We start from the raw sequence: 69,382 nt of genomic DNA, 5'->3' as shown, positions 1-69,382 counted from the left end.
GAGAAAATAAAAGTGAAGTTACTTTAATTTGTATCTGTAACCAAAGAGAAAAGTGAAGTTACTTTGTATCTATAACCAAAGAGAAAAGGGCTTTTCTATAGCTAGGGTCTTATCTCTCTTTCTCATACCCAATTCACTAAGCACAGACTCGCTGGTAAATTTTCTAAACATCACCTTTTTATTAACTTCAAGCTCTCTTTCTTGTTTGCAAACTAGGTTTGTTGTGTATATGAATTCTTAGGTATTCAGCATTGTCATGACTTTTTTTTTTGTAATCTTTGGAGATATAGTTTTGTTTTTCATTGGATCATGATCCCTCTCCTGTTGTAAATAAAAAAAATCATAATGCCATATGTATAATTCAGATATATTTTGATATGACAAAATCAATGTTTAACACAAAATCATTTATTTTCTCATTTTCGAGAATTATACATTTGTTTTTTCCTGATTATAATTTTTTTTTTCTTTTTAATAAAATTTTCACATAACAAAAGAATGTTTAACACAAATTCAAAGTAACACAAGACGAGAGGATTCTAATCCGTCGTAATTTTTGTTAGATACATGATTTTCGGTTTATGAATTGCTTGACAAACAAACATGTCACCTTCGCCCCATGGGTGACTTTTAGGGTTTACTCTACAAGTTGTCTAACACATAAGTTTGAAGCTAAGCTTTCCCCTACATTACCATCCTTTTCAAAACACCATTTTAATGTTGAGTAGGGTTTGAATTTCTATTCTACCTAATGAATACAAGACATAGAAGAATGAGTGTCAAACATACATTGAATTGTAATTTGATAATAATATTTAAAATCATATTAAATATGAGTAACAACATAAAATATACTTGGTGATGCCACACCAAATGAAAAAAAAATAGCTGCTTGATTTTTTATCAACAAAACAAATTAGTGCTTAATTGAAACATGGGTTTTTGAATTTGCTCACTTTCCCTCTTTCTAGAGAGACTTTGAATGTGAAAATTAAACTTAGTTTGTTTATTCACTAATCACATTGTTTGTCCACATCATAAAGGATTTAGAGATTGAGGATGAAGTGTCTTTTATAGAAACTAAACATCTAATTAAGTATAATTTGATGCTTATTAATCCAACTACCATATATACTAACATCAAAATCTTCTTTAGTTTTGTGTCTGCTATGATTTGTTAGTACTGGTTATGAATATGCTTTTCCTTATTCACTCATAACATACCACATTTGTGTTTTTGAAGGAGTAATGAGTAATCATAATGCTACAACAAATGATCGGTCAAGGACTCACTGGACTCCATTAATGGAACGATATTTTGTTGATCTTATGTTAGAGCAGACGCGGAGAGGAAATAGGTTTGGTCATACTTTTAAAAAGGAAGCTTGGATAGAGATGCAGAAGATGTTCAATACAAGATTTGCATCTGAATGTGACAAAGATGCTATGAAACTTTACTATGCAAACTTATGGAATAGATTCAATAATGTCAAGAATATTCTTTGTCATAAGGATTTTACTTGGGATGGTTCAACTGAAATGGTTGTTGCAAATGATCAAGTTTGGGATGCTTATATCCAGGTACATTGCTTGCTTGCATTAATGCAATACAATATTATTTGTGTCATGTTTATTTTTGCACCAAACTTATATAACATCATTTTTTATTAACAAAAAGAAATGAGGGTCTCACAGAAACATTTTTTGTAAAATAATATGCATTTATACCATCAAAATTAAGTGTATTTCATAACTTTAAATAACATGGAATGCAGGCTTATCCCAATGCACAAAGGTACAGAATAAAACCAGTGCTGAATTATGTAGATTTGTGTGAGATATTTGACAACACAAATGCTGATGGAAGATATAGTATATCAAGCCACGATGTTAGCATTGGTGTTGGAACGCAAGAACTAAATTTGGGTCAGTCTTACTTTCATTACATGCTTAATTATATATATACACTATGATTGTGGGAGGCTTATGTATACATAAAATATTTCATCAGATGAAAATAAATTAGAATGTGATTATCTGGAACAAAATTTTTAATTGTAATTTCTGTTATGGCCATGTTACCACAAATGTGACTAGCAAAAAAATGTAACTATAGAAGAAGTGCAAAAAAGTGTAACTAATTAATTTAATTTACTTTATGACATGATTGATCCTAAATAGGATTTTAGGGATTTTAATTTTGAAAAACTATTTTCTACGGTAACAACACTGACCATTATTGAAATAACATTTTTTTAGGTCTAAGGTGAGAGTCTAGAGAATTACCACATTTTCTATGAGGCAACCATATGACTCTAAAGATAAAGGATTAATATATCATTCATCAAAAGAAAGCTTAACATCAACAACTCTAACATTATCATCCAAAACCAAGGCCATAATAATTTAATTAAAATCCATTATTCAAACACTCATGTACCTTTGATCAATATTTATTGAATAGTGGAAGACTATTATTATTATTGTTATGTATTTGCAGGTGATGGAGGTTCATCATCTCAAAGGATTGTTTGGAGTGCTGCCATGGACCAACTTTTCATAAAGCTTTTGCTTCAAAAGTTGAGGGACAACAATGGATCAATCAACAAAAATGCTTGGGCAGATATGTTTACTGTGTTTAAGGCTAATTTTGGCTTTCAACATGGTAGACATATTTTAAGATATAGATTAACGAAATATTGCAAATATTTCTCTGAAATGTCAAATATTCTAAACACAAAAGGCTTTTCATGGGATTCACAAACTCAAATTATTACAGCTGATCATCACATCTGGAAGGCTTATATCAAGGTATTAACTAAAAGTCATTTTTTGAAAAACAATTGTTTATATTTGCTTATCTTATTAGAATTTGAAGAAAATATTAATAGTTCAACTTTCAACTATACCCTTAGCATTGATAGTTAATTTTTTAAAAAGAGATCTAGTTAGTAGAATAATTTAATGATTAATGAAGAGATCTATGGAAAATAACAAACAAATTTATGTGTGTTAACTATATTTCCCTTCAAAATTTTCTCATGATCAATCTAGTGTCTTTCATACTTCTAGTCACCCTACTACTTCAACACACTAGAGGATTCTCAAGCCTAAACACACAAAGTCTCATACTAAACTTCTCAACTCAACACAAACACTTCACATTAGCCTTTACCACTAACTTGGAACCCGTGATGTATGGAGAGGGTATATAATATGAGTGTTGGAAATTTTCTATTGAAAAAGAATTGATGGCTTTAGAGAAAAATCAAACTTGGACACTTACCAAACTTCCCATAAATTAGAAGGCAATCGATAGTAAATGAGTTTTTAAGGTAAAATATAATGTTGATTGTATTATCAAAAGACATAAAGCAAAATTAGTAGCAAAAAGGCATACACAAACATTATCGATAATGTTAGTCCTGTTTTGAAAATGACCATTGTTAGGGTTATAATTGCCTTAGCATCCAACAATGTTGTGGATTAAAATTTCTTATAATTGTCATAGTTATAATTGCCTAAAATTTCTTTGTGAGGTTGGCATTTACACCAATTAGATGTAAACACAACCTTCTTACATGGTGAGTTACTCAAGGAAGTGTATATGAAGTCTTCCCCTAAATTGCATCTTTCTCATTTTTTCTTAGTATACAAATTACATAAGTCTCTTGTGACTTAAAACAAGTTAGTATGCAATGAAATATCAATCTGTCAATTGTTCTCCTACAATCATATTATATCTAACCACTACTTGTTCACTAAATCTAGTTCTACAACCATCAATATCATTCTATTTATATGGATGACTTAGTTCTCGGTGCCAATGATTTGAATGAGATTGCTCACATCAAAGAGTGGCTTGATAAAAGGTTCGATGTTAATCATCTAGGCACAATAATGTTATTCTTAGGTATGGAGGTTGATAGATCCAAGCAAGGGATAAATCTTTGTCAAGGATAATATACTCTTGACCTGCTTCAAGATTCAAGTTTATTTAGTGTCGAACCTTGTCCAACTCACATTGATAATAATGCTAAGTTACATAGAAAGTGTGACTCTCCTTATCTTGATCCTACTCTCTATATAGGACTACTTGGGATATTGATCGACCTCACACATACAAGGCCATACATTTCTTTTGTAATGAGTCGCTTAAGTTAATTTATATCCATACCTACTAGTGGTCACTATAATGCAATCATTAGGATCCTCAAATATCTCATTGGGAATCTTGTACATTCTTCCACAAGCCTAAAAGGTTTTAGTAGTTCTGATGGGGAATCTTGCCTTGATGCAAGAAGAATAATCATTGGTTTTTGTTTTTCCTTGGAGAATTTTTGATTCCATGAAAAGCAAGAGGAAAAGCATTGTTTCAATGTCCTCCGGAGAAGCTCAATACAGAACATTGGCATTAATAGGGTGTCGGATACAATGCCTCGCTTATCTCTTAAATGATCTTAATATCTCCAATCCTACTCTTATGATTCTATACTATGACAATCAATCTTCCCTCTATATTGTTGTCAACCCCAGTTTTTCATGAGAGGACAATATATATTGAGATGAATTGTCATTCCATTAGAGAGAAAGTTCAACAAGCCATTATTCATTTGTTACATATTTCAACTACCTCTCACCTTGTTGGCTTGCTCACCATTTCTCTTACTCATGGTCCTTTATCAATCATCTATTCCAAACTTGGATTGTATGATACACTCCAATGGGGATGTTAAACAATAATGTTGAAGCAAAAGCATAATTCACCTCTTAGCCTTGTAGAACATAAAAAACTAGCATATGGGAAGCAAGGAAGTCAGCAAGGAAGCTAGGAGAGTTTATAGCTTGTTTAATAAGTCAATTTGTGAATAGCTTGTACGGGAAACCATGTAGTAGTTAGAGTTACTTGGATTGTTTAGTTTGAATATTAGTTAGATAATGAAAGGAAAGTTGGTTATAGAACTTCCCTATATATGTAATAATCAACTTCTTTCAATACTCAATGAAGCATTTTCCACTTTTTAAAGAATTTCTTTTTAGTTTTCTCCTTACTCTCTTCATTCTTTGCTTTCATGAGTTTACCATGGCCATAGCTATGACCTTCATTGCTAACAAGAGAGACAAGGTCTGTATAGAGGAATATATATATATGTGTGTGTGTGTGTGTGTGAAGCTCCAACAATCTTGGAAGATCTCCAAGTTTCTAGGAAGCCTTTCCCACTACACTCATGAGTTCAACAATACCTCTTATTCCTTGGGGCTTCTTGGGAGACTTGGGTAAGGACACTCAAGAAGAAACAACAAAGGCACCCCTACCTCCGGCAACCACAATCAAGAAGTCTTTTGCACAAGCTTTAAGATCCTCTTGTGACATAGCTACCTCTCAACTACCTCAACCATGTATCAAAGGGGAGGCTATTGCAATAAAAATTCCTGAAGAAGACTACCAAGCAGGTTTGCTAAGATGCAAAAGCCATCTTCATGGGAGAATGATTTTGTCTAAGGGAGACACACCACTTAAGTTTGCGGAGCTAAAGAGCACACTAACATCTATGTGGAGTATGATTAGAAAATGGTCAATGATATCCCTTGGTAAAGGATTTTATGAGTTCTCTTTCTCTTCTCTGGAAGACATGAGAACTATCTGCTCGGTTGGCTCTTGGAACCTCAAGCCTGGAATCCTTAGGCTTTTCCTTTGGTCTCCAGATTTCAACCCAAACTTGCAGAAGCAATCACACACTCAGTGTTGGATCAAGATCTATAACCTTCCTCAGGAGTATTGGAGCCCTCGCATTATCTTCTCCATAGCAGGGGGCATAGGAACTCCAATATCCATGGATGAAGCCACTCATACCAGATCCTTTGGTCACTTTGCTAAAGTTATGGTGGAAATTAACCTCAAGGCGGAGCTCCCTGACCAGATCCTTGTAGAAAGAGAAGGTTTTGCTTTCTTTGTGTCCATTGAATATGAAAACCTTCCTGACTTCTGCCAAAGGTGTCATGTTATTGGCCATGTGGTGCATCAATGCAGGAAACAAATCAAGAAACCTGAGGCTGAAGTCACCATAAAATCTGTCCCAAAAAAACCAAAACAGACAGATAAACCTATAGAGTACAGGGAGATTAATGACTTGGTTATAAATCTGGACATTGATAAAGGAGATAAGCATAATGTGCAGAATATGGAAAGGCTAACTATCTCACAAGAGCCAATGGGGAACTTAGAAACTCACTTCGAGGAGGAACTATTGGCCACAAGAGTGGAGAATTCAATCCATGAGGAGAGGGATGGTGAATCTTCCAATGACAACATCATTGTGCAAGAAACAGCAAAAATGAACCAAGTTGCAGCCAATGACATTCGCATTGTTGGTAGATTATGGGCTGATGATGAAGCCACTGAATAAGTTAAGGAGGAATTCACCATAGTCCTTAGTAAATCTCAAAAGAGGAAGTTGAGAAAGAGGGAACAATCTGAAAAAGTGTATCATACCCGAAAGGGTGGCTATCTAACTAATCCTAAATGAAAATTATGTTCTGGAATTGCAGAGGGATGGGAAACTTGAAAACTAAGTTATCTCTCAAAAATCTGTGTATGTCTCATAATCCAGATTTACTTTTCTTAGTTGAACCCATGATTGCCCCATAGGTGATTAAAACCAGTTTCTGGTCTGCTCTTAATCTCAAGCTTTTTGTTGTGAATAATAGAGGAAATCACATCCCCTCTCTTTGGGGGCTTTGTAGCCCTGGTTTGGATCCTTCCATATTAACAATCTCAAATCAACACATTTCTATCTCTTTGTCTGTGGAGAATAAGAATCTTAATGTTTGTGTGGTTTATGCTCACATAAATCATGTTAATAGAAGATCTCTATGGCTGGATATTCAAGTTGATTTATTAGCTACTCAGGGGCCTTGGTGTTGCATTGGTGACTTTAATGCCACTTTGGGTGCTGATGAGTGCAGAAGTGCAACTCTTCCTTCTAGAGTTTCAAAAAATGAGTTTCTTTCCTTCATTAATAGTTCTTCTCTGCTTAATGTCTCAACTTTGGGAGCTCAGTTTACATGGACTAACAAAAGAAGAGGAAATGCCTTATTTGAAAATAAGCTTGATAGATCTCTTTGTAATGGGGATTGGATGAAGCTTTGGTCCCAAGTGTCTTGCGGCACTCTACCTAGGATAGCTTCTGATCATCATCCCTTGTTGTTCAGCTCTGCTTCTACAACCACTCCTAGAATTTGCTCATTTAAATTTCAAAAAATGTGGCTGCAAAACATAGACTGCAAAAGATCAATCAAAGAGTCTTGGCAAACTGAAGTCATAGGTTGTCCTATGTTCATTCTGAGCCAAAAGCTTAAAAGACTTAAGAAGGAGCTTAAGCATTGGAACTACAATGTTTTTGGTAATATTCATCAAATGGTGAAGATGGCTACAGCAAATTTGGACACAATTCAAAGTAGCATTAATGATTTGGGAGCTGATGAGGCTCTTCTAGACCAGGAAGCCCTTGCTCAAAATGAGCTTCTAAAAGCCCTTAATGTGGAAGAAGTTTATTGGAAAGATAAGGCTAGGAATACTGCATTTTCCACAAGATTACTTCAATTAGACAAAAAACAAAAAAACTCTTTATGTTAAGAGTTGGTGATACAATTCTAACAGAGCAACAGGACATAATTGAACATGTTCAGCAATTCTATACCAACATCTTTGACTCCCCTAACATCAACAAATGAGCTAATTCAAAAAGTCATCTCTGTGTTAGTTTTTTATGCTGATAACTCCTTCCTAACTAACATGCCTTCAAGTGAGGAGATTAAGCAAGCAGTCTTTGCTATGAGTAGTGATAGTTCCCCTGGTCCTGATGGATTTGGAGGTAGTTTTTACCAACAATGTTGGGATATAGTGCATCTTGATGTGTGCAACTCAGTCAAGCAGTTCTTCTCCCAAGGTTGGTTGTTTTAAAAAATAAATGCTAATTATGTGGTTTTGATTCCAAAAACAAAAGGAGTTGATAAAATTGAAGACTTTAGACCAATTGCTATGGCCAACTTTCAATTCAAGATAATAACCAAGGTCTTAGCTGACAGGTTAGCTAGCATTGCCCCAAAAATCATCTCAACACAACAAATAGGTTTCATCCATGACAGGAAAATCCAAGACTGTATTTGCCTTGCTTCAGAGGCAATTAATCTTCTTAACTACAAGACTTTTGGGGGTAACATTGCTATTAAGCTTGATATTAAGAAAGCTTTTGATACTCTAGACTGGAAATTTCTGATTGACACTCTTATAGCCTTTGGCTTTAACAACCAATTTTGCAATTGGATCAAAGTCATTCTCCATTTTGCTAGGCTTTCCATCAATGTCAATGGTTCCAATGTTGGATTTTTTAAGTGCAGTAGAGGGGTTAGGCAGGGTGACTATACCTACTATACTGGCTAATTTATGTCCTGAGATCACTTATCAAATTGCTCGAGTTAACAAAGCAGGCTCCGTGGATAGATTGATGTGGAAACATGCTGACAATGGATCTCTAACTCTAAAGGAGGCTCATAAAGCTCTGGCTAATCATCCTGTCCATATGCATTGGTGCAACCTAATTTGGTCCAGTGTAATCTCACCTTCAAAATCTTTCATTACTTGGAGGCTAATGCACCAAAAGATGCCAACTGATGACAATCTGATGAAAAGAGGTTTTGCCATGGCCTTTATTTTCAACTTGTGCTATGATAGTTGGGAGGATGTTAATCACCTCTTCCTAACCTGCCCTCTTGCAACTACTCTCTGTCATTATATCAGTAGCATGTTCCTCATTAACATCAACTTTTCCTCAATTCTTAATCTGCTTCTGAGCTGTTCTGGCAATACAAACTCTCGGGTAAAGGAGGCTATGATTGCCTGTGTAATTCATACTCTCAGCACAATCTGGTTTTGCAGAAACCAGGCTAGATTTGAGGATGTCAAAATTCCTATATCTTCGGCAATAGCAAGGATTGTTAGGGACATATCACTGACTAGAAACTCTTCTACTGTCTATGCTACTCCTACCTTAAATGATCTCATCATTCTTCAGAGATTCTCAATTAATATACATCCCAACAAGGCTCCTAGGATCACCGAAGTCAACTGGTACCCACCACCTCTTAGCTGGATTAAAGTCAACACAGATGGGGCTGCTCATGGTTCTCCTGGTCACTCGGGTGGTGGAAGGATTTTCAGGGATCATAATGGCGTGTTTTTGGCTGGTTTTGCAAGTTACTTGGGCATCCAAAATGCCCTTTTATGCTGAATTACACTCAACAATCCAGGCAATAAACTTAGCCTTCAAGAAAGGGTAGCTTAAGCTTTGGCTAGAATGTGACTTCATGTTGCTTCTTGACATTTTTAGTGGCAAATCAAAGCCTCCTTGGAAGTTGATAACTGAATGGTACAATTGCAATCATATACTCTAATCAATGGACTTCAAAATCATGCATATTTATCGTGAGGGAAATTCTTGTGCCGATAAGTTGGCTTCTTTTGGTTTAGATTCAAAAAGGGACACGATATGGAATTCAATTCCTAACTTCATTCTTTATGATTGTAATAGGAATCGGTTGGGAATGTCCAATTACAGATTTAGAAATGTTTGACTTTGTTTTCCAGTTTGAGACTTTCTATAAATAAATCTAGGTGTCTTTGCACCTTTGCCAAAAAAAAATGTGTGTGTATGCCTATGTGGTCATATATATGTTCGTGTTTCTTGGGGTGTATTAACTTAAAAGTTTGTTGTAGGAACATGCATATGCACGAAAGTATTCAGTGAACACTTTTCCAAACTATGATGATTTGGAATTACTATTCAAAAGCATGTCTGATAATGAAGTGAGAAGATTGCGTCAAGAGAGAAACTTCAACAATAGACCAACAGATATAGAGAATGGTAAGTAATATCTGGCCACTTCTAGTTAATATACTAATGCCCTTTGTGATTTTTAGAAAAGTAACAACTTATCACTATATTTGTTTGTTTTTTTAGTGGAATCTTATCTTATTCAATTAACTTGACACCTAATTTATAAGTATAAAAATATATTTTCTATTCCTATTATACTTTCTTTAAAGGTTTACATTTTTAAATAATGGGACTAAATATTAAGCAAAGATGATAAATATTTGAAGTTTAAACTAGAAATAAACTTATAATATCTCTTGACTAAAAAATCTTAATCTATATCTCATGATATCAATAACAAATCATTTATAATATATCTTGATGTACCTTGACCAAAATCTTAGCTACCTTTTGTAAAAGGTGTATTAAAGGGAAATGTGTTATTCAACTATTCATTTGTTTCTAGCTTTTAGGACTGAAAATTAGGTTTATAATTTGGATTACATGTTACACTACTCATATTTGTCCTTAAGCTATTTAATTAATGGGAGAAGTTAGTATTTATCTCATCATTTGTTTCTATAACTTTGAAGGTGATGAAGATGGAAACGCTAACCCAAGTAATGCTAATGAAGGTAGAATACGTTGGACACTCCCAATGGATCATTACTTCATTGACCTGTTATTAGAGCAAATGAACTTAGGAAATAAAGTTGGTAATACATACACTCCCCAAGTTTGGAATGCAATTGTTAAATCTTTCAATGAGCAATTCAAAACTCATTATGGCAAACAAAATCTGAGGAACCACTTCAAACATTTGAAGAGACAGTATATTGTAGTGTCCAATCTTCTTCAGCTCAAAGAATTCACATGGGATGAGACCAAAGAAATGGTTGTTGGTGAGGATCATGTTTGGGATGCTTATATAAAGGTAACATGTTTTGAACACTCTAAAGTGTAACCCACACTTTAAAGAAGCAAAATCACTTATGAAATTGTTAAGTTGATTACTTGTGACTTGTCTATAGGAAAACCATGAAGCTCGATCAATTAGAACTAAAGGCTTGCATGGGTATTCCAAATTGTGTGCTATACTTGCTGAGGAAAGTTCTGAAACAAGACACTCCAGTTCATCACAAAACATAGATCACCTCAATGTTGAAACACAGATATTGTCAACAGGTATGTTTCTCACATTAATTAGTTTCTATAATATGACATGATAGATCTTGGACAAGCTAATAGATTGATTATATGATACTAATTTGTTGACTCCTAAGATTCATTATTGCTAGTTACATGCAATTGCTTCTAAGAAACATAACCAATAAAGGAGTAGATTCAATTAGGTAATAATGGGGCTAGTTTCTATAATCACCAACTTGATAGAAGTTAGAGGGTGATTTTATTACAATACAAGAACCAAATCATATTTATGACAATAATGTATTATTTTCTTCCCTCACCTCACTAATGCAGAAGGAATAGAAAAAGAAGTGGAGCAGCAAAATTATGGTTTCACGTTCTTTGATGAGCAAAACCATGATATTCAGGATATTTTTTCATACCTAGAACTAGAAATGGGTGAAGGTAAGTAACTTTTTTAGAGAAACCATATTGAAATATTAATATCTGTTTTCTCATTATTATAATGCTTATTTATGATGTTACTTCTTACTTGTACAGTGGAGTGGACAGAGGCAATGGAAGTCTATTTTATTGAGCTTATGGTTGAGCAAGTAAATATAAATAGTGGGAATATTAATAATAGTGGTTGTTCATTCAGTGAAGAAGCTTGGACTCACATGATTGAAGCATTTAGCACTAGAATGGGATACCAATATCATAAGCACTTTCTAGAAGAACAATTTATGTGCTTGATGTATAGACATCAAAACATGACCGATCTTCTCAATCATACTGGATTAGCATTTGATCAAACCCTTCAAATCACACTTGCTACAACTCAAGTTTGGGAAGCACAACTTCAGGTTTTTCTTCTACTACAAGTATTTTTTTTTATGTGAGGGATTCACTTATTTCATAATTAAGTTAAAGAAACTTACTTCATATCTTAATCATTCATTCTAAGAAAATTTAATGGTTCATATCGACTCACTAATTTTAATCATTAGATTTTCCTAGACAGAAAGGATAATATGTAAAGTAGGTTTTTTTAACTTACTCCTAGAGTAAGCGGATCCCCTTATTATTATGGATTTTCACCATATTATGGATTTGATAATGACCACAATGACATCGACTTTTTTCATAATTAATTATTCTCGACGTAGGAGTCGGTTAACCGAAAATTGGGGCGTGACTATAGGTAACTCCTTTGCAATACAATTTTTCTTGTTGTAACTCATTGCTTAATGATATTTGCAGAACAACCAAGAAGCACTCTCATCAAAACTCAAATCTTTGAGAGTTTTCCATGATTTATGCAAGATATTTGGAAACAAGTTAACAGAAGTAACAGCTAGTGACATAATGCAGCAGCTTCATATTATGGATGGTGCAAATAATATTAATACCATAAACATGAACATGAATGAAACATCCAGAAGTAGTGAAATATCACAGAATGATAAGAAAAGGGCAAATATGATGGCATCAAGTTCTGAAGCAGATTGGGTGAAAAAGAAAAAGAAGATGGAATCATTTGAAAGTGCAGTGAATGCACTTCTAGAATTGAAAGACATGGATGAGGATGTAGTAATGGAAGCTTGTGACCTATTGGAAGATGATAAAAAGGCAATGACATTCTTAGCATTAGATGTCTCTATGAGAAAGAAGTGGTTGCTCAAAAAGCTTCGTCCATAACAGTATCTGCATGCCTCACTATTACATATAAGTTTGACTTACAAAACTTCATTTATATATTGTTGTCTGTGTTTAATTATGACATGTATGTTTTAATTTGGAAGATTTTGAACTATATATTCATAACTTTTAGGTAAATTTTATAGTTACTTTTCTTCATGTGATGTTGGATGAGTTTGTCACTACAGAGTCTCATGGAGTTCCATTATTAATTGTCTAACATGGAAAGAACAGAGAGTCATAAGTGAGACACCATGTCATGAAACAAAACCTTAAGACATTAGTTTTATGATCTTCTCTACTAGTAAACTTTTTCATGTCTCCTCTTATATCTAACGTGAGACTTCACACTTAAATAAACACAACAATTTTTTCCTCGAGTGTGGATACCACATACTTACCACTCTGCTCCTCCTTAAGTCCATCATGTCTCAGCTGAACTATATATAGGCTATAATAACACTTGTTGGTAAATTTTATATGTATATTCACATAGTAGATAGCAGCCTAAACAAAAAATATTATAGTACTACCAAGATTGTTATTAAAGCATTAGCATCATATAAAAATATTCCTCATAAAATAATTTAATACCAAATTAATAGGAAAGAGAATTCACCTACTCCAAAAGTAAGTTTAAAAAATTTATTCTACATCTTAGTCATTAATCTATGAAAATCTAATGGTTAAATCTATTCACTAATTCAAACCATTGATTTTTTCTAGAATTAATGATTAAGATATGGAGTAATAATAAATTTAAAGTTTCTTTTTTTTTTTTAAAATTGCTTAGAAAATTCCTCTAAAGCTAATCGTAATCGTAGTCTTTTCTTTCCATGAGAACAATAGGTTGTTATGCTGAGGTTATTGAAAAGATAAAATAGAAGCAAAATATGTGTTTTTGAACAAAGGTTTAATCAATCATTATTGAAAGAAGAATTAAGCCAAAATTATGATACATTATAGTAAAATAAAACTTCTATGAAGAGAAGTAGATGAAAGACTTCCATAAGAATTCTCATAGAATCAGGAATAAACTTGAAGATATAAGGAAATTACCAAACTTTATTACCACCTTTTTACAAATATCCATTATTGGTAATAGTATCATTAAAAAAATGTTCTCATGTAGATCACACATGTCAAGCTCCACATATTCTTATACATTAAAAAATGGGTTCAATTCCTTTTTAATGATTCAAATGTTCAAAATATTATTAGTTTCACACTATATTAGACTTTGAGAATCGATCAATTAAAATGGGAACCCGACATTACTTTTTCATGATTCAGGAAGGAGATTATTATACTTGCGAAATATATATGGAAATATGGTTTTTGTGATTAATAAAGATTTTTGGTGTTGGATCCTACTTCTTTCTCATAAAAGAGTTTAATTAGTTAGTGGTGCATTATAAGTAATAGTAATAGATGTAAATAAAATATTATTTAATGAAATAAAGAGTAGACGAGCTGTTCTTGTATTAGACACTTTTATATTAAAATTAGAAATAGAAAGGTAAAACAACAAAACCCCAAAACATAACCATTGTAGATGAATCAAACAATTAGACGTTCGTTCAAAATTAGACTCGTTGTTTAGCTTAATAAATTTGGTTCATGTTTAATCATATATATATATATATAAATATAAGTAATTCAAGTGAGAACAATTCTCATATAAAAATTATGAAAACAATAATTGATGATCATATAAGATCCGCTAAAAAAATTATTTATGCTTATATTTTAATAATGAGAATTCAGATAAGATCGATGATATATTAATTGTTTATTTGACATATTAAAAATTGTTCTCACTTGAACCATTTTCTATACATATAGACAATCTTTAGTGATGAACTTTAATTGGTAGCTACATTCATTATTAATATTCACAAACTTTTTCTATATGTATATGTATAATCCACCAACATCTTGTAGGCCCTTTAAATTTACGATGATGAACGACATAAATTTGAGCTTATTAATGTACTTGAAAGTTCGTGTACTTTAGTTGAGCTAAAAAATAATTCGGCATTAAAATCGACTTGAAACTCGACTCGAATCAATCATTTACGAGTTGAGTTAAGTTGAGTCAAAGTTTACTCATTCCCACCCCTAATATTAAAACCCTAATTTCGAGTGATTTGAAATTATTTATCTTGACGCTTTAGATACACAAGAAGAATGGAATCCACAACTTTTACATTTAATGGGTTAAAAATTGAATAACTTTAAGGTCACTCTTCTTTTATTATAAAATAAAGAAGGAAAATATAGAACAAATTAGATACAATGAAAAATAAGGGGGTTTCAAATAGATATTTCTCTTACTTTCTTTCATATTATTTTAAAGTTGGATAAGTTAAAGAAACAAAGTTTTTTTTTTAAATATTAATTATTATTTTGATTATTTTATATTTCTTATAATATAGAGTGACATAATTATATAGAATATGAATTATAAATCTAAATATTATGTATTCTATTTTGAATAAAAATGATGAAATAATCTAACTAAATTATTTTTCATGAGTTTCTTGAATAAATCTGTTGATTTGGAATAAAGAAGGGGAATATGTCACAGGTAATAAATTGTCGTTTTACCTGTGTTATCCATATTTATTGGAGTGTAATAATTTATGTGTGAATTAAAAATATTCGATTGTACCTTTCAACATTTTTCTCTCCTCAAAATAAAAACTTAGGTAGGTTCTTTACAGAGATATATATATATATAAATAAAGAAAATAATCATTTAGCTTCTCTACTGGTAGTTTTAATTATAATCTTTACTTTATTCATGAGTCTATGTAAGATATGACTTATTTAATTTGAAACGATAAAATCAATTGCTTTTTTTATTCTAGATATTCCATAAGCACTTATTTTTTTCCATTTCCAATTTCTTGATCGATAGGATTCATCATCAATACAAATTAATATTTAAGTATAAACATTACCCGCATTTTGATTTAAAAAAAAAATGAAATGACTGATTTTTTGGGTTGGGTACTTGGGTTATTAGTGATTGTATATTTACACGGTGATTAGTTGGATCTAGCTTTGCCAATTAACGTATGTTTTTGTTGACTGGCTATTTCTTTGCATGGTAGTGCTTAGCCAAGAATTGATGGAGATATATGTTAAACTAAGTGTAAGTACTTAGGCAGAAAATATTTTCTCTTTCTCTTTTGTAACTGTCTTTCTAATATGGAAGTTGGATTCAGTCAATTTCTCATTTTCGGTTTAGAACGTTTGGAAGTTAGATATACCGAGTTTCTAATTATTGGTTAAGTATATGTATTTTATAACTCTCATTTGTTCTCTTGGTCAGATAATATGATGAGAATGAATTTTCCTTCAATATTGGTTTCTGCTCATTCTCTCTTATTCTCCTTCATCTTTTCTACCATTATTAAGAATATAGCTGAAGTTATATTAGATCATGTGTTGCAACCCTCCAACAAAATGACATAGTCGAAAAAAACATCAACATATTTTGAATGTTGTCGGGGCGTTATTTTTCCAGTCATGTTTGCCTTCCAAGTTATGGAACTTTGCCATTCAACATGTTGTCCATATTATCAATAGGCTGCCTACACCATTATTACATGACCATAGTCTGCCTACACCATTATTACATGACCATAGTCCATATCAGCAACTTTTCAATTCTATTCCAGTCCTTGAAAATCTCAAAGTTTTTGGTTGTTTGGGGTATGCTAGAGATGTTGAACCTCATAAAACTAAGTTCCATCCAAGAGCAAGAAAGTCAGTATTTCTTGGATACAAGGAGGGAACAAAGGGTTAAGTCCTTTATGATTTGCTTTCTAATGAAATTTTTATTTATAGGAATGTAGTATTTTATGAGAATGTCTTTCCTTTCCAGTCTTCTAATCCATCTTTAAGCCAACTCACACAAAAACCAGTGTTAATTACAGAGCCTTCCATTTCCATTTTTATTGAATTCCCTTTAGATATACCTTGTAACACTCAGTCAATTGAGTCCAATTTACCATCACTTGCTTCTTCACTTCCTCCTTCTACATCAACCAACATCTCTCCTTCTTTACCAACTAGACATTCCCAAAGGTTCTGAAAACCTCCTTCTCACCTTCAAGACTATCACTGCAATTTGGTTGCCTCTCATCCTAGTTCAACCACATCATCTTCAGGTATTTCTTACCCCATATCTTCTTTTCTAAGTTACTCAAATTGTTCTGCTGAGTATAAGAAATTTTGCTTAGCCATTATTGTTCAGCAAGAACCCACAAAGGCTTCTAAATTGAGTTGTTGGCAAGAAGCTATGAATTTAGAGTTAGCTGCTTTGTCTCAGAATCAGACTTGGAGTCTTGTTTCTCTTCCTCCTGATAAACTGCCCATTGGCTGCAAATGGGTATATAAGATAAAGTATCATGTTGATGGGAGTATAGAGAGGTACAAGGGAAGGCTCGTTGCTAAAGATTACACACAAATGGAGGGTGTAGACTATTTTGACACCTTCTCTCCAGTTTGAAGATTACAACAGTGAGAGTTGTTTTGGCCTTGGCTGCTAGCAAATCTTGGCATTTAGAGCAGTTAGACGTGAACAATGCCTTCCTTCATGGTGATTTATATGAAGATGTCTATATGTTTCCTCCTCCTAGTTTACCAGTTGACAATCCACATCAAATATGTAAACTTCACAAATCTCTCTATGACCTTAAACAAGCCAACAAAGAGTGGCATACCACATTATCTGTTGCCATGCTCTCCTTAGGCTATACACACTCAGTTGCTGATCAAGCTTTGTTTACCAAGTACACCACTCATTCCTTCACTGCCATTCTGGTTTATGTTGATGATATGGTTTTGGCAAGCAATGACGTGAAGGAAATTACTCATGTCAAACACTTTCTTCACAAGACTTCTCGAATTAAAGATTTGGGTTCTCTTAGATTCTTTCTAGGCTTGGAGATTGCTCGTTCTAAGAGTGGTATTCACTTGAATCATATGAAATATGCTCTTTCATTACTAGAGGAATTGTGATCCCTTGCTTCTAAGCCTACTAAGGTTCCTTTTGATACCTCAACAAAATCACAGCTTGCTCAAGTAATTCCCTTGACTGGTGGATCTAGTTATAGAAGGTTGGTTGGGAAGCTCCTTTATCTCACTATTTCCAGGTCGGATTTGGCTTATGCAGTCCAACAATTGAGTTTGTTTATGTCTAAGCCTATCGACACTCACCTTAAAGCAGCTCAGAAAGTGCTTCATTACATCGAGACCTCTTCTGCTCAGGGTCTGTTCTTTTCATCTACTGCAGAACCCAAACTCTATGGTTTTTTTTACTCAGATTGGGCTTGTTGCTTGGACACTCGCAAGTCAATCACTGGTTTTTGTGTGTTTCTTGGTACTTCATTAATTTCCTGAAAATCTAAGAAGCAAAACACTGTTAGCAGATCTTCTTCAGAAGCCGAATATCGAGCTCTTGCTAGCTTAGTATGTGAGTTCCAATGGTTGCAATACTTGTTCCTAGACCTCCATATTTCTATTCTTGCTCCTGCTTCTATTTACTGTGATAACCAATCTGCTATCTACTTGGCTCATAATCATGTTTTCCATGAAAGAACCAAGCATGTAGAGATTGATTGTCATGTAGTACGTGAGAAGATCCAACAAAAGCTTGTTCATCTTTTGTCAATATCCTCTTCTGATGAGCTTGCAGACATTTTTACAAAGCCCTTGGCTTCAAATGCTTTCCACCAGAATTTGGCCAAGTTGGGTGTGTGCTCTTTACACCATCCAACTTGAGGGGGTGTTAAACTAAGTGTATGTACTTAGGCAGTAGCTTACCATGGGTTGTATTGTAAATAATATTTTATCTTTCTCTTTTGTAACTACCTTTCCAATGTGGAAGTTGGATACAGTCAGTTTCTTATTTTTGGTTTAGAACGTGCGGAAGTTAGATATAGTAAATTTCTAATTGTTGGTTAAGTATATGTATTTTATAACTCACCTTTGTTCTCTTGGTAAGATAATATGATGAGAATGAATTTTTCTTCAATATTGGTTTCTGCTCATTCTCTCTTATTCTCCTTCATCTTTTCTACCATTATTAAGAATATAGCTGAAGTTATATTAGATATGTTCAAGTTAGAAATGATGTTAAGGACCATTACATATAATTAATATTATAAATATAAGAGAGTGATTCACTTACTTCAAAAGTAGCCATTAATTCTAGGAAAAACAAATGGTTTGAATTAGTAATTAGATCTAACCATTAAATTTATCTATAATTAATAACTAAGATGTGAAGTAAATTCTTTAAATTTACTATTTGAGTAAGTAGATCTGTCCATATAAAATAAAAAACGTAATTAAAAAATGAGAAATGTAGATATGAGGATTGGGCTTCTATTACCATAATGCCTAAGAGCATTCACAATGATAACAGAAAAAATTGTTTATAGCAAAATAAACACGTTCTTTGTCCAAGTTTACTATTGGAGAAGAGCGGTTCTTATTCTTATTTCATAACAGTAAGCTAAATGAACATTGTTCTCAAAGTTTTGTGAGTGAGCATAAAAAAATTGTTACAAGAGAGAAATATAAATGTAAGGTAGATTTGTGGAGTTCATTTAAGAACGAAAATAAAGTTATACTATTGGATATGATTTTGGCTTGAATTGGCTAAATTCTTGAAAAATATAAATAAATATAAAACAATTGGGTTGAGTTGAAAAAGGTGTTGCAAAACCCAAGCCAGACCAAAATGTAGACATGACAAATGAGACTAGGGGTGTTCAAATCCAAACCGGTCCAAAATAAAAACCGTAAACCGATCCAAAGTAGACCGAAACCGCAAAAACCGAATCTATTTGGATCGTATTGGATTTATTTTTTAAGGACCGATCGGTCCGGTCCAGTCTTCGGTTTCACGTCTAGGATCCAGACCGGACCGATATTGTTAAGTATCTCCTAATTTTTACAAAAGTATTCGAGATAGACAGTGGCACTGCAAAATCTCTAATTCCTCATTCCTAAATCTCTAGTTCCTCCATTGTGATGAGAAAAAAGTAAGATGTCAGTGGAAATAATTTTTCCTCATTCCTCGAGAATCACTAGATAGATGTTGAATGTTCATTGCAGAATCCTTAATTTTGTTGTTGCGTTGTTTTTTTTTATTGATTGAATCATGGAATTGTTAAAAATGATTGGATCATTAGACTATATTGATGTTTCTAATCTTACTACTAAAAGAATTAAATATTTCTTCATTATTCTGGTTGCTTCCTTGTTGGTGTTGTAGGCCGAAATAGAATAGATTTATATGTTAATTTCCAAAAAAAAAAAGACCGATCCAAACCGAAACGAAACCACATATAATATTTGGACCGGATTGGATCGGACATCTTAATATAAATGGACCAGATTGGACCGGACCGTATAGTAATTATGCGTTTGGATCGGATGATTTTTTGCTTAAAAACCGATCCAAATGGACCGCGAACACCCCTACATGAGACCCTAACATTGAGATAACCAAACGTCTTTTGTTGTTGCTCCTTCATCGTTTTCATGTCTGTGTCTGTTCTTCTATAACAAGAATGACAAGAAGCCGATTCAATAATTTCTGTTGTTCCAGGTTAGAAACTCTGATTTCAACTCATTAATACTTCTAAAACATAACAACAAATTTATTATTGCTCATATCTCATTTTTAATTTTTGAGGAATATATATATTCAAGACTCTCATCACTCATCATAAACCCAGTTGTTAAAGTTGGCAACATGATGAAGAATTGTAAGAAAGAACGAGTTGGTTGGTCAGAAGAGTTACACCGCAAGTTTGTTGTTGCTGTTAATGACTTAGGAGGAATTGACAGTATGTTTTGTTCTCCATTCTCTATTTACCTCAATGAATAACAATCAACCAGAGGTTCAATGTGTATCATGAAGAAATTAGGTGTAACATTGTGAAAACCAATATAACTGGGTTGCTCACCGAATTCCTAGTTCCTAAATCCTAACTTGAGTTACTGTCATGCACTTGTTAGCATATATATATATATGGAAGAGAGTGTATGATGGAAAATGTCATGAATGAATGTGTATGAAAATGTGTGAATGAATGTGTATGAATCTATTTATTGGGCCAGTGAGTGGGTTTTTCTTATTCTAATATATTTCATATCTTGATCTGGCTCCATCCACTTCATTAATATAACTTGTGAAACATGTATGAAACCTTCACTATCTGTTACTTGATTTTTCTGTTGTTGCTCCAAATTTTGCCCATGCCTATGTTCCATATAGCGTACTCGTTATGTTTCCAAACAAACGGTTTCTGCCTTTCTGGTACACCTTTTAGGACATTTTTCTGATCGCTCTTTAAGGGCTGTGTTCATTTTTTGCTCCCCTCCTTGTTGACTTAATTCTATAATAATGGGATGTACATATTTCTTGCTACAAAATATGATCACAATCAATTGTAGTTCTGTAAGTAACAATGTGCTTGGATTCTTTCTTCAGCCCCAAAATATTTCCTTCATAGAATTGTTTCATCTTAATTAAAAGTGAACTCATGATGACATGATAATTAAAAGAGTATGTGTATTTTATCTTTAAAATCTTGATGAGTTAAAAATACAATGATCAATATTAATTTTGACACATCCTTCTTCATACATTCTTTTAAAAGTCCTCCTAATCTATTAAATAAGAGCCTATCAAAAAAATCTGTCAAATAAGAAGTTAAATGCATTATTATATCATGAAATTATAAAAAAATCGTAATTTTATCCATTCAATAATGAGGTATAAAGATTTTAAGTTTTGGTGCGATTCTTGAAACGAGGTCGTTATTCAAAAAAAAAGTTATCATATACAATATAAAATAATTTTATCAAAATCACATGCTTAAATATTGAAGATTTCGACACCACGTGGAGAAAAAAGAAAGTATAAAAACGTTATTATTAATTAATGATTAGTGGTGGTGAGTAATATTAAAATACAAGATTCTCATAGTGGTAGAGTGATTAAATAATTTAAGGGATTTCTTTTTTGAAAAGGTGTTTATCAAATTCTAAAAAGAAACAGAAAATGAGAGTTACAAAGTGGTGCAACCTTTTATAAGTTATCACCTACTTAGTACCTATATACCTACATTTTTGTTCTCTTTCCAAACCACACACCCCTTTATTATTTCTTCTTATCTCTTAAATCTTAAATTTCCCAGTAAAACGTTGATATAATGGGAAAGACTTTACTTGATTTCGACCGAATACTAAGGATTTAATTCCTGGAAGATAATCAAATATTCCGAAATATATTATTTTTTTAATCTGTAAACTGAATCTGAAACTCTAAACAGCAAAAGAATGATACAAAATACAATAGTATAAGAGAGATTGAAGATATGATAACATGTTTTGTAGCATTATTCTCTTCAACAACCACTCCTCTATATATTTCTTCTCTTTTTCATTATTATCTATATCACTCAAACCCTTCTTCTTTTTATCATCATCCACAATGACTAATCTACCCTAATTTCCCTTCTAATAATTTAAATCAAATTTGATTTCTTCCTTTCAAATTTTCATTGTAAAGAGGGGAACAAGGGTTTGTCAATAAATTCATTCAAAGCTCTCACCTTTCCATCATAAACTCAAAATTCAGTGGTAATAATGAAAAGGGGTTCCCTTAATTCTTCTCAATTTCACACTTCTCTGCGTAATTCGAAGATCGCCCTAAAATACAATGCACTTTTGGAAGATTATCTAGACCTACAAAAGGTGGGTTTTTTTCTTCTCTTCTTGTTATCATTGTAGTTCTAGGATTTGATAATATGTCCATTGCTTTTATGTTTTCTATTGGTGCCTAAATTATGCTTTTGTATAGTGCATTCTGCTATCTCTTACCATTGGTTTTCACCATGGTGACAAAAAGAATAACTTGATTTTAAATTGTGGATGTGATTAGGTTGTAATTGTCACAATTCTAGATAATTGTAGAAAAAATATGACAATACAACCACAATTGTGATCGTAATGCGGTTGTGGTTATTCTGTAACTCGCAATTATCGGTCACTACAGCCACAATCGAGTATGTGGCGTGGTTGCGGAGACTGCAAAATCTGCAATATTGTAGTCATAGGCAGCAATACGAAACCTTGACAAGGAAACAGCTATTATATGAACAATTCGCGACGATGCATAGTATACAATTATACAAGCTAAATAAACACTCTAACATGTGAAAGAAGCAAAAAATGTTGTCAACCAAACTTTTTATGTTCCTTCTTATAGGATGCTGGCTTTTAATCTCATAGAATTGTAAAATCCCATGTCTACTCTGTTCGGTAACCTTCCACCGACATGCCGAACAGAGCAGACATCTTGTTTGATGAGTAACCTGGTTTGAAGATGCATTCACTGTACATCAGTAGTTGTATGTATCCCATATAGAAAACAGTGAGAAAAAAATTATGTTTGTATTTTTGGCTTATAAGACTTTTCATACATCTAAGTCATTGGATTGAAAATTCAAGATTATTGCTCTATCTATATAAGCAAGTTGTTGGGGTATCTGTTTTGAATTTGTGGTTGTTTTTTAGGGTGGTAGCTAAATGTTTGTGACAATACTACAGGAATATGTTTCAAAGAAAAAGAAAATCGAAGCAGAGAAGCAGAAGCGAGAGGTACTTCTTGATGAAGTCCGGTATGGAACATTTAGAGTACATCCATTGTTACAGTTTTCTTCTATTGATTAACCATTGAATATTTCTGTGACAGCTGAACAGTGCTTTCTGATTGCAGGTTTTTGAGGCAACGGCATTTATATTTAATGAAGTCACAATGTGCCAAGGTTGAACCAGAACTTGGTCCTCATCAAAATGCAGATACGAATCATTTGCCCGTTAGGAAGGAGAGGAATCACTTTGTAAAAAAGGTACTGATTTGTGCTTAAAACCCGAAGCTACTGTTTTCAGTAACCAAATTGAGGACTTTGAACTTGAACCAAGAATCATTACAATTATGTTTAGTTTTTTTAACGAAAGAAAATAAAAACTGAATTCAGTTTCTTTAATGCAGACTAATCTAGTGCATGAAAGCAATAGGAGTTTGAAGGAGCTTGTGTGGAAGAAACCAAGTATAGAGAAGAAGCCAATTAATTTCTCAATCAATGAGAAGAAAAGTGGAAAGAGGATAAAGGTAGCTTTGAAAGTTTGAATTCCTTATCTTGTGATACTATACATGAAAATCTTCCAAACTTGGACTAGCACAACCATATCCGAGTAAATTTCAAAGTTTTGGACATGATACATATATACTTCAGAATATATATGCTAGTTGTAGATGATTATTGTTGAGGCCTGAAATTTGTCCAGGACCTCTGAACTGAGTGATAAAATAGAATTCCTTTACACACTTGAAACATAGCTATCAGTTTTATATCATGAGATGACCCTTGTTTGATTATTTTGTTCATTAAATTTCTCAAAAAATACCATTCATTTGTGGATTTATGTAGAAAAGTGTTATAATTTATTGTTTTTACAAAGTTGTGGTTGCTTGATGAGGGGTGTGAGTAGGTAAATTGGAGGAAAGTTACAAACTCTCCAAATACAAGGAAAAATAATAACACTCTCCTTAAAATAGAATACAACTCTCTATCTTTCTAAGAAACTTTCAGAACAGAAACTTGGATGTGAATGAAAGTATATATTTCTCGGTACAATAATCAAGCTGCTTGTCTCCTAATCTTAAGATTATAGGTTCAAATTCTATAAATATTCTTTTTAACTTTAGGTGTAAACTTACATAGATCCATCATGATAGAGTCTTGTGCACTAAGGGGACCTTTTATATATGAACATATTCTCATTAACATTTTCAATATTCCTCAACTACATTGATTCAATTGTATTTTTACGGTAAAAAGGGCATTTCAATGTACAAAACTCCTACCTAGTGGATAATGACCTTGGTGATATTAGCACCCATTTTAACCATTGAACTAATAGCCCTTTTGCCATTTAAACTTTTTTGGGTGTTAACCGAGGCTATATTTTATGTCCTATGAGTAAAAAACTAATTCATTTAGGTGTAATTGAATATATTTTTAACAAGTATCGCTCTCAATGATCGAAGTTTGATCTTTAGCCTTGTATGATACCCTGAGACGGAACATTACATGGACTAACTAATTCTTTGTTGGTTCATTTAAAACGTTAACCATTAAAAAAACTATATTTAAGAAATATGATATAGGTCCTCTAAAGTGTGACTTGCATATGATGGAGATAATATATTTCAATATTTGTACCACAAACGTAATGCAACCATTGTAGTTTCAAAAATGAACCCGATACACCAAAGTCTAATAAATGTGAATAATTATTGAGTGTGGAATTTAATAAACATTATGAAAGCAGGCCTTGTTCCCCTTATGAGGAAAAGCCCAAAGCCAATCCAATAATATAAAGAATTTATTTTGGTTTCATTTCTCTTTCTTTCTTCTTTCATTGATTGTTGAGAGAGAGAGAGAGGGAGAATGGTGAAATTAGCAGCTACAACAACAAGTGAAAGTGAAGAAGCAGTGAAAGAAACATTATTGAATGTTGAGAAAGTTGAAAAAGAGTTACCTGAATTCCTTTCATCTCTCTCTGATTCTGAAATGTTATCACCTCTTCAACGTGCTCACTCTCTCTTCTCTCTCGCCAAAATCACCAATACCCTCTTCTCTCGTATTCTTCTCATTCTCTCTCTCTCTCTCTCTCTCTCTCTCTCCTTTTTCATTATCATTCTCTTCTAATCTTCTTTTTGTTTACAGTGAAGTTGCGATGCAGAGGAGTTAACCCACGCGCCCATCCTATCAAATCCGAATTTGTAACTTCCCTTTCTTCCCTTTTCTTAATTACTTCAATACCCATTAATCATTATATCTTACTCTTTTTATTTTCAATTCACTACTAGGAGAGGTTAACCTTGTACCAACGTAAATTACAGCACCTCTTCGATTTGGCTCAAGGTAACTTCATACTATTATCTCATTTTTCAATCTCATTTCTTTAATCAACTTCTTACTTACTTTATGCAGCACAGAACCATCATACAAATGTGACCTATCAGGATCAGCAGCCTGCTCAAAAGAGGAAGTTTCCGTCTTCCGAAGCCGACGACGACCAATTCCATCCAACCATTCAGGAACCAATACTAATTGACCTTTCATCTGATGATGATCATGATGATCATTAGCTTCTCAACCCTTCATTTTCCGAAACTCGGGTACAGTTGCCTATGATTTTGATTTCTCCCATTGTTGATGTATTTTGGTAGAGTAACTGCATTACAATACATAATATAGGTTGTTCAGAATTTACTCTATATCGCGGACACACACATGTTAAGAGGTCTTTGCCAATATGTATGAACCACTAGCTACTACTATGAATACTTCTCTATGATTGTGTGTTTCGTCATAATTTCTAATTTCAAGTATCTAAGGTTTTTTCTTTAACATGTTTTTAATTCCTAGGGCAGATTTCACTTCCCTTGATTCTTATCATAATGTTGTTATAGAGCTGCCTCTTTTGCATTTGAAAACAATCACTATATCATTTAGCCCAACTGATCGTGATTCACGACTAATTGCCCTAGATTTTATTTTCCAAAGTATAGTTACTTGGTTAGTTGTATAACTGAAATACTATTTGTAATCCTATTATATAACATCAGTGTTTTAAGTTGTGGTTGCAGTCGCGATTGCTGTTATTACGGCAGTTGCGATGCGGATTGTGACGTTGTGGTGTGAATTATTTTGTGATTAAAGAAATATTTTTGAATCTGATGCGGTCCGACGTTATCGCAACCGCAATATTGCAGCTGATGCGGTCCACAATTTAAATAATTGTATACATAACGATTTAAAGTTTAAGGTACAGCCCTAGCCTGTAACTAAGGCTGGAACTATACATACAGTGTTACTTATTTTACACCACATATAAATTTAGGTTTTTATTGATTATCCTTTATGCTTCTTGACATTGTTTGCAATTTTATTTTTGCAGCGTGTAAAAAACATGGAGCTGTGTTCATTGGAGGGAATATCACAGCATCCTCAATGTTTTCTTATCATTTTGTTTTGACGCATGATGTTGACGCATATAGTTCCAGTCTTAGTTTTACTTGTCTTCCTTAGCTTATTCCTCGGTTATGTTTAACAGTTATCTTGTAGCTTGTAACTGGGGAACTAAGCTTCAATTTTGGATGACGATACTGGGGAACTAAGCTCTGTTTGTTTGTGGAAACGGATATTAGAAAGAAACGATTGCTAAATTACAGTATTGATTTCAGAATCTGTAAATTGTGGTAACTGTATTGAGTATTGTCCAACAAATTGTTTATCGCTCAGGTTGCCCAAAAGCACAATGTCATCAAAGCTTTGATTTGGCTGTAATATAATTGTGTTCTCATAATTTGTTCAGGTAGACCTCATATTGTTCACAATTCATGACATAGTTTGTTCTCTTATAGCTTTTTTTACCACAATTTTTGGATCAAAATGGAAATTAAAACCTAAAAACAAAAGGAATAGAAAGTTTATTGTACATTTCTTCAACTAAGCTTATACATTCACTAATTAATTCTTGTTTGGTAATTGAACAACATGTCACATTTGTTTTGGTTGAATAACTTGGACTCTGTCTGATAATCTTTTTCTCTATTAACATATATTGCAGTCAAGTGAGCATAGCTAACAAGTTTCAAGTGATTGCAGATAAAATAAAAAATTGTCATAACCTGCCTTGGCCTAATATTTTGTGCAATAGCTATTGGAAAAGGCTGAGATCAGAACAAGAATCAATTATCAAAATTTCAAATATAATAAATTTGATATAAGTAATCCCTTATATAGAAACAAGACTTACAATCACCACACTGTGACAGTCTTTATATAGAATATTTTATAAAACAGAGAAAAATCCCAAATCAAAAAACCCACATAGCCACAAATACAGCTAGAATCAGAAAGCCACAACTTTGCAATGAAGTGGCAATGCTAGTAGGACTAGGTGCTTGACCACTTTCAAAGTTCTGACTTGGAGCTGGAGAAGGTGCAATGGAAATACCAGTGTTGGTGCCTCTTGGAGTGATAACCATCACAATGAGCTTTTGACCCTTCTCACAATGACCCTTTGCTCCACTTATGAAGTAGAATGGGCCAGGATGGTCAAGCTTCACCTTAGTGTTCCCATCATTGTACTCCTTAATTGGATTTGATGTGCTGCAATTTGCATAATCTTCTCTCCCTACTCTCAATACTGAATCCTTACCACCTTCATATTTCCAAACTGGATAAACACACAACAAAAATGAAGAATGAGATTTTTATGAATATGAAGTTATACTCACATGAATATATCAAATTAAAAAAATGAGATTTTTATGAAAATGGAATTACCAAGACGGTCACCAACTTGGAACCTAGATCTTTCAGCCCATTGATTGAGGAAGTCTGAAGAAGAAGATGGAATCTTCCATGCATCCACTTTCCCTCCAATCAATATTTCCTTAGATGATGCAGATAAGCCAAATAGGAGAAATAAGAGCAATAAACAAGTTATTGAAGAACCAGCCATTGTTTATAATAAGAAGTGAAAGGAGCTTCTAAATTTGTTGGCTTTGTATTGAAATGTATTATGTATCCCTCACAAGTTGAAAAAGAAAGAGTAGGAGTGTGGTATTTATAGTGATCAGAAAGTAGCCGTTAAGACTCACTTTTGTAATCTCAAGTTACAGAGCCCACTCACTTCTTGTCTTGTTCTTACTTCTTAGGAATAGCAACGGTCAAAACCATGATTTTAAGACCATGGATATTGAAACTTAAGAAGTCATTAAATATTTGACTCTACATTTGTATTTGAATTAGATTTTGATATATATGCATAGTTTTTTTATCCAAACTAACCCAAGAGAACAATCGTCAATGAATCAGATCATCACTCATAGTAAATAAGCATCCGATCAAGAAAAATCAAAATATCAAATATTCAATTACTAAAAATGATATTTGTAGGTAGAGACAATCACTAAAGATAATCATACATCTCGAAATGGATTAGTTATTACCATAAAAAATAAACATACCATCTTAAAACCCACTTCACATCACTGTAGCCGAAGCTGCAATTGGGTCACAAGAACATCTTTAACCAAAATAATTATAAAGCCCAAAAATGTAAAAGAATTTTACGAGTCATAAACAAGCTTTTGTACTCGAAGTGTCAAACTATATACTTAGTAGTTGGGTCATATAATCAAGTAGTTGTCTAATAATGAATAAAATGATCATCTCCGGTGATAGAGAGATAAGTGATTGTTTCTCATCATGTTTTTAATGACAAAAATATAATTCCATGATAAATAATAGAATAAAAATGTCATTACATAACTTTTGTTTATAAACGTCACTTGTCTTTCCAATAATCGATGGATCATTATTCTCCTATAGTTGGGTCATATGACACCACTACCCCTTCTTCTTAATTGTTTTTGCTCAGTTTCATATTTCTCTGAAACATAAAAGTATTTTCATAATATTTAAATAAACTTTAAAAATCAAAGAAAGTAAAAATAATTGAACTTTAAATCTGTTAAAGGAATAAAGTTCAAACCCTTCTTTCTTTTTTGATAAGTTAAGCTCAACTTTAAACTAAATACACTAATCAAACTTCCATTGGCCAAACATTAATCATTTAAATGCATAAACATTTCATCATAGAGATTATACTGAAACATTTATCTATACAACATGTGTCATAAAAAGAGTTGTAAGTGTAGGAAACCTTTAAGAATGTAGAATCATGTTAACCTTTAAGAATGTAAAACATGGAGAGAATGTGCAAGTTGTAATGTGCAACTAATTCTAAAATTCTAAAGGCAGGGGCATAGGGTTGGGTGGCCATAAAAGGAACCAAAGGGTACCCTACAATGGCCAATTTGCTAAGGAAAAGTCCCTCCACATCCCAACCATGATCAAAATTTGGGACCCACCATCATACCCATCATTATTTATAAGTGATGGGTTTTTTTGCCCACGCCTAATCTGACCCACCATATCTTTCTTAGTCCTTACTAACACATGCGTACATGATTATATAAAAAAGGTGCCTATGACATGAAACCTTTATATAACTTTTTTATTTTATTTTTTGAACTTAGTTTTGGGCATAATTAACCACTACGTGTATGTAATTATACTACCTATTAACAACACTTTTGGACTTCTTGCTATCAATTATGATTTAAAAATCAGAAAAGAAATGTCCACTTTTGGCCCCTACCCTAGGAACTTTATGGCATAACTATATAAAATGGCATTAGAGTTTTGGGAATGATGTGTAGTATCTCCCATTTTCCAAACTTATGATTAGAGGATTCTGTGGACCCATGTGGAAGCCACTAACCTCATCAAGGGTATAATACCTCATCTCATATTTAAGTGGATCAAGAGAAGGTAAAATAATAGAAACTATATAAGATTAGTGATGATGGGAGTAATTAAAAAAACAAGCAAAATGACATGTATTGTTTTATAAATTTTAGTTTTAAATTCATATGCTTGTTTAATTTTTCAAAGATCACGTTAATAAATTGACCTGATAACAATGATTGTTCTTATCCAAATTTGTGAATCTCTTATGAAATTATTGGAAATAATAATTAAAATTTTAAAAAGTTTGGAGAACATATTAAGGCATTGATTGATGTGGATTTTCTATGCATAGAAAATTGACATGCTAGAATAATTTAATTTAAGACTTAATAGGATCCACATTAAACTTTGAATAAAAGTAGGGTTGAGAATGAATCGAATCAAGTTGAATCAGAGTTTAGCTCAGTTTTGCTTGATAAGGTTTTATTCAACTCAAAGCTCAACCTGAGTTCGAAACAAGCTATAATTTTTCTTGATTTTGGCTTCATTGATGTTTGTGAACTGTTCGATTTGACTTTCACGAAATATTTAGTTTAACTCATTACCTCGATTAGTTCAATTAGTTACCTCGAATGATGATTGTTTATTTAATATGTATAAAAAATTAAAGGCTTTTTTACATGTATATATGATATATACATGCATATTTATACACAATAATATTTAATTAAGTCACCTCATGAATTTAATTAGTCGAACTATACTTAACTCAAGTTCGACTCGCATATTTAACGAGCTTAACTTTTAGCTCTAGATAAACTCGTTTGGTTAATGAATTAAGTTTATCTAGTTAATAACGAGATGAATTTTTAGCAAAAGTTATGTTGATCCATTACGACTTATGAGGCAAAAATTTAAAAAAATTATTATGCTATTCGAAAGTTATATTAGATCATCACAACCATTGAGTAGAAAATTTAAAAATGGATCACTCAAAAAGCACGTTGGCTCATCACAACTTCTGAATAAAAGACTGAAAAACTAATAGATCAGAAATTATTTTGATGTATCATGACTTCTCAATTAAAATTTTCCATGTTGGGGTAACGGCCCAACTACAAGTAAAACTTTTACTAGTAATAATTATGACAATTAATATTTGAAAGCCTCTTATGAAATGAATAAAATAACAGTTGACATGAATATTAACTAAGATTTTGTATGAATAAAGAAAAAGAGAGATGAGAGTGAAAGAGGATATGTAAGTATGTATGATGCAGAAGGAAAGGATATTGTGGAGAATAAGGATAAGAAGAAAAAGAAGGATGGCGTGCTTTCTGACCCAACCCTGTCACATGTTTCTCTCCATATTATTCTACCCCATGTATTTTTCATTTAAAAATTCAATTTTTATGAGTAATACTTATTGGAAAAGATATTAAATATCTAAAAATTAATGATGAGTTATATTAAAATAAGATATTTTTTGTGATTTAAAAAAACACATATTTAGGATTACAAAAGAGTTTTCTTATTTATAAAAAAAGTAAATAAATAATCTATAAATCATTAGTGGAAAATGTGTTAAAGAGTGAGAGAGAAATGTGTGAGAAAGAGATTATTCATAAAATGTTGCTGCACTGCACACAAACAGAAACTGTCTTTACCCACAACCCAACAACAACAATAACTACAACAACATCCATTTTCCTTTCATTTACTTTTCTCTTTTGAGATTTGCGCCCACCACACATTTATCTTACCCACACTCTCTCCTCTTCTTCTTTTTTCCTTAAAAACAAACATGCCTAAGTAATTTTACACCTTATCTTTCAACTTCAATATCTAACCAACAAAATATTGTTTTAATATTGTAACACTATATTAAATTCTTGAGATAGCCACCAAAATTCAATTTCTAGGAATGTCACTTGTTGGGAGAAACAATTATGCATCTCGAAAAAATTAATTTCTTAATTACCCAAAGGTAATGGGATACAATTAATAATAGAAAAAACATGGTTTTTCATCACATAAATTACAACAACCAACCAAAATTAATTATAATGTTAAGTTTTTATTTATACTATAGATATTACATCAATCAATCTTTATTTAAAATTACAAAAAATATATGAAGTGATAAAGTTAAATTTTCCTCATTGTAGAGGATTGAACTTACCATCCCTTATTGTTTATACTTCTAAAACATTAAATGCAGCAAATTTCACTATTTGTATTGTGAAATGTTGTTGATAAACATGGCTAAGTATTTCTAATATAATTGTGCATACTAGACTCTATATGTCAGTTTAACTAGAAAATTAACCCATACACTAATATGGTACAATAACTATATATTTAAAGTAGGTCAAAACCAGCTATAAATATAAATTTTCATTTATAACATACATATCATATTTGTCGACTTTCATTTAAAATTATAAAATATATAAAAAAGTGGTTAAAATTACCAAAATGTTTTGTAAGTATAGAATACACGACAACTATCATTTTATACTTACATGACATTGTCTAGAGGTCTTGTTTCGTATAGGCAAAATTCAACCCTGAACCCGACCCAAACATAACTTATATAATAAATTTCAAATTATAGAATTACTCTATATATATAAATTAGATATGTGTAAATATATAAATGATAAGAGGATGAGAATAATAGTCTTTTTTAGGCCCATAATAGTCTTTTTTTGTGTTGGAAAGTGTTGTATGTATACATTTGTGACGCCATGCAATAATAGTGAATCCATAATATAATATAATATATATTATGAAAAGAATTGCACTGCACTGCACTGCATTGCATTGAAGATATATCCTGAGCAAGTAAGGTTAACACGTTTTCTCTCTTTCCCATTCATATTCACATTAACATTCACATTCATATCAACTCAATCATAATAATAATAAGTGCTTATTCTCTAACACCAAACACTTCTTTCCTTTTTCTTCTTTCATCAATCAATGCCATCCAACTTATAACACAACTACAACTACAACTACTTCTTCAACATTGTCACTTACTAACTTAGTATTCTATTCATATTTTTAAGAAGAAGAAGAAGAAGAAGGAGAAAAACAATGAAGTTTATGAAGTTGGGTTCCAAACCTGATGCATTTCAAGCTGATCATGGAAACTCTCTCAGGTTTCATTATCTTTTCTACTACCTTCTTCTTCTTCTTCTTAACTTCTTTTCTTTCAACTGTGTTTTTTTAACCATTATTATTATTATTATTATTATTATTATTATTTCACTATCTTGTACTACCTTCTTCTGCTTTCATTATATTACACATGCTGTTATAATTCTTGTTTTCACCTATTTCATGTACAAAATTCTGAATCCAGTGAAAATAGTAGAGAATGAATTTTTTTAAAAATAAATGTTTTTTTCTCAAACCAAACAAACCCTGCCTAAATATGCTAGGTGCTGCAAGAAGTTCTTAACATTTTGTTTTTGGTCTCTCATTTTTCTAAAAAGGTGTGCTTTTGTTCCTCATGTTAGAACTAAAACATCACTAATTTTGGTACTTTAAGGCACAAAATATGAATAAAATCTAAATATGGATAAACCCTAAGAATGTCTAGACAGTAACATATTTAAACCTACTTATTAACTACAACAAGTTCTTCTTAAAAATCACATTTTCTTTTATTTTTTAATGTCTGCTGGTGTTACTGATATGGTTTCTGGAATGCCTTAAAAGAAAAGTCATCATCTTTTTTTTCTTCTTTCTGTATAACCATTGGAATATAATGTTAATGTTAATGATGTTGTATTGCTTTGCTGGAAACTGAAAAGGAAGAAAAGGGAAACTCAAAGCCATTGAGTCAGAAGTGGTCCTTCCTTGGGACACTTGTTAAAGACATTGTGGTCCAACTATGATACTTATGTAAAGCAATATTTAAAAACATTATTGTAAGTTATATATAATATATAATAGTGCTATATAACTTTTTCTGTACTTTTAAGCATGTGTCTTCACTAGCTTGTATTGTTAGATAATTATATTTTCAAGGATATTCTGGTTTAATGGATTTGTATATCATACTCCACAATGAAGTGTCACTGTCTTGCATGTGGTATATGGATCATTCAACTAAGGACCAGAGTGGTAAATGGTAATCATATATAATAAATTCCTCCATTGTTTAAGGTTAATACATAAAGATTAAGAAATCATTAAGGAGTATACTAAAACACTACACAACTATTTATTTCCAAAGAGAAGAAAAAGTAGAATTAATCAATAAAGCAAGATGATAAGTATCATCACTGAATGATGATAGAATTGGAAAAAAGTTTGGCCAAACCTTAAAATTATTGAACAATAATACTTTTGAAACAAGAAAAAAAACATCCTAAAACATTCAAAGATGTGGAGTGGAGTAATTTCAAATTAAAACTGAGGTTTCAAACATTAAAAAACTACTAAAAATAAATAAGTGAGTTTTTTTTCTTTCATTTTAATATAATTTTAGTCCATGTAATGTAGTCACTATTTTGGTTTTGGTCCCTATTTTTTAAGAATTGGTTCTGGGTCCTTATACTGCTATGCTTTCAAAATCTATAAGAAACTGTCCCTATTTCACTTTAGTTTTCACCCCAAGGACCAATCTATAGATTTTGTGAAGGTACAAGGGCTCATTAGTGAAGTTTTTAACTATAGGCACCAAAACCAAATTCATGAGAAACTTTAGGGACTAGCATTGTATTTAAACCTTGTATTTTTTTTGGGGTGGTGGTGGACATGTGATAGCTTCTATGATGTGAAATATAATGTATTTTTGTACATACTCACATGTTCTGATGTTTCCATGCTATAAATACCTTTTACATTAATTTTACCATGTGCCATGAAACTTTTATGCATGCATTGCATGTGATTTATTTATATCCTAGTTAGTAAATTTGAAATTTATGCAGATATGTGTCATCTGAATTGGCTACAGATATTGTCATAACTGTTGGTGATGTTAAGTTTTACCTTCACAAGGTATTCAACTCATCTTCCTGTAAATAAGAAAAGTATTATTTAACTTTTGGAAACAATTTTGTTGTTTATTAATGTTGAGTTTTCATGAGTTGCAGTTTCCTCTACTTGCCAAGAGCAATAGATTGCATAAGTTGGTATCAAAGGCTAATGAAGAGAACTGTGATGAAATTCTGTTGGATGATTTCCCTGGAGGGTCCAAGGCCTTTGAAATATGTGCAAAATTCTGCTATGGAATGACTGTTACTCTCAATGCTTACAATGTTGTTGCTGCTCGATGTGCAGCCGAGTATCTTGAGATGAACAAAGATATCGATAGAGGAAACTTAATCTTTAAAATTGATGTGTTCCTTAACTCGAGTATCTTTCGTAGCTGGAAGGATTCTATAATTGTTCTCCAAACTACTAAATCTCTTCTGTCATGGTCTGAAAATTTGAAGATAGTTGGGAGATGCATAGATTCCATAGCTACTAAAACTTCTGTGGACCCAGAAAACATCACTTGGTCTTACACTTATAACCGGAAATTGACTGAGCCTACTGATAAGATTGTTGAATTATCTCAAGAGAAAATTGAGCCTGTTCCTAAGGATTGGTGGGTTGAAGATATATGTGAGCTTGACATTGATCTTTATAAACGGATAATGATCACTGTGAAATCGAAGGGAAGAATGGATGATGTTGTGATTGCTGAAGCACTGAAAACATATGCAGTAAGATGGTTGCCTAATTCTATTGATGCCTTGGTTTCTGATGCGCATGCGTGGAGGAACAAATCTCTGGTAGAAACAATTGTCTTCTTATTGCCATGTGATAATGACAACGCGGTTTGTTCGTGTAGTTTCTTGTTGATGCTATTGAAAGTGGCCATAGTAGTCGAAGCTGACGAGTCGTTGAGTGAGTTATTGATGAAAAGCATTAGCCTAAAGTTGCACGAAGCTTGTGCCAAAGATTTACTGATTCCAGCAAGGTCTCCACAGACTACGACATACGATGTTGATCTGGTACAATGCCTTTTGAATCGATACATGTCAAATGAAAAGGAAAGTGGTGTTAAAGTAAATGGTGATTATATTCTAGCTCATGGCTCTTTATTGAATCTTGGCAAGCTTGTAGATGACTATCTTCGGGAAATTGCACATGATCCGAATCTTGGGCTCTCTAGTTTTGTTGGTTTGTCACAGTCAATTCCAGATTTTGCTAGACCAAATCATGATAGTCTGTACAGAGCCGTTGATCTCTACTTGGAGGTAACATTTTGTAAACATGAAGTATTCTATCATACCATGATAAGAATTGTTGCATTGCTTCTGTCCTTATTCGACCTGTAAATTCTTACAATCTTTTCTCTTATTACCTTAAAGAAAATGTTTTACTTATTTGGCTTATTCATGTTATGACTTACCTCAATTATTGGGTAACTATTATTGCTTTTGTTACCATTAGTATTAGTATCAGTACCACTAAGAAAACACCTAAGTTCTTCTGTATGTGAAGTATTTCATGTTGGAACAATGCTCCTATAAAATAGGAAACACTGAAACCTCTCTTTATTGACGTCTAACACTCCTCCAACATGCATTGGGAAATTCTTCTGTATGTTGCTCATAATTTTTTTGACTAATATACACACGCATATTTATCTATACACGTCGTTTTGTGTCTCATGTCCTACATGCACCCTTAACATTTTAGTATCAACTTTATTGTTTCATCTTCAGGAGCACCCAACCTTGACAAAAGCTGAAAAGAAGAAGATATGTGGACTGATTGATGTGAAGAAATTGACAATGGATGCATCAATGCATGCTGCTCAGAACGAACGCCTTCCGCTTCGAGTCGTAATGCAGGTTCTGTTTTTCGAACAGGTAAGAGCTTCTGCTGCCAACGCCCGAGCACTTAGTTACAATCGGCGCAATTCTTCTTCACACATTGCAATAAACGAAGACGAGGATTACAGCAACCATATTAGTCAATTAAAGATTAAAGATGAAGAGTTACAAAATAAGAACGGGAAATTGAATAAGAAGAATAGCAAAAACAGCCGAAGTGGCATGCAATTGTTGCCTTCAAGGTCGAGGAGAATATTTGACAAGTTATGGAGTGTTGGTAAAGGACAACAAGGAGAGAATAGATGCTCAGAGACTTCAGGGAGTTCTAATAGCCCAACAACTTCTGTAGTGGTTGGAGATACAAAATCATGTGGCTCATCCTTGAGACACAGAAGGTATTCTGTTTCTTAAAAAAGGTGAAGGAGATTATTCAAGTTGCTGTGTGAAATGTAAAGTGTTAGGATGTTACTTAATATTGTATTTTAAGTGCATGCACAGAATTGAGAAAAGGGTCTCACTATCATGGCAGAAAATGTAATGCATTGTCACTGGGGTAATGTTTTACATCCTATGCTATAGAAATGTTCATTGGTTGGGATGAGCCATGCCTCATTATCTTATAGCTGATAGTGTGATTTGCAATCCTAGGACCAATTATGTTCAGCCAAATATATATTGAGGCCTAAAGCTAACTTTGAAATGAGGTCTTTTATGACTAAATAAAATAAAGAATATTAGCATTTGTTCAACATTTGTAGGGGCTAAAATAATAAAAACTCTATTTTTAGAAGAGAATATTATCAAATAGCAATATTTGTAGGGGTTTTAGGACCTTGAAGTAACAGGAGGGGGTCTTTTCAAGGAATGAATATTAACAACCTAAAACAAGGGTTCATCCACCTTAACCTTGTATCAAAGATAAGTATCAGAGATTAATTAGAACAGAGGTAAAGTAACATAACAAAACTTGTGAATCCCTTTCCAAGTGTTGCATCATAGAAACCTCATAAAAGAGTCTATTAGCATAGGCCAAACAAAATCTATAAGAGAAGAAAACTTAGCACCCTTCACATGACCCAAATACCTTATGATAGTCATCATCATATAATTAATATTCATCTTTTATCTATATGCACATCTAAAAAAGTTAAAAAAAAATAATATTGAAAAAACAACAATTGTCCCAAATTAGTTGTACAGTACAATTTGCTCAAGCAAAACCAATCATCTTCCTAGGAGATATGATACATATTTGCTTAGGCAATAGGTAAATATATTTACTATATTCATATAAATTCTAGCAAGTTTGGAATCTATCAAACTGAATAGTTGCACTGGAACCTCCTATAGTTGAGAAGAGTATATGTTGTTACCAGAAGAATAACATATAAAAGTAGGCAAGGGTTTACACATTGTACGAGATGTTATGATGATGATATAATTTACAAGGAATCAATCTTTTTTACAAACTCTTGCTCTACACACTACTATATCATGTGTGAATGCTTATCCAAGCATCTACACGTTAATTGTTAATAAAATGTTGTTTTGGGTTCATGAAAGATTCATGGTCAACCAATATAGTCCCTCAAAGAATAGGTCCATCAACTAAGTCCATGAAAAATCAAAATGGGCGTCATGTTAGTATCCGGAACAAACTTGGTGCCCATTTAGACCTTTCAGTAACTTACTTGATGGACCTAAACTTTGGGGGCTAAGTTGGTTGACTACAAATCTTTTAGGAACCCAAATAACGTTTTATTCAATTGGAATAATAATCTCAAGCACAAATATTATTTGAACAATAAAGGATCACATAAGATCTTCACCATTTCAACATCATATTCCTTTCTTCAAGTTGCATTGCAATGACTTCAATCAAGGCGGTTCAAGAGGTACTCAACCTGAACATCCTTGGTGAGAGGTATTAACCATTTCTTGTACAAGGTAGAAGCCACTGATGGATCAACCTTGTATTTCTTTATATTACCGTCATTATCATCATCATCATTGTTGAGGGTCACATCCTTTCCATATAGCATGGCCTTCTTTTCAACTCTCTTTCTCACCATTTCTTCAACACTCTCAAATGTTAACAATTTCATCAATCCTTCTGTATCCTGCAAAAACCAAGAAGATTATGGGTCATTTAGTTTAGAAGAGCTTATACAAAGTTTATCTGGTTTATGGAAACATATACATGCAAATAAGCTTAATAAGGGTGTTTGGCACACTCATCAATCTGCTAAATTGCATACCTTAGCACGAATTAAAGGTTCATAGTCTTGAGGAGACTCCCTGAATTTCACCTCAGCTACAAACTTTCCATAATGAATCCTTCTAGATATGGCCTGCACATATTTTATAGCATGAAAATCTTACATCCGAAAAATGAAAGTCTAGACTGCTTTTACCAAAGATTGTAAATTTTATCCATTTTCGATATAAATGTTTTTTACACTATCGCTCGATTAATTTATTGTCATGTCATTAAAAGAGTTTTACTACAATAATATCTCAGAAGACTCAGTCTTTAGATAATATGAAACATATATTGATTGATCGATAGATTAAAAAATATGTTATCCTATAGTGTACTGAAATAAGTCTCTCTGATAAAAACTAATCTGGTTGTTGATTATATATAATCATAGATTGTCCTACATAAATTCATCCATGAACATACTCAGAAAAGATCTTGCAGATAAAACCTTACCTGCAATAATGAAAGATCACTAGCTGCAGTTTGTGCATAGTTGCCATCATCACCAGAAGCAACAAACAATGGAAGCAACTCATGAATGTACAATTTCCAGATGGACTTATTTATGTTAATCGAAGCAGTTCCAGCATGTAAAAACTGAAGATGAAATCAATTGTAAGCAAAATTCTTTCTCTAGTAAGTTGTATGAGCTGCGAAAACTAGAAAACTAGAAAACTATTGCAGAGTTTAGGTGAGTTACCTGTGTGAAGGGGTAAGATGTCACAAGTGAGGGTGGTAAATTTTCTGGGAAGAATGGATTTTCTTCAAGGTTTTTGTATCTTCCAGCCTGTAATATAACATAGTTATAACATAATACAAAGCAAATAAGAACCACTAATGGTGATTTCCATTAGACTAAATACACTTATGATAGTATGAGTCAAATAAAAAACTTGATTAATAAGTAACATCAGCAGCAGAAATCTATAAATCAAATCTTACAAAAGTTCCATGTTGTTGAAAGAAAGCAGAGTAAGTATATCAACTTATGAAGATACCACTGAATTTCAACAGCTAATAGCCAGAACCATTTATAGATTTTGCAGAGACTAAGATATGTTAACTTATCCTTCAATTCCCATCTTTCTTTTAACGTGGAAAAATTATTACCTAAACCGAAAATTGCGATTCCGAAAGTGATTATCAGTTAGCATAACAGACAACAGAACCAAATTGGACTAGGACAGGATAGACATAACAGCAAGTGAGCATGCTTATAGGAATACTTTGTTTGAAACTGTTTTCGGTATACTTTTATCCTGTGATGCTATAGAAAACTATCAGCTAGCATATCAGATACTTGTGAAGAACAAACTCTCTAAAGCTCAAGTTCTTAGGTGAAGAATCATCCATTATTTCAAAAGCTTAAGCTATTAGGAAAAAAATCATGAATGACTTTTATAGCTAACATGCTCCCTCAAGTAAAGACAATTTTTTGTTGTTATAGATGCCTCTTGATTCATGTTCTCCACTGATGTGGGATATCGATACTTTAACACACCTTCACATTCAAAAATGGCCGATCTTAATGATCACCTATGACTGACCCAATATAGGGTAGGCTCTGATACCATATTAGAATAATTGTGCCTACTTCCACACAAAAGAAACTATAGAGGGAGGGCTATCGAAGTTATGAACTATATGACTCTCGGACTCATATTCTCAACCGACGTGGGACTTCGATACTTTTAACAGTAGACAATAATAATGACTAAAAATTAAGAAAGGAAAACAAAACAAGATATGAAAATAGATAAGCAAAGAAGAGATAATAAGGTAAGAGGAAGTAGTAACCTTAGCTTGAACAGCCTCAGTATTGATAACAACAAAATGAAGCAATGAACCAGAAAAGCCTGGGATTCCAGTGTAGTTATGAGTGTAAGTTTGAGAATTGGTAGGGAACTTAGCCCTCTCAATTAGGCCATAAATTATGGTATCTTCTTCCCTAATCAAAGCACCTCTCACTGAATCTAACGTGTATTCAGCTTTGGCCATTCTGCATATCATAAGAACATAAATTATAAGAGGCAACAATACCAACCCATATGGAAAAAGCATCATTATAAAGATTAAAGATTATGGTAATGATAATGTGATGGAATATGAGATAGGCACATTTTGTATATAGAAGAAATGGATTAATATATGTAATGTACCAACCCATATATAACGAATCATGTGAATATTATAGTTTAATGTTTGTGCCATTCAACTGAACTATATTGAATTAATAAAATAAATGGAATGGAATGGAAAGTACCTGTTTAATTGTTTGTTAATGTTGATGTTGGAGTGGGGAGAGAGAGAGAGAGAGAGAGAGAGAGAGAGAGAGAGAGAGAGAGAAAGAATGTGAAGACTTTATGGGTTGAGGAGATTGGAAGGTTTGTGTGGTGAGAGATACTTAGTTATAAGTTACTTGCATTGCATTGCATGTTCACTTAAGAATTAAGAATCATAACCATTGCTTGTGGGCTCTTCTTACCCATTATTCTCTTCTTTTATAGGCCTTCACACAATTCACTTGGGTTTAGCATTCACCACACTTTTGGGTTTAGTATTCTCTTCTTTTATACCTCCATTCACTTAATTTTTTATTACTATTCTCTTCTTTTATAGGTCCATCCATTTTGGGCCGGGTTTGGGGTGCACTTTGACTAAGATAAAATTTATTTGAGCTATTCAGCCTGACTCATTTTAACCCGAATCAAAAGTCGGTTAGCCCAAACAAAAAGTGGGCTAGCCTATAGGGGTGTAAAAATTCGGTTAACCGCAAATTTAACTATTAGAACCGAACCGAACCGAACCGAACCGAACCGAACCGAACTGCTCTTGAATGGTTCGGTTTGGTTCCACGGTTTTTTCATTTACTTTTTTATAAAAAATCTTCCATGAAAATTCAAAATGTATTACAAGAGATATTGTTTATCTATAAAATGATAAACATAAACATCAATACTATTATTATAAAAAATTATGAATCGTAACAATACATGTATAACAATATATGATATATGTTAGTTTCAAACTCAATATCACAAAAATTGTAAATATGTTCCAAATTATAAGACACTAGTAAACAATTTAGTAATTAATAACATATATAATACAAACTTAATAATAATTTAGTAACATATATAACACTACAATTCACACAAAAATTGATAATTTAAGCTAGATAATTGGTTGAAGAATTTAAACAATTATAACACATTATTCCTTAATCCCTTGTATACATTTCTTTAATATGTGGTTCGGTTCGGTTCCAACAGTTCCTAAATTTCTAAAACCATATACCGAACCGAATATAAACGGTTCCTTAAAAAAATAACCGAACCGAACCGCGAAACCGAACCGAACCACATTTTGCGGTTTGGTTCCATCGGTTTCGCGGTTTAAACCGGAACCGCTTACACCCCTACTAGCCTAAACCTATTTGGGGTAGCTTGTTTTGACAAGTCTATGTGTTCATTTGTTTTCAATTTTCAATTGGAATGTCAATGAAAAGTGATGCCCATATGAGTTCAACCCTAATTTTATGGGGAAAACACAATGTGACTGAATTTAGGTTTTACTTGAGTTCAATTTTCATGTTTCAGTTTGGCACAATTAATACTCTATCGATAACTCGATTAATATATGTGAAATTATAAAAGTAGACATGAATATATATATAAAACCTATAGAAACTTGATATATATATATATAAATAAATGTTTCAAGCGGGTTTGGGTTACCCAAAACTATGAGAAATGCAAGGATGACAGAGGATGAAAATGTAGAGTTTGGAAAATCCTAAGATTTATATAGAGGATGAAACAAATATTTATTGTTAAATGGGGCTGATACATAACCGTAACCAAGTACAAATGTATGTCCTTTGTCGTTAATCTCAACCAAAAGTACATTGCATAGGCACGTGACATTATCATCATCATCATGATGACAATGCATGTGTTTCATGATTCTCACAAAACATAACATTAAGACACACACATTTCGTTATTGTCACAGATACAAAGAATCCTCTCATCCATATTCTTCTTCTATGTTCTAACCAATCAACATATATATATATATATGTATCTCTTCTTCATTGAAAGCTAAGTTTCCTTTTTCTTTTCTCTTTCCTTTAGATATAGAGACATGAAGATAAGATAGGGACAATATCTACTAAGTGTTTCTTAAAGACCAAGCAAAAATCTATCCCTTCAATACCAACAATACCATCATCATTGCCATTGCTATTGTTATTCATTTTCCATTTTGTGGGGTTTCAAGGATCTTGTTAGACAATGGCATTGTTCAGGAAATTCTTCTATAAGAAGCCCCCTGATGGGCTTTTAGAAATCAGTGAAAGGGTTTATGGTATGTTTTCTTCTTCAAGTGGACAACAATGTTATTGGTTTATTTTCAGTGCAAAGTTTTCATCTTTCTTCATTTTCTGTTGCTGGGTATGCCTAATTTTTAAGAATTTTGAGGGAATGATAATGGAAATTGTTTGAATTTTCTACATTTTCTTTGTACATTATGCAGTTTATTGTTTAGCCCAAATGCCAGTTTCTCAATAGGCTGTTGTTACATCTTGTTTATGATTGAGCTGAATGGATGTTTTCTCTTTTAGACTTACAATGAATCAATGATGTAGATTAGGTATATATATTGATTATTGGTTCAGGGATTTTGATTTCATTCTTAGGGTTTTTAATTTGAGATTATTTTGTTGTTTATGTATTTTATTCTATTTTGGATTATGTTATTCTAGTTTAAAATAGGACTAATTTGGGAAAAATAAATATTCAATGGATTATGTCATATTACTTGGTAGTTTACCTTTCACTATCTTATAGAATTATAGTGATTGTAATTATTTTATCTTATAGAATCTTTACTTCATATATATATATATGTGATTGTGATTATTTTGTTGCTGTATTGTGTAGTCTTTGATTACTGCTTTACCGCGGATGTAATGGAAGAAGATAAACATAAAGGTTATATAGAGGGAATAATTGCGCAACTTCACGGTCACTTCCCCGATGCTTCATATATGGTGTTCAACATGCGTGAGGGAGAAAGCCCAAGCCATATCTCTAACATTTTATCCGACTATGATATGATGGTGATTGACTATCCTCGTCAGTATGAAGGTTGCCCATTACTCACCATGGAGATGATCCACCATTTCTTGAAATCGGGTGAAAACTGGGTTCAACTCGGACGGCAAAATCTTATCTTGATGCATTGTGAACGAGGCGGGTGGGCGGTTCTAGCGTTTATGCTGGCTGCATTCTTGATTTATAGAAAGCAGTTTACCGGGGAGCAGAAAACACTAGACATGATATACAAGCAAGCTCCTCGGGAGCTTTTGCAATTGATGTCACCATTGAATCCATTACCTTCACAATTGAGGTATCTTCAGTATATATCAAGAAGAAATGTTGGTTCGGAATGGCCTCCTCTAGATAGGGCACTTACATTGGATTGTGTAATTCTAAGACTTGTTCCTAAAATGGATCGAGAAGGTGGTTGCCGTCCTATATTTCGGATATACGGACAGGACCCTTTTATGGCTGCTGATCGGACTCCCAAAGTTCTGTTTTCAACTCCAAAGAGGAGCAAACTTGTTCGGTACTACAAGCAGGTCACACCTAAATCCCTTTGCACTAATTTGAAATGCTTTTCTTATAATCCATGAAGTATCATAATTCAAGAAAATGAACTTCTCTCCCTCATGGTAAAATTCAACAAAACACATGTTAAATGCAATTACAAACTGGATTTTTTAATTTAGTACTACTTAAGGAGTGAGTTAGAAGAAAAAAACAGCATCATTATTTCTTCATTTTTCCATATTCGGATAAATGGTTCTTAAATAGAATGTTGTTTTCCCTTAATCTATTTATCATTTGTTTCATATTAATTACAGGCTGATTGTGAATTGGTTAAGATTGACATCCATTGCCATGTTCAAGGAGATGTTGTTCTCGAGTGTATTAGTCTGGACAGTGATTTGGAACGTGAAAACATGATGTTTCGAGTTATGTTTAATACAGCATTCATAAGATCAAATATCTTGATGCTTAACCGTGATGAAATTGACATATTATGGAATACTAAAGACAACTTCCCTAAAAATTTCAGAGTAGAGGTATTTACCGATCCCTGTCTTTCTCTCCATCCCTTTTTAACTATCATGATTAACGTTAATGAAGGACAAGTGTATTTCTTGTTGTAGGCTCTTTTCTCCGATATGGAAGCTTCGTCTTCCGTTATTCCAATGGGTATGCCTTGTATTGAGGAGAAAGAAGGCCTACCGGTTGAAGCATTTGCTAAGGTCAAAGAAATGTTCAACAATGTTGATTGGCTAGATTCAAATACAGAAGTAGCAAATGTGCTTCAACAGATCACAGCATCAAATATCCTTCTTGAAAGATTGGACAGTGGCATTTCTTCCCCAACAAGCAAACTGCTTAAGGAGACATTATCCGGAGGATTTAAATTCGATTTGAAGACACAAAACAATATGAAAAATTCACCTTCCGCAGCTCACAGGAGATCTATAACCTCATTTGGATCATCTTCATATGCTCCAATGGAAAAGATAGAGCAATTTGAATCAAAAGCATTGCCTGAAAATTACATCAGGCCTCTTGCACTTCAGCATATCGAACCATCAGGATCAAAGGAATCGTTGGAAAATGATACGAACTTTCCTACATATATGGTTCAAGGGAAACAATCTATTCCCTTAATTGAACCATCAATGGATACAACAAGTTCAATGGAAAAAAGGACTAAACCATCAGAATCCAAGGAAATGGATATTGATTCACTAGAACCAAAGGAATCATTGGATAATGACACCAAGTTTCGTACATCATTGGCTCAGGGTAAACAATCTATTCCCTCGACTGAACCATCCACTGATGCAAATTCAATGAAAGAGAAGATTGAACCTCTTGAATCAAATGAAAAAGAGATTGAATCACTAGACATGAAGGCATTGTCGAAAAATGATGGACGATCTATATTTGAACCGAAGACACTGTCAGAAATTGAGGATGGTCTTATGGTAAAGAAGATTGAACCATTAGAATCAAAGGCATTGCCAGAAAATAACATGAAGACTCTTGCACCTACGGATCAGGAGAAACAACCTATTCCATTAACTGGAATATCAACAGATTCAAATTCTACTGAAATGCAGATTGAATCATTAGAATCAAAGGAATCATTGGAAGAAATTACCATGTTTCCTGTATCAGTGGCTCAAGGGAAAAAACCTACTCCACTAAATGAACCATCACTTGGCGAGAAGGGTCATCTGTTAGAGCTAAATAAAAAGGAGGTTGAATCATTAGGATCGACTACATTGTTGGAAAATGATAGAAGATTAAAGTTTGAACCAAAAGTGCTGCCAGAAACTGAGATGAAGGGTCCGAGTTCTGAAGTTCAGGAAAAACTTTCTATGTCGTTATTTGAATCATCTGAGGTTACTCCTGTGAAAAAGAAGATAGAAACATTAGAATCAAAGGCATCACCGAAAAATAGCAAGTCTCTTGCCCCTGTGGAACAGGAGAAGCAAACTATTCCCTCTTCTGGACTCTCAACACATTCAAATTCTACTGATATGATCGAACCTTTCGAATCAAACACATTGTTGGAAAATGTTACAAACTTTCCTGTATCTGTGGCTCAAGGGAAAAAGTCCACTACTCCCTTTGTTGAACAATCAATGGATGCAAATTCAGCGAAAAAGAAGATTGGATCATTAGAGTCAAAGGCATTGTTAGAAAATGATGACATGTATTCTACATCAAAGGATGCAAGTTTAGTGAAAAAGAAGATTGGATCATTAGAATCGAAGGAAAAGGACACTGAATCGTTAGAATCGAAGCCATCGTTAGAAATCGATGACATGTATTCTACATCAAAGGATGCAAGTTTAGTGAAAAATAAGATTGGATCATTAGAGTCGAAGGGAAAGGATACTGAATCATTAGAATCAAAGGCATTGCTAGAAAATGATGACATGTGTTCTACCTCAAAGGATGCAAGTTTGGTGAAAAATAAGACATGGCCATTAGAGCCAAATGAAAAGGATACTGAATCATTAGAGTCAAAGGCATTGTTGGAAAGTGATGTCAATCATTCGACATCTATCTCTCAGAGGAAACAATCTATTCCCGTAGTTGAACCATCCATGGATGTGAATTCAGTGAGAAAGTTGAGCGGAGAATTAGAATCAGAAATGTTGTCAGAAAATGATATCAAGAGTCTTGCATCCACAGTTCAGAGGAAACAAGATAGTCCGTCACTTGACCCTCTTTCAGTTGATACGGCAAACTCAATTAACAAGAAGATTGAACCTCAAAAGTTACAGGTTGCTGTTGAGTTACCCGCACAATCTAAAATCATATCTCCACAGGTTCGTCAAGTTACTATATCTGCTCCAGTTTCTTATAGTAATAACTCATATCATAGTGCACCATTAGCTCTTGGACTAACAACTGTGTTGCAGGATCACGCACCGATCGGTAATATCAAACATGTCACTCAAGAATTGATGATATCTACCCCTTCTTCTATTTTACCTCCTTCAGATTCAAAGGTGCCGAAATCTGTAGAGCCTAGTTCTACAAGTGTTCCTCCAGCATCATCATCACCAGCATTGCCGCCATCTAAAGTGGATGCTCTTTCCGCAAAGCAGAAGACTTCTCAATCATTTGTTCCTCCTCCACCACCTCTTCCTCAACATGAGCCTAGTTCAAAATTGATGCAGCCTATTGTTATAAATGCAATGCATGATAAAGGTAAAAAATTATTAGTTACTCCCCCTCCTCCACCTCCACCTCTTCCTGCAACATCCCTTTCCACAGTCAAAGATTCATTTAAAGGTCCTCCTCCGCCTCCGCCTCCGCCTCCGTTGAGTACAAACAAATCAGCTGCTTCAACTGGAAAGACCTCACCATCTTCAATACCTCCACCACCTCCAGCTCCTCGGCATTGTTCCACCACATCTGCTCCTACTCTTACAGCATTGGCCCCACCACCTCCACCTCCTCCATTGTCTAAGAACTCTGATGTTCCATCTAAGCCTGTACCCCCTCCTCCTTCCCCTCCTACTACAAAATCTGACGCTGCATTGCTGCAGCCTCATGCACCTCCAGTCCCTGGACCGCCTGGTGTTCCGTTTGGTGCAAAGGGTCGTGGCCTATTTCGAGCTAACCCAAAAGGTCCGTCTCAGACTAAACGGAGCAATCTGAAACCTTACCATTGGTTAAAACTAACAAGAGCCGTGCATGGAAGCTTGTGGGCTGAGACACAGAAGCTTGAAGAAGCTTGTAGGTATGACTTATGGTGCGTCAAGCCTTTATGCTTTAGTATTAATATTAAATAATGACTCTAATTTATATTAACCATAGATACATAATTCTCTCTCATTTACCGAATTCATCTTACCCTACATCAGGTAACTATAATATGAACTTTTGGTTATTATTATATTGAAAAAAATAATTTTGGTGCCAGGGCTCCGGAGTTTGACATGTCAGAACTTGAGAGCCTATTCTCTGCAGCTGCTCCAAATTCTGATCATGGAAAAGAAGGAAATTCAAATCGCCGTAACTCGCGGCAAAAAGTTGACAAAGTGCAACTGGTATTATGCCTTTTCCTTTAGATTATTAACCAATCTTCAGATTCTCCACTGTTATTAGAGAAAAGACAGGTAGCTTTTCATCTTCATTTTTTTGTCCAAAATGGTTCCGAAATAAATCTTTTATCCATTATAATGTTTTAAGAACTAAAACTTTAAATATAATGTTGACAATTTCTTTTACTTGTGAATTGGATGTGATGCAGCCATGTAGGTTTTATTTAGTCTTTTGGCTCTTGTGTGTCATGACTTTCATTAAGGCCTTAAACCTTAATAGTAAATTCTTGTCAAGACTTGTTATAAAATATGAGCTTCTGATTAAAGATTCATTTCATCTTGCAGATTGAGCTCAGGCGGGCTTATAACTGTGAGATCATGCTTACAAAAGTCAAAATCCCTTTGCCTGATTTAATGGTGGGATATTACTCCTTTTGGTTTTCTTAACAAGTATGCTATGAACATTTTTGTTTGAGTTTATGTCCTAGAGTGTTAAAGTATTGAAATGCCACATTGGTTGAGAATACGAGCCCAGTCATTTATAATAACATAGAAATATGCCAAATTTGTAATTGTTTTCTGATATGCTTTACTCCATTGTCTTTCAGAGTGCAGTGCTTGCAATGGATGATTCAGTATTATATGCTGATCAGGTTGAGAACCTCATAAAGTTCTGTCCAACCAAAGAAGAGATGGAGCAGCTCAAGGTATTAACCCTTATTTTCTTCTTAAACCAGAACTTAATGTCATAGGGGAAGCACCACCAACTTTGCAACATTCTATGTTTATTTTAGCTATAGCCATACTTTATATGCAGGGCTATACTGGAGATAAGGACAACTTGGGAAAGTGTGAACAGGTGAGTCAACTTATACTGTTTCTTGTTGCTCCTTGTTTTTAGCGTGTTTGACATGACAAACTCGTAGTTTATTTTCTAGATTATAGTTGATTGATTCAGTCAAAAAGCTTGTAGAACTTTTTTATGATGAATAAAATAAAGGGAGATTGTAGCTTCTATCTTTATGTTTTCAACAAATGGCAATTTTACTCCTAGACCCAATATCCTTTGAAGTCATTTACCAAATTTTCAGCTAGTTTTGTCAAATAGTACTCTAATTCACTCAACTAGCTACACAACTATAAGCTTTAAGCTGCAAGCTCATAGCTTTAAGCTAGCTTCATAACTATAAGCTACAATCTTACAACTATAAGCTAATTCTGCCAAATATAGTCTTACTCTTCCTATTCCTATTTAAAAGAACTTCTTATGGTTTGATGACTTGTCTAGCATTGATGGTACGATAAAAAGTTAATCACTAGTGAATCATATAACTAGATCTGTTAACCTTCTCCTATGTAAACTCATGTACACATTTTTATCGTCAGGCATAAATTTTTGAGATATCATTTGGATGGAGTTGAAGCTTTCTAATATGGCTAAAAACTTACCATGTGTAGTATAGTTCATGGAAATCACACTCATGTTTTCCTGAGTTGTTTCTTTTCCGTTACATTCTTATTTGGTTTCACATTTTGTGACAGTTCTTCTTAGAAATGATGAAAGTGCCAAGAGTGGAAAACAAGCTAAGAGTTTTTTCGTTTAAGATGCAATTCTGTTTGCAGGTAAGAACACAGCGATGCGATGCTTTTTAGTTATTAAATGATTAATATGTTTTCTTGCCATTACAAATTTAACTGCTCTTGTGCACTTTGTTGTATAATATTCATGTAGGTGAAAGATCTTAGAAGGGACTTGAATATTGTGAACTCTGCATCTGAAGAGGTTAGTCATATATGTTTTTCTTTTAAATGCACTATTTTCCATGTTTGTATGCTTTTCTCTTCAGCTTCCATTGGTGTGTTTACCAGATCAGGAATTCAGTCAAGTTGAAAAGAATCATGCAGACCATTCTTTCTTTGGGTAATGCTTTGAACCATGGAACTGCAAGAGGTGAGTTAAATCTTTTGCATTCATTTTATTTTCACCATACAAAGCTTGCTTTTTATGGACAGATTACAGATACTCTTAGGCACAATTATGTCGATTCTGTAGTTATTGTTTGACATGAACTTTTCATCCTAGGATGATTTTTTTTGGCTTAATTATGTTTTTAGTCCCTGTAAATATTGGTAATTTGATTTTAGTCCCCAAATTCTTTTTCCTTAGTTTTTAGTCCCTACTTTATTTGGTCATTTTGGTTTGAGTCCATGTTAATGACGTGCCAACACCACAATCGGCCACGTCTTCAATTTGTATAACGCATATTGCATGTTAGTGTTAGCCATATCATCACTGGGAACTAAAATCAAAATTTTGGAATATATAAGGACCAGGACCCAAAAAAATAAATTATAGGAACTAAAACCAAAATTCTACATATTTTCAGGGACCAAAAACATATTTAAGCCTAAAATCTTATTGGAAAACGACATCACTGTAATATTGAATTTTTTTCCTTTCTTACAGTTAATTTATAAGATTAATGTAGGTTCTGCTATTGGGTTTCGGTTGGATAGTCTCCTTAAACTCACTGATACACGAGCGAGGAACAATAAGATGACTCTAATGCATTACCTTTGTAAGGTAAACATTTGCCATAGTTAAATTTTAATATGAACTGTTTGGTATCAACAAGTTTAGCTACTCTTGTGTTTTAAGTTATAATTAAATTTTTAAGCATAGCAATAAGTTAGGTAGTAATTGTTTTGATGATTGACAAATTGTAGGTGCTAGCTGAAAAGCTTCCGGAACTATTAGATTTTCCCAAAGACCTGTTGCATTTAGAGGGTTCAACCAAGGTATCTTTGTTTATATATATTACTGTTATATCAGTTGGTTTAAGTTCTTTATCATTTGGATTTTGGTGTATGATTCTGAGTATTTCCATGCAGATACAATTAAAATATTTGGCAGAAGAAATGCAAGCTATTAGTAAAGGACTAGAGAAAGTTGTTCAGGAATTGACTGCATCAGAGAATGATGGACCTGTGTCAGAATGCTTTTGCCAGGTATACATGGTGTCGAATGTTTTTATTTTGTTAAATTGATTTCGATAAAAAAATGAGTTAAGTCTAAGTGATTTATGTTTGGATGTTAAAAACTTAAAATCAAGTTTGTAGGAAAATTCAATGTAAAAGTTTCAACCCAACACAAAAGCTACATTTTTTCACTACCATGGTTTTGATGCAGAAACAATTTTGCCATATGATTTTGAAACCAGCTTTGAGTTTTTAAAAGCGATCTTAGAAGCTCCAAAACTGGAGCAAATTACACACTAAATGCTTTAATTAGATTGAACATATCCAAATTTCTGATGCATTCAGATCAATTAGCTAACTTATCAGCTTTTAGCTTTCAACTCCTAGCTTAGAAGTTTCCAGCTAGATTATAAGCTATTTGCGTCAAACCGAACCACTGTGACAACAGAACTCCAAAGCTAGAATTACTAATGACTAACACACCTAGATCAGTTATGCAACATCATTATTTAAGATTAACAGCGATGCAAGTATTTTAGAGGCATAATTAACCTTCTGCGGGAAGATCTTCGACTATTATAAATTGACTTCTTTTCCTTATTTATCTTTACCTTAAATAATTCTTCTTCAATTTGTAATATTCAGATTTTAAAGGAATTTCTTAGTGATGCTGAATCTGAAGTGAGGTCTTTGGCTCAACTTTATGCCAATGTGGTATGGATTTAGCTCTTTACTTTTGAAGATAGTTTTGTGTTTTAAGTTGTCGATTCTTGATATGACGACAAATGTGTCTCAATTTATGAATCATGATGTATCAGGGTAGAAATGCAGATGCATTGGCCCTTTACTTTGGAGAAGATCCGGCACGTGTCCCATTTGAACAAGGTACCAAGTTATCTTATATATCAGTCTACCTTGTCATTGTTTTTTATTTTCGAAAACTCGGACGTAAATGCCTTCCTAGGATTTCAGAAAGCTATATTGCCAATATTAAAATACTTGGTTTACATTAAACTCACCATAACAACTTTTGAGGCGAATTTTTGTTTCCTTTTGTTTTGTGTGTAGTCGTATCTACTCTGCTAAACTTTGTGAAGATGTTCATCCGAGCGCATGATGAAAATTGCAAACAGATTGAATATGAAAAAAAGAGAGCGGAAAAAGAAGCAGAAAAGCTAGCTGGTAAAAAGGACTCTGAACATATGAAAAGGAGTATCAAGATTGGTAATAGTAAATGATCACAACCTTTTTTAAGGTACTAAATAAAACTGTTCCATAGTGATAAAAGTTTCCTTCTACTTTAATGCACACAATACTTACCATAAAGTATTTAATGCATTCTGTTCAGCAAGGCATGATGAAGTAGTTTGGTTTGGTGTACAAAGTATTTGATTTAGTTTTGCTCAATAGTGATGTAAATAAATGATGATCCAATTAGATATTATACATATAAAGATAAAGATATGATAGATTAGTGGTAGGTAGCTATACTGAAGAGTTTTCAGTTAAAGGCCTTGTGAATTGTGATACACCACAAATGCTTTGTAAATATTTGAGATATTCATCACAATACAACTTATTCATTTTATTGTGGAAGACCCAAATTGAGATTTAGACATTGTTGCTTAGGTTGAGCAATGATGGAGTGGGCAACTGCTTCAGCTATTGTTACAGTGAACTCAGGATCATTCATTAATGAACTTACATATTCTTCAATTTTCATGTTGTTTTTGTTGTTGTTGCCATAGTCCATAATATCCTTACAAGGTTTTTTATTTGTTGAAAGAGCATGGTCAATGTTAAGGGCTTCTTTGTAATTTTGTATGATTGTAAGAGGTAAGAATGAGTCTTTGGGTGTGGAAGATGATGGTAAGAATGACTCATCATCATGGTTATGCTCTCCATCATAAGTTGCAACAATTATAGACCTATCATATACACTTCTTTGCACCTACAATTTATCAGTAAGTTCTAACAATGTTAGAATCTCGTAAATAATATAATATGATAAGACATTTTTATAACACATACCTTCTTTTTGGCTGAGCAGTTAGGAGCCATAGAGCACCTGAAATAAGCTCTAGGAGAAGCATTGTCTTTAGTAACCTTTTGCCCATACTTCCTCCATTCATATCCATCTTTTATTATCTATATTTTCAATCAAAATGTTGCATAAACTTAATTATCAACTTTATCATATAATTTGAACATGATTAAGTTAACTTTACTAGCAAAGTTTTTTTTAACAAGGAGGGTGAAGAGCACAGCCGAGGTTTAAATCGTGCTTAATGTCTTATAACTCTACCAACCATTGATTCAAATTGTGGATCATATTTGAATTGTATCATGCCACAACTGCATTGGGCCACATCATATTGTATTGATATTAAAATATATTTTTTACTCATCAAATAATTCACACTGCAACAACGATCGCAATCCATACTATAACAACTATAACTGCAACTGTAATTTAAAACATTGTTGTCAACCGATTAGAGAGAATAGTTGAGATGAAACATACCAAACTATCGTCGTTGGGGTGGGTTCTAACATAAACTTGTAAAGGCTTTTTTGCGGTTGGAAACTCTTTAAGTCTTGTTCTCTTGTTTGTATCAAGATTATGTACATTATTTTTGATCTCTAGAAGATACGATTGAAGATTCTTGTATTTCCTTCTCTGATCTTCAAGCATCAATCTTAGAGCATTATTCTCCTCTTTCACATGTTGTAACTCCACTTCCAAAGTTGAAACCTAATCAAATTAACATTGTCATAAGCTTTTATGTAATAATGTATATATATAGATACATACACATAACCATGGATCAAAAGCAAAGAAAAAGGAACAAAGTTACTTACCTTTTGATCCATTATAGCTAGCTTGAACACCTTAATTATTCAGTCACAACTGAATTGCTTAATTGAAATATAAATGATTTAGCTAGATGAGATAACAATAAGGTATAGGTGCCCTTATATTGAGTAATAATATTATAATATATAGTATGGGGTTGTTGAAAAAGAGATAAAAGAAACTCAATTTATCATCAAGTCTCTTTAATAATTATTCTACTAGGGCTTGGCTTCTTTAGTTCTTATATATATAAGTAAATTGTTTAATTCAATTTCACGTGTTAGAAAAATCACCATGACGTCATCACAATGACATAATCTGAAATCGTTTCTGATATAAATTTTTATTTTCTATTGAAAGTGTTCCTCGGTGCAAAGAAAACTAGATTCCAAAATGTAATCATACTCATATGAACAAGTGTGAATAAATAATGCACTTTTTATAAACAAATTCATATTTTTGAGATATACAAGGAAGCCTTAAAAATTGAAAGAAAGTGACAAAGTATGTGTTTTCTAAGATAAACACCATGTGTTCTGCACTTTGCACTATAAGAGTCTCATTGTTCATGATTTTTTTTTTATAGATTTTTTATAAATGTTTTAAGTTGCTTTTGTAATCTCTCCAAAACAAAAATTACAAAATCTAAAAAAAAAAAATTAATCTTTTAACCTATAATGGATATATTTTGAACCAAAAATTTTTGTCATCTGCAATTTTATTTGTACTTCCATCTTATACATTAAACATTTACAACATTATTTTAATAAAATAAAGCAGGCCCTATAACTTCCCTTTTCCATTGTTTAACTTTCTTATATTTTTAGTGGACATTCTGACCTATATTTGAATTAATAGAATATTATCTTATATACGATTTAATTAATTTTATTTAATTTGACTTAATTTATAATTTATATTTATATATATTGTTAGTTATTATTTTGATTGTTATTATCTTATTGTTCATAATAAATTTTGTTGCTTATATCACCTACTTATATTTTAAGTTTTATAAATCTTTACCATTCATAAATTTTTACATGATATCAAAATAAATTTATCATTTGAGACATGTTGGGTGACTATTCCATTATGGAAAAGCCCATAATTCAGAACTTTGGTTAATCATCTATTTACTTTGTCATCATTCATTTTTCCAACCACACAATTCTATAATACATGTACAATTCATTCTCTTAGAAAATTCTCTGTTTACATTGAAAATTCAATGATCTTTGAAAATCAATCAATTCCCATGTCTAGGAACACCAACCATACTACATTAAGTATTTTTAATTAAATTATACTGACCAATAAAAATAGCTAAATTTAATTCATTTTCATGATCTTTCAAGAAACATAACAATATTATAATTGAAATATTTTGACCTAATTTACATATTGACTAAACTAATTTCCTATTGCCCCCACTTATGAATAAACAATATATTTGTTTATCATAATGTCTTCATGCATCACTGACTCTGTCGTATATGCTTGGACCAATCAAATCCCAAACTGAAATTTATTTTTAAATAGGCTTTCAGTACTTTTCACACTTCTCACCATAAATAGTTCCCTAATTTTTCATCTCATCCATAAATTATCAAAGGTTTGTTAAATAGACCCCACAAAATGCCTCACAAGTCACATCTCACTCTACTATTAATTTTTCAGTCATTTCATTAATAATGATAGGATTGTTTTTTTGGGTATAATTTATCATATGAATGATGAACTAATCTTTTTCAGTATATTTTTTCCATCTATAAGACTCGAACCCGAGATCTTGCTTAAGTAGAATCTAATTTCTTATTTGCAAAATAGAAGTTATAAGTTGCTACAATGTAGCTATCCAATTTCACAAAAGGAAGTGATTAAATAACCTGAAAAATAAACATTTTCATGAAATTATGATTCCACAAGCAATTACCTGAAATTATAAATTATAATATAATTAATGTATTATTTTCAATTTTTAGGATCATTTTCAAGAGAGGGGTTGTTTTGTTTGAAGTTATAGACATCTTATTAGTTCTAATCATTGTTAATGACTTGCAATAATACATACTGTTGTTATGCTTTTTTGTTTTGAAATGTGTTATGCTCAATAGGATTGTATTATTAAAGATTAAAACTCGAAAAAACTAGTTAAATTAAACTAGCGCCACCAATTGATCTAATCACTTGGTGATATATATAAGTATGTTTAAATGTAATTTTAAATATTTATATGAAACTTGTATTATCAATATTACCATAAGAACTTATTCGTTTAAAACTAACAAAACTTAGGAACAAAACCGTTCAAGAAATCCCTTGACATTAAACAAAATAATCAATTATTTTTAACTGAAGATTGCATGTAGAAAGATTATTGTCTATAAATTAAAATATATGTTCGTGTGTACACGGTTGGTTGGTCCAAAAACATCATGTGATAGTATCGTGGTCCTCGTGGCTTGTCCTTGAATCTATAATTGTTCATGTCAAATTCTTAACCACTTCTTTTGGATTCAATCATCCCTAATAATTGCTATCAAAATCAAAGCTTTTATATATGTAGACGACAATTGTTTATGGATTCATATTATGTGTCTTTTAAAAGTCTTCCTAACAACATAGAATAGAAGTGGTGTATTTTGTTTAAGTGACTCAAGGAAGTGTTTAAAAGGGTTGAGCTAAAGCCAATTTGTTGGATCACACTCTACCGAGGAACCTCCAATTATCGAGAGTGATGAGTCACAAGAAAACATCACATCTTGAACCAAAACATCAAGGCAATTGTCTCATAGCTCTTTTTCCACTTAAAAACTTTTTCATTATTCTCTTCATACAATATGAAACTTCACACTTGAATAAACTGGACGATCACTCCCTTAAGTATGGATACCAAACACTTATAAGATCGCTCTCCTTTAACTCCATCATGTCTTAGCCGAAGTATAGGTTTTGATATCACTTGTTTGACCCGACCGCACCTGGGAGCCTCCAACTACTGCGGAATTTCATTGTTATCGGAGCATGAGAAGAGTGAAGAAACATAAGTAAGACACCACATTTTGAACCAAAATATAAGACAATAGTTCTCTAAGTCTTTTCTACTTAAAAGTTCTAGAGTGACCAATATGTGGTACACATTAGAAGCAAATAAATAAGTTTGAAGTTGATATATATAGTTTTAGGTGATAATATGATATTAAATATTAATATGATTATTCATTTAACCCAACTTACTTATATTTCTTATTGCCTTGAGCTCCTATCCCTAATTGTGTAACAACCACCATAATATAAAACTTTAGTTTATATTCCATACACAGAAATTGACCAAAAACGTTTAAAGTGGGTTCCTTGTGGAAGGAATCTATTGACAATATTGAACAGCACTATTGAAAAGGTAGCAAAGTAACCTACAAAGTATTTATAGAACACTTCATCACCTAACTAAGTGATATGGACATGCAATATATATAACAACAAATGTATAGTAATTAAAGCACTATATATAAAAAAGAATAAAACTTTGATAAATTTCACAGAAGTTTACAATAAAAGAGCGTAAACAATACATCATGCCAGTGATGTAGGTATAGGACGTCACACATTTATATCATGTTCACTCTAACAAAAGTTTATTTTATATATGTTAAAATCAATGTATAATATAAAAATATGAATAAACAAAAATACTATCTCTAGTTCTGTTTAATGAACTGTTTAAATACCATCTAAATGATCTAATTTAATTCCTTAAATTGCTCAACCTTTGAGGTACAAAACAAATTAATAGTTTAATAAATAAAAAAGTATAAATATCCAACGAAGATTTGTCTTAGTGGATATGTTCTGAAACAAATTTTATATGTTTGAATTTTGGAGTTACTGCTTTTAAAGAACTTTAACTATCATTCAGTAATTGTAGACCTAAAAATGGATAACTATAAACCAAACCTCTGTAATGTAGGATATGATTGGTTAGATGGTGGTCAAATCCTCATAGCTGAATCTTAGATGTTATTGGTTAATTGATATCGATCAACATTATCGGGTTGCTAGTGGTCAATCCAATATGTTTCGACTTTCTAAGATGTAAGTGGAATTCTCTCAACACGAGGAATTGACCACTATCACATTACATCCACTTTGGTTGGATCAATAATTTCATTAGTTTGAGATATGATTTAAAACATAATTGGGATAGTAGATCCTTATAATAACATGTTCCAAGAATTCTAATTGACACTCAAAACAACACTTCTCAATTACCCATGTGAGAAGATTGCTATCAATTACTCACCAAACTGTTGAGGAAAAAATATGTTCTAAAATTTTATAACTTCATTGGATATAGTGTCTGAATCGTAGATATTATGAACCTTGAACGTCCACGATACTAACACATCACAACTTAGTTCACTCACTCTTAAATCTTATCAGTAACTAAGATTGGACCAACTACGTGCTCTATTCACCCAACATCCTCAATCCATTTTTAAATAATTGTCTTTTTTAGAGAAAAAATATTTACTTTTTATCTATCTCCTCTAAATTGTCATAACTATTATATAGAGAGAAAAATCAAATTAGAAAAATATTATACAAATTTAGGTTTCAACCTTTATATATTCCAATTTTTTTATTATAGTGTCTAATGATAACGGGAAACCAAATAAAATTGTGTATATTAAAAGGGACTAGAGATATTTAATACAAAAAGATATTGCTTAGTTTGAGTGCTACACAATATTATAATCTTAAAAGAAAATTATGCAGTATCGAATGCATTAATAAACGATCGAAGAACACGAAATTTGAACAATAAAAAAGGAAATTAATGTCACAAGCATGATAACTTGATAAGACATCTTGGCCATAGGTGAATTATAAGGTGTTGTTTTGGGTTGTCAGAATTGGAACACATTTTGTCATAAGGTGGCTGCAATGTTGAATTATGAGAGGATTCCTTCACATATATTATTTAAGATTTGTGTAGAAGTATGGTTTCATGGCCAAAACATCCTTAACCCTGAATCCCCAAGGTCGAGAATTCGATTCCTGAGAGCGACACTTGTTAGGAGAGACAACCATAAACCCTAAAAGGAATTAGTTCATTACCCAAAAAAGGTAAGGAATAAAGTGTTTTAAGAAATATAGTTTCAGTTGGAGTGAGGAATTAGTTCCTTACCCAAAAAAGGTGAGAAATAAAGTGTTTTAAGAAATATAGCTTCAAGATAGCAATGGAGAATTTTGCCTGCATGGCTATGCTGAAGTTCGATATTGAGACAGCTGGTTGGTTTCATTATCACAAAGCTGCTCCAAAATTGGCTTGGTTCCAAGATATCGAATCTACGCTTCTAGCTTTTGGTATTGGGGATATGCTGATGCAACAAGGTCGACCTTTGGCCTTTGTTAGTCAAGCATTATCAGAGAAACTCAGTGAAATCAATGAAGGAAAGAGAATCTTATTACAACTACTTTTGAGGTCAAAAAATGGAGCCAATATTTGCTAGGTAAGGATAGACCAAAGAAGCTTGTAATTTCTATGGAGCAAAGAGGTTTGGATTGGGGAGAAGCAAAATTGGGACACTAAACTGTTGGGTTATGATTGGAAATAGGCTTATAAACCACCAAGTGAAAGTAGGGCCAAAAATGCTGAAAATTATGTCAAGGGTTGTGATGTATAATAAAGCTTAGTTTTGGGGAGCTGCTCCAACTAGATTTGGAAGAAATTTCCTTAAGACTACATTGGTAGCCTACCTAAGTCACAAAGGGAATGAACTCAGAACCTTGGTGGTCATGGATAGAGACTAACAAGGAACAGCTTTTGGGTACTGAAGCTGGTAGAGAACTGAAAGTCTAAGATGCACAAAAGACACAAAATCCTGCACTTTTGAGGACTCGTAATAGAACCAAACACATTAAATCATACAAAGATTATCATCTACATTCAATGCACCAAAATCTAATAGCTTCAACAGACTATAGTACACACTGCTACATACATTGCGGATAAAAATCAAATGGGCATGAAAGTTTTGCCTATCTGTCATTACCAGGGTATCAGAACACCCTTTCAAATCTGATATCATTATAAATAAAATCCATTTAGAAACTGGGGAGAAGAAAACAATTGCTAATCAAATGTTTTCTTCTGCTACCCTTTAAATAAAATCCATCTAGAAAATAAGCAATAATAGATACTGCTAGAAGCCCTTACAAGTTACAACAGCTAAACTTAGCTCTAACTACAGATAAAAATACTGCCCATAATTAAGTTTTACCACATATATTGTCTAACAGGACGCCTAAAACAAAACAAGGGCACTAGAAGGACCAAACCAGGGAAAGAAATATCCAAGTTGGACTTTGATTGCATAGACCTAAGCATGGGCAGTAGAAGGCCCAAACCCGAAAAAGAACATCCAAATTCAACTTTGATTGCATGGACCAAAAACATACTGGAAGGCCCAAACAAGAGAAAGGAATCTTGAAGTTTGATAGCATGCACCTTCAACAAGCAGAAGACTAGATAGATATCCACATCTTAGCTTCTTGCACGCTTCTTGCCAATCTTGACCTCACTTCCACCACCACCAGCTTTCAATGAACTTGATTTCTTAGCCTTGGTATCTTCCACAACCTCATTTGCTGAATCTTCTGAGTCATTGTCATCATCTGAATCTTCCAATAATTTGAATTTCACCTTGCTAGTGCCATTGGAGTTAGATTTGCCACCACCACTTTTGCTTGATTTTGCTGCCTTGGAGGAGGTAGCAGCAGTCTTAGATGTTGTTTCTTGCTTAAGTTTTCCAGTCTTTGGGGTTTCTTGCTTAGCCTTACCAGAGAGTTTTGGTGTTCTAACAACATCGTCTTTACCAGTGTCATCGGATTTACTGCTACTCATTTTCCGGGCAGCAGCATCTATAAATTTACCAATGCCTCCACTTTTGGGAGTATGATTCTTAGTTTTCATAATGACTTCATCATCAGACTCGGTAGCAGCAATCTTGGGAACTTTGGATTTGCTGCCATCTTTGGATCTATGGCTAGACTTAATGGACTTCCCCCTTGATTTACTGGATGTGGCTCCTCCACCACTAGAAATTAAAAGTGAAAAATTGAGACATCAAACAAAGGATGGAACAGACATCAATTTTTAGGACATTTATCACAAACCTTATAGAAGCATCCTTATTTCCTCCCTTTCTTGATTCAGAAGTACTTGTTTTGCCTTTCTTTTTCGGGGGGCTGAATATAGTAATAGAAAAGCAAATGTAAATGAAGACCAAAGCCAAAAAGTAAACACTTAGCACAGGTAGGAAGCAAAATCACCAAATACAACAGCAAAAAGTCATATTCAATTGAATCGTTTATATCTGAGGAAGCAGAAAACTCAAGCAATGCACTACATTTCTTTCACTTACCAAAAGATTGGAATATTTATGGAATATTGTTAAGCAGAAAACTCTAAAGCAATGACAAAAGACATTGAACACAGATTGACTATAACATCAAAATATACACCATAGAAGTACCATCCACTCCCCACTGACAAATTGGCTATAACATCACAAATTTAGCTCAGAATTATGCCATAAGACACAAATCATATGAAAAGTCCTTTTTTTTTCAATTCAACGTGACAAATGGGAAAACCAGGATTCATAAAAGAAACAAATATTTGTAGATATGGTAGGTTTAGCTCTCAGGGGCATAGTCAAGGTAGCATTCATAGAACACATCAAACAGATCTATAGAACACATGTTTATACACTTTCCGTAAGAGGTTAACACCACACAATATGATAGAATACAAGGGTGCATGCAAAGTAATTTTAAGATGGTTTTTCAAACAACACAAGAAGTTGTTCCTAAAATAAATAAAATGAACAACCAGCACATACATATCAGCTGGCGCATCAGGACTTGGGTGATCAGCTCCTTCTTCCTGTTACATAAATAATTGCCATTAACTTATAAGCATAAAACTTCATTCTACAAAATAAAGGGCAGCAGAGACTCACCACATCTGAATCAGCACCACCTGTAAGAATTTCCCATGTTTCATTTTTAAGATTCAATATTTCGATGTCACCATCATCATATGTGACCTAAAATAGAAAGAGGCAAGTGTCAGAAGATAATAACTATAGTAAGTGTTTTTGGGCATTTAAAATAATACTTTTAGTAAGAAATTAAGCCATCTTGAGTTTTCTACAAGTAGAAAAAGGTAACATTTGCATTTAGATGAGAAACCCTATACATCAGATGATAAACAAACAAGTTTTACTGTGAAATACAGGAGATGAAGGGGGAGGGTAGAAAGATGGTTGTATAGGTAGTAAATCACCTGGTGCATCTTTTTGGAAGGAATAAAACATTCAACAACACCTTCATAAAACCTGCAAAAAATTATAATTATGCAAACGAGAATAAACAACATATATTTCTATTCATCCAAATTCTAAACGGAAACTAAGAAGAAACAGAATATGCAGTTCTATTATAGACTCAAGCTGACCAAAAAAGCTTATGCCCTAGTTCAACTGAAAAATAATTTCTATCCCAAATCCCACCTCTAACTCTACTGTTTGCCAACAGCAAATTTTACTGAAAACAACAGTCACAATTTATTATATGGAATCTGGTGTATAGCTACAGTAAGGCACAGTCTAACAGCTTATACAAGCAGCTAAAACAAGAAATATTCCAAAAGGACCAGGAAAAATATCTTGAGCTCAATAATAACTTGACCAAAGAGGTTTAAGAAAATGAACATCCCAGATAGCGGTACAGAGTAGCTAACCCCAAAATAACTATATAGCATACTGTGAAGCAACTGCTACATCCTAGATAGCAGATACCATGTAATTTCTAGTTTCTAACATATAATATATCAAAACTCAGCATGCAAAACATAAGACATATATATCATCACTCAAAACCATATCTTAACTTAATGGCACAATGATCATTAATCTAGGGCATATATGCAAAATGGTATATATAACAACTAAATCCCAAATAGCATAAAAAATTCCCTGATCCCACCAGTCACACAAAGTACTTACATATCATCATCTGGCCACCAAACTTTAACACGTGTGCCAACAAGATTTTCACCATATTTCTTGATACCAGACTCCTAAGACAACAGCCAAAAGATAGCAAACTAAGTGTAAGAAGAAAATTAAAATTCTGTAATCAGCAAAAACTGGATAGAATTACATGTGTTCTGGAACTACTTCACAAAATAAGATATATAATTCACATATAACATATGAAAGAAGTGAGCCCATATGAAAACTTTCATATAATTACTTCCTACGCTATAATAAAAGGGAGGAAAACTAGAAGAAAAAATATAAAACAGCATAGAAGGAAACAGAAGAAAAGAACACAGAGCATTGATGGGTATATTTCACCAAATCAGTGGAGCATTTAATAATGATGGCAACAGATTTAACCATATTTGCAAAAGTCCAGCATAGAAACCATATGGCTGCAGAAAGAATATTCCCAGAGGACCAACCTGCTCATTAAATTTTCATTACATACTGTAACAGTTAAGGAACAAGGTACATACATTTTCTTTTCCAGGAGTGTGTTTCCTCTTCAAGTTTGTCTTAGGAAGCTCCTCTGAATCTTCAATTGATTTCGTAGCTGACTTTGACAAGGACACAATTTCCTAAATAATTTATACCAATTCCATTACTCGTTTAATTTAAAATTTTATTTTCAGATAGTTAAAAAGGAAAAAGAAATATCATGTTGCATTAATATAAATAAATAATAGCAAAGAAAAAGCTCTACAGCAAGCACGGAAGTACCTTATCCACATTTTTAACAGAAGATTTTGCTGCACCTATTTCAGAGTTAGCTTTTCCTGGCCCCAGCTTTTTCTTATCGGATCCACCACCACCCTTGCTACCAGCTTCTGTCTTCTTGTCTAATTGCTTTTTTGCATCAGGTTCACTTGCAGTCCCATTTCCTTTTTTGACTGAATTGAACACAATATTTTTTTCCACAGCAGAAGCAGGGCCAAGTGCCTTTTTTACAGACCGCTTGGTAGGCTTTGCTTCTGAATCACTTGTTTCTTCATAGACCTTTTTTGAAACATCCTTTGTGGCCACTTTTTTTGCAGAGCTATCTTTCTTTTTAGATCGTCCAAGGTTCTTTGAACGATTTTCACCATGGAGGCTCACTCTTGGTGAAGGAGAAGAAACCGGATCAGATACACCATCACCTGCTTTGAGTGATGAAATCTTGGCATCAATCTCTTTGTCGCTCTCTGAAAGTCCGGAAGCCTTAACAGAATCATCCTCATTGAGAGAACTGGGAACTTCCTTGCTGTGACTTTCAGAGTCAATCACTTTCACATCATCCTGCACATTAGCTGCCGATTTTGTTGAAGAGCTAGATTGTCTCCCACCCTTCTTGTTGGCTAGACCTTGATTTTGATCACTATCATCATCTTCCTTGCTATGAATTTCGGACTCAGACACTTTCTCATCTTCCTTCACATTAGCAGGATATGAACCTTTGGGAGGCTCCGCCGATTTTGTAGAAGAGATAGGTTTCCGCTTTCCTCTCTTCTTGGTGACTTGACCTTGCATCCTAACATTATTGTCACCTTCATTGCCATGACTTTCAGATTCGATAATTTTCTCATCTTCCTTCACATTAGCAGGATATGAACCTTTGGGAGGTTCTGCCAACTTTGTAGAAGAGATAGGTTTCCTCTTTCCTCTCTTCTTGGTGACTTGAGCTTGCTTTTGATCATTATTGTCATCTTTATTGCCATGACTTTCAGAGTTGATCACTTTCTCGACTTCCTTCACATTAGCAGGATCTGCACGCTTGGGAGGTTCTGCCAATTTTGTTAAAGAGATAGGATGACTTCTTCTCTTCATAGTGGCATCACCTTGTTTTTTATCACTATTGTCATCCTCCTTGCTATGACTATGACTGTCAGAGTCAACCACTTTCTCATTTTCCTTGCTATGACTTTCAGAGTCAATCACTTTCTCATCTTCCTTGCTATTACTTTCAGACACAATCACTTTCTCATATTCCTTGCTATGACTTTTAGAGTCAATCACTTTCTCATCTTCCTTCACATTAGCAAGATATGAACCCTCAGAAGGTTTTGCTGATTTTGCAGAAGAGATAGTTATCGTTGCTCTCCTCTTACTGGATTGATCATGCTTTTTTTCACTATTGTCAACTTTTTCAGTGTCCAAATTGGTGGGATCCTCATTAGCTGAAAAATGAATACCTTTGGACTGAACAGTACAGTCAGTAGCTTCTTGCTTTTCTGGGGACTTCGAATCTACCAAAGTGCCATCTTCTGCAGCCTGTGGATTGCCATTGTTCGTCCCTGACTTAGGGGAATGGTTACTGACTGGATTGTCTTGTTGAGGTGGTGCAGATGAATTATCTTGTTGAGGTGGTGCAGCTTCTTTTGCATCCTCTTTAATCACCTGGCCGAACACAATTTGACAAGTTACAGTTTCCAATGCCAAAGGATAGATAATGGAATATACAAATATAAAAATGGAAAAAAAATAGTGAAGAAAAAACACACTGGTGCCGACTCATCTGGTGGCTCTTTCACTGATTTGCTCTCGTCTCCCTGGAACAAAATAAACTTTATCATAAGTTATCTAACATAGTCAAACAGATAGTCATAAAAATGAAAGCATAAATTTTACCGCATGCTCACTAGTAGTAGATCCATCATTTTGTTCCAAGCTACCAGATCCATCATGGCATATTGAAGCAAGAATATTACTGTAATCATTGAAAGAAATACCCAAGGTATTCACGGCTTGCACCAAGTAGGGTTTAAGCTTGGTTGCACAACTTTCAAGGACATTCTCCACCAACATTTTAGCAATTGGCAAAACTTCCTAAAAAAAATGGAGATGACTGGTTAAAACTATTAAAAATATCAGCAATGAAAACATGGTTCAATTTTAACATCAAAATCTACACACACAAAAAAAAAAAGAATAAATAAAATTGTGAGCCTACTACCTCAGTTTCTTTCTTTATGCTGTCCAAGAATAGAGACAGTAAGTTTGGGGATATATCTTCACTTTCCTCTAGAACAACCGTCATAACGTTTTGCATGGATGAAAAAACATGCTCTGGATGATGCTCCCTGAAAATTACATGCGGAGGTTAGAACCAAGTCCACACATTGTTGCATCTAACTGAACATAGAAGGTTAGAACCAAGTTCACACATTGTTAGAACAACAGTGGTAACGTTTTGCATGGATGAAAATTACACGATGGTCCCTGACAAGACACACTACCCCTTGCTGAGAAGAAAATGGCTGCTGAATGTCTTTGAATCAAATGTTTATTTGCATTTAGCAATAAATCAGTTGCCTCTTTTATCTTATAGTTTTCATCATGCAAATAATTTAATGATTAAGTGCAATAAAAGCTCATATCTAGGTATATCAAAAGAAGAAAAACAAGTCAGATGAGAAACATTAAGATACTCATTTCGAACTAACAATGATAGAGACATCAGAACTCAGAGCCACGTGGAGCATCAACTATGACATTTGATATTTGATCAATAATAATTTCGTAATGCATATCTTAAAATATATTACATCTAAAGTTACTGATCACTTACATAAAATAGCTCACACAGGCTATGGTGCGAGAGATTTTATCATCCATGAAGTGAAAAAAAGATGCAAATTGCAATCACAAAGCATAAGAAGCTATTATGATGCTGGACTTAAATACAGCGATTCTTACCTTATTTCCTTCAAGAAATGCTGAAACATCTCCAAAATCAGGTCATCACATTCAAGATCCAGCATTAGCACACATGACCTGACTTTTGAAACTGTTTCAAGAATCTCGGTCCTCTTTCTATATGATCTGCTTGACATATCATGTAGATTTTCAAATGAAGATACAATTAATTGAAAGGCCTCCTGAAAGAAAAATGACATTGTTGAAACTTAACAGGTATAATTTGTAAATAGCATGATAATAGGATAACTAATTTCTAGATGAAAATAATTGTGCAGACCTTCATTGGGTCATCATCTAATGGAGCGTCAGGTGCAGAGATTCTTGTTATCTCACTGATGCAGGAGGCAACAGCAACTTTCACGTCAACATCAGCATGCCTCAGAAGTTCATCACCAATTAAAGCAAGCAACAATGGAGCCACTGCACCTTGGGCAGGTCCAGCAGATTCCTGTGCAACCAATCTTAAGCAATGCTCAACTTGCTGCAGTGCCAAAAAACGATATATGATCAAACAAACATGACTTAGATACTTTGTCAACCATAAACATAAAGTTAAGATCATGACATCATGTTCTGTGACATCATATCATTTATCAAAAGGACACTCTTGAACTTAAGCTTTACATCAAACCCATGTTGTGTACTTCAAGAGCTACTAGTTGACAAGGAAAGTTAAACAATGCTTTTCACAGATTTGCGATATTTGCTAAATTACACCCCAGGAACATGAATACATTACCAACAATAAGGGCTAAAATTAAAGTCTATTAAAAACATGTAACTAAAATCTCAAACACATCATCCAAAAGATACTAGGTATTCTAGCTCAAAATCCTAAATATACAAGTTAGTATCCTTCTTTTTTCTCCCAAAAACAAATCTAGTCCAGCATCATTTATTTATAATAAATACAGTTTTATCTTTGTCACCCAGCTGTATCTTCAGCATCATCATTCAATTCATTTTTCTATTCACAACACTCATTTAAAGCAGCCTGAACATCACAGCAAATGCAAACAGTAAGTGTGCAAATGAGCATTGCAGCAAAAAGAAACATAAACTTAGTTACTAGAAGATGGCATCTAAAATAATTTGCATTCAACTCATAAAGATTAACATTGAATTCAATTCAATCGCAAATGAATTCACTCATGCAAGGAAATCTAAGACTTCGATACAAAAGAAAAACAGAGAATATATAGAAAACAATTGAAATTGCTAAACTTCAAATAAGAAGCTGGTTCAAAGTTAAACATAGAGTTATAGAAAACATTTTAAGTTGATATACAGCGTTTTAAATTGCACTCCGCGGCCACTACTACGGTCTCCGGAGTCTTACAATGGCAACACCCCGCATCTGCCCCAATTTTCAGCAATCAACCAAACAGAGAGAGCTATGTAAAACACTGTTGCTATAACAAAAAAACTAGAAAACAATTGGAGTTGGTACAAACAACTTTTGACAACAAAAGATCTCAAAAAGGTTAAGGATGCTTTACAATTGAAGAATAAACAAATAAAAATTATAATAACAAAGGAGTTATAAGAAAATTAAGGAACTTTAACAAATTGAAGTTGCTACAAACAATTCCAGAAACTCATAAACACAAAATCAATTCACAAAACCCTAAAAAAACACGATTCAACAAAGAGAGAGAGAGAGAGAGATTATACTTGAAGAAGCGGGATAAGCTCGTCGGTTGTGGAAGGAGGATGAAGGAGGTTGTTGGTAACTTGTAGAAGCCTCTGATCAAGGTCGTTGTCTTCTTCAGGTGAAGCCATTGTTGATCGAAATGAATAAAATCACAGAAACGAAATTAGGGTTCTTCCTTTTTCTCTTCTTCCCGTTG

The 69,382-nt window shown here is 33.2% G+C and overlaps 10 protein-coding genes across 15 annotated transcripts in view; 6 read left to right on the top strand and 4 right to left on the bottom strand.

Annotated features, from left to right (window-relative positions):
• On the top strand, nt 5,229-7,636 carry LOC109350589. The gene is made up of 2 exons (XM_019591811.1): nt 5,229-6,368; nt 6,650-7,636. Exons 1-2 carry the CDS (start codon nt 5,229-5,231, stop codon nt 7,634-7,636), a joined length of 2,127 nt encoding a protein of 708 aa, XP_019447356.1.
• Nucleotides 9,774-12,818, top strand: LOC109350969 (L10-interacting MYB domain-containing protein-like). The gene is made up of 6 exons (XM_019592278.1): nt 9,774-9,923; nt 10,469-10,809; nt 10,907-11,060; nt 11,358-11,468; nt 11,565-11,869; nt 12,267-12,818. Exons 1-6 carry the CDS (start codon nt 9,851-9,853, stop codon nt 12,702-12,704), a joined length of 1,422 nt encoding a protein of 473 aa, XP_019447823.1. The 5' UTR covers nt 9,774-9,850; the 3' UTR covers nt 12,705-12,818.
• Nucleotides 22,357-24,217, top strand: LOC109350750. 2 transcript variants are annotated; one of them, XM_019592043.1, is made up of 4 exons: nt 22,357-22,493; nt 23,349-23,419; nt 23,518-23,650; nt 23,794-24,217. In XM_019592043.1, the coding sequence occupies exons 1-4, from the start codon at nt 22,386-22,388 to the stop codon at nt 23,929-23,931; spliced, it is 450 nt and encodes a 149-aa protein (XP_019447588.1). In that variant the 5' UTR covers nt 22,357-22,385; the 3' UTR covers nt 23,932-24,217. The 2 variants fall into 2 exon arrangements, with proteins under 2 accessions (XP_019447588.1, XP_019447589.1); XM_019592044.1 differs by having other exon boundaries at nt 23,780-23,874.
• On the top strand, nt 25,234-27,179 carry LOC109350968 (nuclear nucleic acid-binding protein C1D-like). 2 transcript variants are annotated; one of them, XR_002108164.1, is made up of 5 exons: nt 25,234-25,448; nt 25,535-25,590; nt 25,678-25,732; nt 25,807-25,989; nt 26,772-27,179. XR_002108164.1 is itself a non-coding variant. In XM_019592277.1 (5 exons), exons 1-4 carry the CDS (start codon nt 25,256-25,258, stop codon nt 25,957-25,959), a joined length of 462 nt encoding a protein of 153 aa, XP_019447822.1. In that variant the 5' UTR covers nt 25,234-25,255; the 3' UTR covers nt 25,960-25,989; nt 26,772-27,179. The 2 variants fall into 2 exon arrangements, 1 of the variants encoding a protein (XP_019447822.1); XM_019592277.1 differs by having other exon boundaries at nt 25,802-25,989.
• On the bottom strand, nt 27,619-28,424 carry LOC109350749 (early nodulin-like protein 1). Its single transcript, XM_019592042.1, has 2 exons — nt 28,166-28,424; nt 27,619-28,055 (listed from the first exon to the last, which is right to left on the bottom strand). Exons 1-2 carry the CDS (start codon nt 28,341-28,343, stop codon nt 27,694-27,696), a joined length of 540 nt encoding a protein of 179 aa, XP_019447587.1. The 5' UTR covers nt 28,344-28,424; the 3' UTR covers nt 27,619-27,693.
• LOC109350748 (BTB/POZ domain-containing protein NPY1) lies at nt 32,902-37,630 on the top strand. Its single transcript, XM_019592041.1, has 4 exons — nt 32,902-33,306; nt 35,089-35,158; nt 35,254-36,405; nt 36,877-37,630. Exons 1-4 carry the CDS (start codon nt 33,242-33,244, stop codon nt 37,396-37,398), a joined length of 1,809 nt encoding a protein of 602 aa, XP_019447586.1. The 5' UTR covers nt 32,902-33,241; the 3' UTR covers nt 37,399-37,630.
• LOC109350747 (chorismate mutase 2-like) lies at nt 38,844-41,602 on the bottom strand. 2 transcript variants are annotated; one of them, XM_019592040.1, is made up of 6 exons: nt 41,514-41,602; nt 41,048-41,249; nt 39,951-40,037; nt 39,704-39,847; nt 39,246-39,338; nt 38,844-39,107 (listed from the first exon to the last, which is right to left on the bottom strand). In XM_019592040.1, the coding sequence occupies exons 2-6, from the start codon at nt 41,246-41,248 to the stop codon at nt 38,862-38,864; spliced, it is 771 nt and encodes a 256-aa protein (XP_019447585.1). In that variant the 5' UTR covers nt 41,249; nt 41,514-41,602; the 3' UTR covers nt 38,844-38,861. The 2 variants fall into 2 exon arrangements, with proteins under 2 accessions (XP_019447585.1, XP_019447584.1); XM_019592039.1 differs by lacking the exon at nt 41,514-41,602 and having other exon boundaries at nt 41,048-41,329.
• Nucleotides 43,081-53,218, top strand: LOC109350745 (formin-like protein 18). Of its 3 annotated transcripts, none has more exons than XM_019592034.1 (18): nt 43,084-43,618; nt 44,194-44,894; nt 45,180-45,401; nt 45,489-47,681; nt 47,775-48,613; nt 48,785-48,911; nt 49,251-49,322; nt 49,514-49,612; nt 49,723-49,764; nt 50,448-50,528; nt 50,638-50,688; nt 50,775-50,856; nt 51,395-51,489; nt 51,633-51,704; nt 51,798-51,914; nt 52,530-52,598; nt 52,703-52,769; nt 52,953-53,218. In XM_019592034.1, the coding sequence occupies exons 1-18, from the start codon at nt 43,546-43,548 to the stop codon at nt 53,120-53,122; spliced, it is 5,172 nt and encodes a 1,723-aa protein (XP_019447579.1). In that variant the 5' UTR covers nt 43,084-43,545; the 3' UTR covers nt 53,123-53,218. The 3 variants fall into 3 exon arrangements, with proteins under 3 accessions (XP_019447581.1, XP_019447579.1, XP_019447580.1); XM_019592035.1 differs by having other exon boundaries at nt 43,085-43,618; nt 47,775-48,601; XM_019592036.1 differs by lacking the exons at nt 51,633-51,704; nt 51,798-51,914; nt 52,530-52,598; nt 52,703-52,769; nt 52,953-53,218 and having other exon boundaries at nt 43,081-43,618; nt 51,385-51,489.
• Nucleotides 53,388-54,900, bottom strand: LOC109350746 (probable WRKY transcription factor 40). Its single transcript, XM_019592038.1, has 4 exons — nt 54,747-54,900; nt 54,409-54,639; nt 53,916-54,032; nt 53,388-53,835 (listed from the first exon to the last, which is right to left on the bottom strand). Exons 1-4 carry the CDS (start codon nt 54,756-54,758, stop codon nt 53,470-53,472), a joined length of 726 nt encoding a protein of 241 aa, XP_019447583.1. The 5' UTR covers nt 54,759-54,900; the 3' UTR covers nt 53,388-53,469.
• Nucleotides 60,701-69,382, bottom strand: part of LOC109350744 (transcriptional regulator ATRX-like) — an 8,759-nt gene continuing 77 nt past the window's right edge. Inside the window, exons 1-14 of the mRNA XM_019592033.1 lie at nt 69,207-69,382; nt 67,810-68,013; nt 67,530-67,711; nt 66,787-66,913; nt 66,462-66,659; nt 66,335-66,382; nt 64,578-66,230; nt 64,334-64,435; nt 63,819-63,892; nt 63,098-63,149; nt 62,772-62,858; nt 62,652-62,695; nt 61,924-61,995; nt 60,701-61,844 (exon numbers count right to left, since the gene is read on the bottom strand). The exon at nt 69,207-69,382 is cut by the window's right edge and continues 77 nt beyond it. Of these exons, the coding sequence (XP_019447578.1) occupies nt 61,292-61,844; nt 61,924-61,995; nt 62,652-62,695; nt 62,772-62,858; nt 63,098-63,149; nt 63,819-63,892; nt 64,334-64,435; nt 64,578-66,230; nt 66,335-66,382; nt 66,462-66,659; nt 66,787-66,913; nt 67,530-67,711; nt 67,810-68,013; nt 69,207-69,314 (3,504 nt within the window). The 5' untranslated portion in view covers nt 69,315-69,382 and the 3' untranslated portion in view covers nt 60,701-61,291. The remainder of the gene's footprint in view (nt 61,845-61,923; nt 61,996-62,651; nt 62,696-62,771; nt 62,859-63,097; nt 63,150-63,818; nt 63,893-64,333; nt 64,436-64,577; nt 66,231-66,334; nt 66,383-66,461; nt 66,660-66,786; nt 66,914-67,529; nt 67,712-67,809; nt 68,014-69,206) is intronic.

Source organism: Lupinus angustifolius, chromosome LG06 (genome assembly GCF_001865875.1).
Source record: "Lupinus angustifolius cultivar Tanjil chromosome LG06, LupAngTanjil_v1.0, whole genome shotgun sequence".
Taxonomy (NCBI): domain Eukaryota; kingdom Viridiplantae; phylum Streptophyta; class Magnoliopsida; order Fabales; family Fabaceae; genus Lupinus; species Lupinus angustifolius.
Note: the sequence above shows the minus strand (reverse complement) of the source record. Positions and strands in the feature narration are given on the sequence as shown.

What these genes read in the sequence shown, in the direction of transcription:
- LOC109350589 (XM_019591811.1), top strand. Translation starts at nt 5,229, where the DNA reads ATGAGTTCAACAATACCTCTTATTCCTTGGGGCTTCTTGGGAGACTTG. An exon ending in CAGCCAATGACATTCGCATT is followed by an intron (nt 6,369 to 6,649) that starts GTTGGTAGATTA and finishes ATTGCCCCATAG; the next exon opens with GTGATTAAAACCAGTTTCTG.
- LOC109350969 (XM_019592278.1), top strand. Translation starts at nt 9,851, where the DNA reads ATGTCTGATAATGAAGTGAGAAGATTGCGTCAAGAGAGAAACTTCAAC. An exon ending in ACCAACAGATATAGAGAATG is followed by an intron (nt 9,924 to 10,468) that starts GTAAGTAATATC and finishes ATAACTTTGAAG; the next exon opens with GTGATGAAGATGGAAACGCT. An exon ending in AGAACTAGAAATGGGTGAAG is followed by an intron (nt 11,469 to 11,564) that starts GTAAGTAACTTT and finishes TTACTTGTACAG; the next exon opens with TGGAGTGGACAGAGGCAATG.
- LOC109350750 (XM_019592043.1), top strand. Translation starts at nt 22,386, where the DNA reads ATGAAAAGGGGTTCCCTTAATTCTTCTCAATTTCACACTTCTCTGCGT. An exon ending in ATTATCTAGACCTACAAAAG is followed by an intron (nt 22,494 to 23,348) that starts GTGGGTTTTTTT and finishes ACAATACTACAG; the next exon opens with GAATATGTTTCAAAGAAAAA. An exon ending in GGAATCACTTTGTAAAAAAG is followed by an intron (nt 23,651 to 23,793) that starts GTACTGATTTGT and finishes TCTTTAATGCAG; the next exon opens with ACTAATCTAGTGCATGAAAG.
- LOC109350968 (XM_019592277.1), top strand. Translation starts at nt 25,256, where the DNA reads ATGGTGAAATTAGCAGCTACAACAACAAGTGAAAGTGAAGAAGCAGTG. An exon ending in ATCCTATCAAATCCGAATTT is followed by an intron (nt 25,591 to 25,677) that starts GTAACTTCCCTT and finishes ATTCACTACTAG; the next exon opens with GAGAGGTTAACCTTGTACCA. An exon ending in CCTCTTCGATTTGGCTCAAG is followed by an intron (nt 25,733 to 25,801) that starts GTAACTTCATAC and finishes TACTTTATGCAG; the next exon opens with CACAGAACCATCATACAAAT.
- LOC109350749 (XM_019592042.1), bottom strand. Translation starts at nt 28,343, where the DNA reads ATGGCTGGTTCTTCAATAACTTGTTTATTGCTCTTATTTCTCCTATTT. An exon ending in CCAAGTTGGTGACCGTCTTG is followed by an intron (nt 28,056 to 28,165) that starts GTAATTCCATTT and finishes GTGTTTATCCAG; the next exon opens with TTTGGAAATATGAAGGTGGT.
- LOC109350748 (XM_019592041.1), top strand. Translation starts at nt 33,242, where the DNA reads ATGAAGTTTATGAAGTTGGGTTCCAAACCTGATGCATTTCAAGCTGAT. An exon ending in GATCATGGAAACTCTCTCAG is followed by an intron (nt 33,307 to 35,088) that starts GTTTCATTATCT and finishes AAATTTATGCAG; the next exon opens with ATATGTGTCATCTGAATTGG. An exon ending in TTAAGTTTTACCTTCACAAG is followed by an intron (nt 35,159 to 35,253) that starts GTATTCAACTCA and finishes CATGAGTTGCAG; the next exon opens with TTTCCTCTACTTGCCAAGAG.
- LOC109350747 (XM_019592039.1), bottom strand. Translation starts at nt 41,314, where the DNA reads ATGATGCTTTTTCCATATGGGTTGGTATTGTTGCCTCTTATAATTTAT. An exon ending in GTGATCTTTCATTATTGCAG is followed by an intron (nt 39,339 to 39,703) that starts GTAAGGTTTTAT and finishes AAATATGTGCAG; the next exon opens with GCCATATCTAGAAGGATTCA. An exon ending in AACCTTTAATTCGTGCTAAG is followed by an intron (nt 39,108 to 39,245) that starts GTATGCAATTTA and finishes TGGTTTTTGCAG; the next exon opens with GATACAGAAGGATTGATGAA.
- LOC109350745 (XM_019592034.1), top strand. Translation starts at nt 43,546, where the DNA reads ATGGCATTGTTCAGGAAATTCTTCTATAAGAAGCCCCCTGATGGGCTT. An exon ending in AAGTTGACAAAGTGCAACTG is followed by an intron (nt 48,912 to 49,250) that starts GTATTATGCCTT and finishes TTCATCTTGCAG; the next exon opens with ATTGAGCTCAGGCGGGCTTA. An exon ending in AAGAGATGGAGCAGCTCAAG is followed by an intron (nt 49,613 to 49,722) that starts GTATTAACCCTT and finishes CTTTATATGCAG; the next exon opens with GGCTATACTGGAGATAAGGA.
- LOC109350746 (XM_019592038.1), bottom strand. An exon ending in ACCCCAACGACGATAGTTTG is followed by an intron (nt 54,033 to 54,408) that starts GTATGTTTCATC and finishes TTGAAAATATAG; the next exon opens with ATAATAAAAGATGGATATGA. An exon ending in ACTGCTCAGCCAAAAAGAAG is followed by an intron (nt 53,836 to 53,915) that starts GTATGTGTTATA and finishes GATAAATTGTAG; the next exon opens with GTGCAAAGAAGTGTATATGA.